The sequence below is a fragment of the Poecilia formosa genome, unplaced genomic scaffold (genome assembly GCF_000485575.1).
Source record: "Poecilia formosa unplaced genomic scaffold, Poecilia_formosa-5.1.2 Scaffold66, whole genome shotgun sequence".
Classification (NCBI taxonomy): Eukaryota; Metazoa; Chordata; class Actinopteri; order Cyprinodontiformes; family Poeciliidae; genus Poecilia; species Poecilia formosa.
The window spans coordinates 756,780-819,262 of NW_006800005.1; the positions used below are offsets into that span (position 1 = coordinate 756,780).

The following is a 62,483-nucleotide window of genomic DNA, read 5'->3' on the forward strand; positions in this document are numbered from 1 at the left end:
GTGTTGCAACAGCCATATTTATGGCTGAAGTTGGACGTTTTGAGCTCACAATGAATCCTACTGGAAACACAGTGTCCCTGTGTACTTGTGTCTGATAAAGCAGCGTTTTTTTGGCAGGCTATGTTGTGGTGAATCAGCTGCAGCTTAGCAAAGAGCAGCGCCTTCATCAGAATGATTGATGATGCGAAGACTCTCCTCTTGGCTCTGATTGGTTGTTTTTGACAAAGCTGTGTATTTCTGCAGATGTCAGTAGGGTCACAGGGAGATTGCAGAGCAGCTTGTTTTTTCCACAGATTATCTGTCTCATATTATAATGTCAGGACATCGTGATAATTTTAACAAAAACATATTTTTCTAACTGTGACAATAGCTTTGAACAGGACGACATTTGATAAAAACTTAAATTCTTGCTTAAAAAAAGTAATTTAACAGCTTTTAACTTTTACTAAGTTGATATATTCTTTTATATTTCAATCCATATGAATATATCCACCGTAATGTTTTTACTGGAAACTGCAACGCGGGGAACCAACATCGTCAGGTCAGTTCTCATCAAAACGTTTAGGAATGATTCGTTGCAAACATTTGTTTTCAATGCTGTTGGAATTTAAGGATACAAAGTTCAAACTTTTTCGACGTGAAGTACTTTATACCAAACAAACCCTTTTGTTTACAGTGCAGTAGAGATAGTAGAGGAGGACGTTCGCAGCTTTGCAGGGAAAGAAATGAGTCGAACTGACTTCACATTTTACCTCCCCTTCCTTCTCCTCGTGTCAAAGGTCACCACGGCGTATGAGGAAGCAGAGGCATCGATGTGCCAGTGATGAAAGTGCCAGTGTTTGTGTGCGCCTGGCTGGGCCTGATTGTCTGGAAGAACTTTCCAGCATCTCAGGAGTCCATAAGCCCCGGTCAGGATGTAGTTATGCAGCGCTAATTTGAGAGCTGTCTGATTACGAGCTTTCTGTGAACCCCCACCATCCCTTACCAAACACACACACATGCACACACACAAACACAAATGTTTGTGTGATTATCTTTGTGGGGTCTTTCCATTGACTTCCATTCATTTCTACAGCCTAAATAAACCTTACCCTAACCCTAACCAAAACTCAATTCACACCTTAGTCCTAAATCTGACCCCTGACCCAAAAACAGTGTTTCCGCTTGTGGAGTCCAGGCTTCGGTCCCACAAGGAGCAGTGGGTCCCCACAACATAGTGTCAGGAAAACGGTCCCCACAAGGTATTACAAACAGACGTACACATACACACACACACACACACACACACACACACACACAGACACACACACACACACACACACGCATGCACGCGCACACACTTTCTATCAGTCATTAATCCATCAGGTGTCATTATCTGGGAAGGATGGGCCTGATTGGAACCAGAAGGAGACAGGAATGATGTCACGCGAGACACATTTCACCGCCAGGGCTCTCCTCTGTGTGTCTCCACGTCTCTCCGTTTCATCCACATCATCGCCACACACACTCTCAGGCTCTTTTTGACATTTCGACAGATAAAAGACGAGGAGTCGGGCCTCTCATTACTGCTCCTCCTTCTATAAAATCAGCCCGAACAGGAGGAGGCGGGAAAGGCTCTCCCCGTAGCTGCAACAATAATGGGAAAGTCAGCTCGAGATAAATGTGTGTCTGTAATGAATGAGGCCGCGCTTAGAATCACAGACGGATTGTTTCTCCCCGCACAATGCGACAACAAAGCGCTCACATTTTTAAAACACAAAGTCAGGCGAAGCTGCATGGCTCTCCGCAGAGGATGAGCTATTGTTTAACCGTGACAGTAATCCCTTAAAGAGGTGCTGCGTTTCCAGGCTGAGAATGGATCTCTTTATTAACACTGACGCAGGAGCGTTTTCTATAAATACAGGCGGGAGCCACTAATAAATCATTTCTCATGGCCCTGATAGAGCTCTAACCACTAGGCATTAAGGCTTCGTGAAAGCTGACCGCACATTGGCAGGCCTGCTCACTCTCTCTCTCTCTTTCTCTCTGTGTGTGTATGTGTGTGTGTGTTACACCATGCTTTGGCAGACAGAGTGATGGGTCAGGAATCGGGTTTTTTGATTGAAATAGCATGCTGAGTTCCCGTTTCGGCAGCCTTTAAATTACAGAGTCTCACAGATGCAGAAAACTCTCCGGGGATGAAATCAGAAAAGGAAAAAAAATAAAATAAATAAATAAATATATGAGGATATTCAGAGTTTGACTGAAAGGATGTTGAGCCAGAACCAGTTTGTTTTGCTCTTACATCATAACCTCAGATGTGAACGTTCATGTCTGCAGAAGTCGTGGATCGGTGATGATGGCATCCATTAAACTGTACTGAACCTGTGCTTCATCGCTTAAGTCTCCAAAGTAGCACAACAAGCTGGAGAGGCTTTTTCCTTTACGTTTTTACGCACTGGAGCTTTACTACATTTCCGGTTACATGAATGTATTTGTTTAGGCCCAAAATTTGATATTTCTACCACCATTTTTTTCAATTCTTATTCAACCCAATTTTATATCACCTATCATCTTTTGCACTTACAAAAGAGAATAACTGATCCAACTTAAAAAAAAACTGTTTTAGAAAGTTAATCCAAAGTTAATCCAAGTAAATTTTATTCAGGACAAATTTAAGCACTGATTTGTCTGTAATAGAGCTAATCAACAACAACAACAAAATCAACAGAAAGATTGGTCAAACTCACTTTTCTTCTAACAACTACTACCAGAAGTGGAACTGTGGAGGAAATTATTTTGATATCTGTTAAATTAAATGGAAAATTGCTCATGTTTCTTGATGCTGCACTTATTTTTACTGCTGAAGCCATAGCTTGGGTTTAGAAATAATAATAAAACCAGTTTGAACATGCAAGTACAAAAACAAGAAGTTGTTGCACTCAGTGATTAGCATTAGCAACATAAGCTAATAAAAATGCATTTCTCTATGCTTTATGCATCCAAACTGTAATTGAACATATTCAAAAAATAGAGGTCATGTGTAACATGAGAAATGACAGCAAATAGTTTATTGATTATACTACTGCAAAAGTTTAAATGTACAGCAGCCATATTGGATTTTGAGATTGAGGATGGTGAGAAACGTTGAAAATAGGACATTTTTGTTTCAAAGATTTATCACAGATCAATTTGGAAGATTTTCCCTCTAACTTGGGACTAACTAAGTCCAACTTCTTGTTGCACTGACATGTAAACATCTTATAAAAGTACAGAGATAACTGGAAGCTGGAAGCCTTACTTTATCTGAAAAGTAATCGATCTGAACCGCTGGACACATATTGACGTGTTAGAATGAAAAATTATGTTGTTTGCATGGGAATCTGCCAGCAAATATGATTTCTTTTGGTCTTTGTATCTGCATTTTCCAGATAATATTCATTGGAGCTGAACTTTCCAAATGTGACATCAGTGTGTTATCCATCTCTGTTTCCAGAACATTTCAAGAATATTAACCCCACTGGCTGATTTTATTATTTTACTGCATTTAAATCACTCTTTGTATAGTGGTGATATAAAAAAAAAATCAGAGACAATCAGAGTTTTTTTTATTTTAGATTTTGCTTTTGGGAGCGCATGCACCATCCTCCCCGAGCCAAAGTCAGTAAATACGTTGTCAAGTTCCTTTAACAACAACTACAGCTGCAAGTCTCTCTGGGTAAGTCTTTAAAGGTTTGGCACGTCACGTCACTGAGATTTCCATCCCTTCCTCAAGACAAAACAACTCCACCTCCTTGAAATTGGACGGGTCCTCCTGGACGGCAGTCTTCAAGTCAGACCACAAACTCTCATTTGGATTGTGGCTGAACGTCATTCCAAGAAATGCAAACGTGTCTCTTTAAAGCTACTCTAGCATCGGTTCAGCTGTGTGCTCTGGGGCCGCGGCCGTTCTCGTTACCCATGTCAGTCCTCTGGGGCAGCGAAACGCAGTCTGAGTTTAACATCAGCAAAGTACGAGCGATCAGCGGAGAGAGGACAGTGTCGAAACATGGCGGCAAATCATCCAGAGAATTTCCTGAGCGAGGAATAGAAAAACCGAGATTTCTGTTTTCTGGGAAAAAGTCTTCAGGATAAATTTGAAATTGAATTCATGAAAATAAATTTGCTTAACGGAAACATGCCAATTTAGAAAAAATAAATAAATAATAATAATAAAAAGATTGGTGGGTTTTTGGGCTGTGCCAAAATAGATGCATTTCACAAAACTGTTTTCAGAACACAGGAGTCACATGATCAACAGCCAGACGTTACTGCTGAAGGAAACGACGAAGAAGATGACAGGAAGTGGGAGGATGATGATGGTTTGTTTTATTTTTCTGGACAATGTGCTGCTGGCTACACCAGAGCTCTCACAGCACCACACAGTTCATGAAAAGATGTGCGTCATTCGTATACATAACATCCTTAGCTCTTTTCTAAAATGGCCGACTCTCCAAAACGCCGCATACGTAACTGTTCCAAGTACAATGGGCTTGTCACTCCAACGCGTGAATAAGACGCCAATGTTTCCTGATACATCCGTTGCCGCCATGTTTTTTAATAACTTATGTGAACAAGCTTGTTCACAGGTGATTTCTATGTTATTTCTTATTAACAAAAACGCTGCAATGCGAAATTTTGTTTTTTTCGACATCAGCAGAATATTGACAGAGATTTGCAATGGAGACGCAGCTTATGTTAGCATTGGTATTTGTGCACAAAACGTAGAGCAGTACTTTTACACAGCAGATTTGATTGTTTTTCACCTTGAAAATTTCTAAATTGAGGGCAAAGTCACGGTTAGCTTACTGCTTCAACACTGCCCCACACAAGGTCGGAGAGTTTCTCTGGACCAAAACAAAACAAAACGAAGCCGCAGCTTCCACGGGGAAACACAGTCTCGGTCTTTCTGAACTATTCATGCTCCATATTGTCCTATAGTTAAGACTCGCTTTTTTCATCTCTGTGACTTTTGGCTTCAAAACACAGAATTCCTGCTGCATTAACACGACTTCCTCTCTGCTCCTGTCCTGTCCTGTCCATCCCAGCTAACTCAAGCCAGGCCACACCAGCCAAGCTGACGGTTTGACCTTCCTCAGAGGTCACGCCTATTGTTGCAGCCGCCCCGTCCACCGCAGAACTCCTGCTTGCACTTCGAGCCGGCTCTGTGGAGCCAATCATCCCTCCACCCCCGCTCAATAACCGGGCTTGTTCTGAGAAGACGTGGGAGTGAAAGGTCCGATTAGGGCCTGCTGGAAGCGTTCAGCGTGTATGCTCCCCACCCCGCCCACCACATCGTCCCAGCAGGCGGCCCCTTCCCCCCCTCAGCCCCCACTCGGCCCCGCGCCGCTCCGAGCCGTGATTGGCATGTGAATTGCAGTGTGTGGTGATGATAATAAGAGCACTAACCGGGGCCAGGCCTGCGCCTTCCAGCCAGCAGCCAATCTGAGCTGGCACAGCCTGAAAGGCGACCGCTGCCACCGTCTGAAGAGGCAAATAAAAATGACAAGCTAACTGTTAAGAACTGCTGATTTTTCACATGTTGTTTTAAAAGCTTTTGTGGCTCTGCCAGAAACATTTTTCACCAACTGCCCCAACCATTTTTTCCCCCCTCTTCTTCCATATTTTCATTCTTCTTGGCTTCAACCACATTCAGATACTTGAAACCCCTCATTTATCAAAAAAAATCTAAAAATAATCACCCTCCGCTGTAGTCCAGCTCTGACATTTTTGTTTTTTTTTCTTCTGAAAAATCTGCTCACTGTGATTACTTCCAGTGTGACAAAAACCGATCCAGACAAGTCTGACTCAAAGTTTTCATGCAAAACAATCAATTTCCTACGAACAATTATCATTTCCTCCAACCGTACGTGTTAGCAGCTCTGAACGGAGCAAACAGCACATTTCAAGTCTCAGCGAGACGCACGTTTACACGGATGGCTAAGAGTTTCTGAAGTGAGGTTTAAATGTAAGCGGACAACATCATAATTTATACTAAACTCTGTTTAGTATGAATCCAAATTTTTCCAGGAAGCTGAAGCTAATGACTAAGAAAAATAAAAAGACTTCAACCACCTTAAAACAACTGCTACTGCAAAAACATGACGGAGCTTTATGCAAACAATATTTAATAAACCTTTAAACTACAGCGCGATCATGTTTCCATGGCGAAACACACATAAAGCAAAGATTATTTACACAGGAAGTTGAGGTTGGAGGCTGTGCGCCACCGAAATTCTTCCACTGTACAAAAGTCCTGAGAATATAACATGTAAACACAAACTGATAAAATAGTGTTAAACATTTTAGCTTTCTTTTAGCTTTTATATATTACTATTATTGTTATTTAGTTGAGATGGCTGTACAAGTTAAATGAAGGGACATTTTCCTGTTGTTATTTTAGACCTTTTGAGACTCTGATGTCATCCTAACTTTTCAGCAAGTTAGGAACTTTGTTAAATAATTCCTCAATATTGATGAAAAAGTTCTAGTTCGACTGGTAGATTATTTTACTAATAACAACCCATTTTCCCCGTGTTATAGGTGAAATTATCTATAAGTGGAACTAGGACTTTTTCATCAATATTGAGGAATTATTGACTTAAAACAAGTGCTAAAAAATTACTTGTAAGTTAGTTATTTCAAATGTATCAAGATATTTTAACTAGAAACCAAATGTGTTTTTGCAGTGTACTAAATGAAGAAGCAGAGAAAGTTATCTACTGCAGGTACTTAGATCCTTTTAGCTAGCTAAACCTAGCTAAACCTCACTTTAAAAGTTTGAACTGTCCCTTTAAATTGGATTATTTCGCGCCTTTTTAAAATCCAAATATATATACTCATTACAGTATTGGTAAAGTACACCAAACACTCCTCGGATTAGTTTTGAAAACCTGTCCATCCTTTCTGGGTGAAAACAGTTCCCACCTCCCGGTGGATCCCCCGGTGCCTCCGGTCAATCACCGTCCCCGGCTTGGCTCGAGCTTCCCGGAGGAAAAGAGAGAGAGAGAGAGACAGAGAGAGAGAGAGAGAGAGAGAGAGAGAGAGAGAGAGATCCCCACATGCCGAGGCTGACTCCCATTATCAATTACGGCTGTTTTTGTTTCCTTTTACCGCAACATTAACCACACAGTTACTGGCAACCAGAGAAGGAAGGAGGGAGACCGAAAAAAAAAAGAAAAAAAAAAGCCATTTTCATCGAAAAGAATTAGCTATCTAAACAAGTGAGATGGGTGTGGTGTCGAGCCCTGGATTTACAGCTGGCCTCGCGGAAGCTTTGTGGACAGATGAAGATCTATATGTGTTTAATGGGAAGAGGGTGAGTAGCAAAGGGATAACTGGAGGCTTAGGGAAGGAAAGGGAAGAGGAGGGAGGAGATAATTCACAACACACTTGTGGTGAGAGCGGGAGGCAGCGACTTGGCAGAGATCTTCCTCTCTTCTCCTGGTTTCTCTGCCCTCCCGTCCTCTTCCCTCGTTACCGCCGATCAGGCTGAGGCAGCGGGAGCCGGTGAAGGCTGGATGCCGTGGCACATGAGCCATTAAATCTTCCAACACTGTGGGCAGCGGGGAGACGAAGGGGGGGAGCGGCGGTACCAGGCGTCATGCCCGGGATCCCAAATGTAGCCAGTGAGGAGAGCAGAGGAGCTGCAAAGCATCGAGGAAGCAAAGAGGAACTCCGGCCGTCTTACCCAAACCACTGGAGGAACTTTGATTTATTATTATTTTTAATATGTTTATTCTGCGCAGTTCAACCTCTGCATTTCTCTAAAATTACACGAAACTTGAGGCCTTTAATTTCAATTTCTCAGGAGCTAAAAGCTATGCTAATGTGGTTATAGCAGAGTGCGTCTTGTGTGCAATTTCCACGCGATTTCATTAAAGAATAAAGCACATAAGGTTGTAATAGTTAACTAACACTAATACAAATAAAAACTGAAATTGAGAAAAAGTTTTTATTTACTGAAATAAAAAAAGTTTTTGAGCTTTGCATCATGTTATAAAGTTATTCCCTCATTAAAAACACACCTGGAGTGTTGCTTTGATTCTTTCATGAATGTCTGAGAAATCCTTTTATCTCCATGGCAACCATTCAGCTGTAAATACCTGGGTGGACCAAGAGCTGCTTTTGAGGATGAAGCTCCCCCTCAGAGCTTCAGTGTTCGAGCTTCCGCCTTACAGAGCAGCCCTCCCTCAATCAGGTCCTCCAGACTAGCCAGCAGCAATTAGCAAACATCTGGTGGAACTGCACATCTGCTGAGGTCATTATAGGAGCTACTTCTCAGAGCAACGCTGATAAAAACGTTGTTAAAGGGTTAATAGAGGAGCCATGTTGTGATGACTTCCTGAAGGTGGAGCTTCAGAACGAGCAGGAGCTTCTTAAAGAGACAGAGGCCCAATTTCAAGGTGTTAAATTACAAACTCAATTTTCTTTTAAGTCATATTTGATGTATACAGTATTTTTATAACAACTGAATGTAACATAGTTACTTTTATTGTGCTGTAGAATGGCACTTTGTGCCTGGAAAACACGTAATACTTCTCCTTTAATTTACTTATGAAGACCAAAACACACCGTCTTAATTAAATAACTCAGGACTCTGGTTTCGCCCACATCACTGATTGATAAAGAAGAACTGAACTTCTTTATGGCAACTTATTGAGACGAAAAGGAAAAATGAATTCAAGAACAGTTTGAACTGCAAAATGACCCATTAAATATGTGTCAGGAATTATAAGTTTAGAGAAATTGCTGTAAGAATTGTGGAGCTGTTGATTTTAGTTGAGACATTTATGATACACGTTCATATACTATTTTATTCATTTGTTTTTTTTTAACTGTATCCCTAAAATATCCTCCGATACGTCCCTGGAGGAGAACATTTGGACTCCTTCTAGCATCAAAATTAGACAGCTGACTGACGTTTAGAAACATCTTTCTGATTTTTCTTCACGTTCTCTGAAGAGAGACATTTTTCCTACTGAACTAAAATTTCTACCTCTAATCAGCCAGCAGAGGGGACGCTGTGGACCTTCACCACGAAGAAGGGCCAAATTTAAAACAGAGGTTAAGCAGACGCGATGCTTCACACACACACATGCACGCGCGCGCGCGCGCACACACACACACACACACACACACACACACACACACACACACACACACACACACACACACACACACACACACACACACCATCCCGCCAATGACATCTGAGGGTCAAATGAATTTGTCACAAGGTTAGGAAATACTCACCTCTTGGCTTTGTTCTTCTACAGCAAACCTTAGTCAGGATTTTTTTATCTCAAGTAATGTGAGCACAGATACACATTGTTTTGAAATGTATGGAACTAGATTTGGTACGCTGCAAAAACACAAAATATTACCAAGTAATTTTGGTCTAGTTTATTGTTCAAATATCTTAGTTCATTTGAAATAAGACAAAACTAACTTATAAGCAGCTTCTCAGCAAGAAATAGGAGCTTGTTTTGAGTCAATAATTCCTTAATATTGATGAAAAATTATAAGCTTCATTGGCAGATTATTTCATTTATAATATGGGAAAAATGTCTTGTTATAAGTGAAATAATTTGCCAATGAAACTTGCAATTTTTCATCATTATTAAGGAATTGTTGACTCAAAACAGGCTCCTATTTCTTGCTGAAAAGCTACTTATGAGTTAGTTTTGGCTTATTTCAAGAAACTAGACCAACATTGCTTGGTAATATTTTGTGCTTTTTTTGCAGTGTACATGTTTAAAGTGAGCCTTCACTTTTCCCCGCAGCGAGCTCCCGTCCCATTAGAGCCGCCGTACAATAAGTGCATACAGCGTTCTGCGTTCAAACCCTTCACACGCGTCACACTCTGCAGGTTGGAGGGAGTTTGACGTTTGGCAGCGAGCGGGCATCCGCTCCAGCACTCCGTGCCTAGAATAACCCTTTAACACACACACACACACGCACACACACAGAGAACACACACTGCTCAGCATCATGGTCCCGACTTAAAACAAACCATCAGGGGGCCCCGTCACTTCCATTCAGCGCTGAGATACAGGCGGACAGGCCTGTTTATAAACACGCAAACACTGCCAGCTGGGAGAGTGTGTGCTCTCATACTGCATACGCAGAGATGCATGGCCGTGCAACTGCTCGTGATTACTCTCTGGGCTCTGCTCTGCAGCTGCAAACACACACACACGCACACGGATGCACACGCGCACACTCTTCAGCTTCAACTGTAACCAAAAATATTTTTTTAAAAATGACTCTTTATGTAAGGGTTAAAAAAGAAAAAAAGATGGATATTACACTAATAAAACAAGATGGTAGAATTTAATTGATAAAATTGGTGTGATGGTTTGCTACATTTTGTTTAGGTCGACTAACGTCAACAGAGCCAGAACCAAAAATTCAGCATTCAGCTTCTACGCACCACAAGTCTAGAACAACAGTCCAAAAAACTGCAAAACAGCCGAAAGACTGACTTCCTTCAAATCAAGACTAAAAACCCTTAGTCTGTTTAGAGTTGTCTTTGAACCATAATAAATGAAACGTTGACTCATATTTTGACGTTTAATGACAGTTGGAAAAATGTAGCTTTTCAGATGTGTTTCTGTGATTTTTCATTTTTGCATTTCTATGATGTAAAGCACTTTGAAATGCCTCGTTGCTGAAATGTCCTGCACAAATAAACTTCATGTACTGATGGAAATAAAGATGTTTAGACACACTTCTAGTGTTTTCCTCAACTGGAACCCCTGAATAAAATAAATTCAATCATATCAACTTTCAACCCGAGTTCACCTAAATGAATTTAAAGAAATCTGTCAAGTTTGGTACTGACTTAAACATTAGACAGAAAAAGCAGCTTTTGTATTTTAATTTGTATTTAGTTCATCAAATGGATGTATGAAGAATCTGTCTGACCAATGATTTTAAAATGTATCTATAAGAATCATTTCCATGACACAATGAACAAATTCTCTTACAAAACAGATTTTTAATCTCAATTGGATTTTCCTGGTCAAATAAAGGTTAATAATAATAATAATAATAATAATAATAATAATCAAATCTGTTTAATCTAGTTTACTTACAGTCGTGCCAACGTCTTTAAATAAAAAAGCGATTTGAAAACTCACCACCTGGTGGTGTTTTCTATTGATGCGAACATTGCAGCTGCCCACCCAGGGAAGCATTCTGTCAAGGGGGGGCACAAAATCGAACATTGCTTCTGTCTGACATCTCTGCATTGTGCTCAATGTTGGGAATATTAAAAAATAAAAAAAAGTGCTGCAAGGTGAGGATGTTGAACGCATTTTATCTACACTGGCAAAATTAATGGCATACATTTGATTTTTAGTTCAAAATATAAAGTATTTACTCCAACTGACCCAAAAAGAAAGCTTTTTCTGTGATTTTTTTTCTAGCATCATGACGACCTTGAAAGGCTAAAACATGCAAGTCATCCTGAACTGAATTTTTTTACATAATTAGTATGATATTAACAGATTCCCAGGCATTTCAAATAGTTCTTCCATTTAAACTATATAACAGTAACTGATAGGGATATAAAAAATTGCATGGTTGTGTCATGTTGTCAATGTTTTAATGTTCTTCATGGACGGTACGTTTCATTTAAGGCCACCTTCAAGGCTTTAACAGTGAACAAATAATGAGCTAATTATTAATCAGCAACATGTCGACAGGCTTGGAGGCGTGAAATGATGGAGGAGCTCCTAATTTCAGCCGCCCATCAGACTTCCGCCTCAATGGAAACCCGAGGATCTCACCAAATTGGGTTTGAGTGTCGCGTTTCCGCCGTGGGCTCGTGTTGGGCCTAATAAGAGGAAACATGTGTGCCAAATATCCCCGAACAGGACAAACTCAGATTTGCGCTGGATTAGGGAGCAGAAAAGCAACGAGGGGAAGGCGTTTCCTGTTGGGCCACCAGGACAGCCATCATCACGCTGCCGACATCCACTGATCGAGAGAGGAAGATCTATGAGCTGACTGCTGAAGACGGAACGGAAAATATTTGTATATATTTGAGATACCTGTGAGGAGGGAAAGAATCTGGAGGTTTTACCTCAGAATAAGGACCTGGAGCCAGGGCCGGCACAGAGTTACATGAGGCCCCAAACTGAGGGGCCCACTTTCAGTGAACTTCACCACGGTCAGACAGATTAGAGAGTTGGGGAGGCGGGAGAGAAAGGAATGTTTGGATCACAAGTTAACTCATGAAAAGAAATGATCTACCAAAAGAAAGCAAATTCAATACCATTAAAATGTGACTGCTAACTTTAAAGTTGCAAAGGTTTTTCTTACAAATTGAGAAAATACATTTAAAAAATTATATATGAAATTCAGAAACTTTTTTGTACTTTTTTAGATTTTCAAATGTATTATATATATATATATATATATATATATATATATATAAATTTTAAATTTAAACATACATTTTTTTTTTTTTTTTTTACAAATTCTTCAAATGTAAAATCAAATAAACTGGGGTTCTTACATATGACTGCATGAACTTACTGCTTGTACATTGATGCACTTTTTGGTCATTAATAACTCTCACATAGACACCTCTGTTGTGTTGCTTAAATTAGTATACAATCCAGTCAAACCACCAGATTTTTCCAAAAATATTTAAGGATTTTTGTCTTTGAATTCAAAGTTTGCCTCCCCAGCAACATATCAAAATAAAAACTCCTATAAATCTGTTTTGACATTTGAGTACAATGAGACACCCCAAAGATGTACCTTTCTGGTAAAATAGCTCTTTAACCCAACACTACAAATTAGTTATCGGTATTAGCAAGGCTACATTAGCTTACACCAGGCACAATGCATTGTGCTAGCCCATTTAAGGGGGAGAATTGTAAGAGAAGAAAAAATGATCACGAGATGAAGTCACTGCTCTTTCACTTGTGTAGAGTGTAGAGAAGAGCTCACTAGTCCCCCTAGTGGACTCTTTCGGTTATGGCGCTAACTCACCCCTCTTCCAGACAAAGGATTTAATTAAATCTTTTCCACATTTTAAATCAAAGTAATGCAGATGATCAGAATAATTGGATCTAATATCAGTATTATACCCTGCAACAATCGCAGCTAAGCAATAGAAAACATTTTATTTTTGAGTCCTTATATTCCCTCCTCCCTCCCTGTTTCCCCCCTGGGTGGTGAACCATATCATGTCCAGCGCTATCTCTGGTTCCAGGACTAAAGTGGCAAAGTTCGCTTGTACTTAAGTCCGGCTCTGCAGCCGTGCAGGTTTCGGAGGCTTTGATCCCGTTGTGCGCTTCAGCTCCCCAACTCTGAAGGGGAGACGGAGACGTTTTGGGGAAGGACTGAAAAGCCGACTCCCGTCCAGGTTCCGACGACAGAGCAACATGTGATTCGGGTTGGTCATAGCTCTCCATTTCCCGGCTGTTGTCGGGAGATTTCCATCAGCGACCAAACCGAGCGTGCCGTAAACACAGCCCTCATTTGTTTTCTCCTCAGAGCAATTATAGCATGTGATTAAAACCATTTTAAACAGAGCCCTCGCTCAATTTTATTTGTGTAAAGCGGATCTATTTCATGTCGAGCTGTAATGTAATAATCCCGAGCTGTCATTATGGCCCGAGATCTCCATCCGATCTGCGCGTTTATGAGAAGCAGACAGACTCACGGCCTGACCGAGGAGAGAAAGAGAGAGAGAGAGAGAGAGAGGAAACTAGAAGATCCCACCTACATAAAGGGCCTCAACTAAACCCTTCAAATTAATATGGGAAATGTTAAGTTCAACAGAGAAGCAGCGAGTTTCACGGAGATATTTCCCCCCTTTCCCCCCAGATGTCCTGAATTTGCAGACTTAAATATTTGGCCCTTTGTTTCCCTTCCAATACTCTTAAAACCCATTTTATTTAGATATCGGCTGTCTGAATATGGAGAGGCGATCCCGGGGAATACTGAAAGGCTTGTTTAAAGAAAACAGTGCCTTTCAGGAGAAAACGAAAGAAAAAAAAAACTTCTCAAACTCTAGAGACCATCAAATCGAATCGCCTTTATTCGAGACTAAATTTACAGATTTATTCAAAAGTGACATTATTTGACAAACTTTTTATGACACGAAGCTCAAATCAAATAAAAGCATTTCCTGTAATGTGCAACTAAATCAGCTACAACTTCCGTCCTCAGCTAACAATAATAATCATTTTTGTTATGTCAGTGAGACGTAAATAACCCATTTGTCATAAAACGAACCAAAGAAAGAAAGAAAGAAAGAAAGAAAGAAAGAAAGAATGAATGAATGAATGAATGAATGAATGAATGAATGAATGAATGAATGAATGAATGAATGGGTCGGAGCAGTGAGTCGTTCACTGATGTTACAAACAAAATGAAGATTGCTAAAGTGGAAGACAAACATAGAAATTGACTTTCCATGTACTAACACTAATCTCCCAACTCATTAAGTACAATTCTGTAAGTATCAGAAAAATGATTAGAAATAGGAACGTGTTCATAAGATTCAACATCTGTGAAAATCACAACTCTTTAGTTCAGGAGCTTCCGAATTATTCCTATATCTAAAGAAGAAAGAAAGAAAGAAAGAAAGAAAGAAAGAAAGAAAGAAAGACAGAAAGAAAGAATGAAAGAAAGAAAGAAAGAAAAAGGAAAGAAAGAAAGAAAATAATTCAAATGTGTTGAACTGAGTTGTCTCTCTGTTGTCTTTAGGGTCATTGTCCTGCTGGAAGGTGAACTTTGACCCCAGTCTCAAGTCCTTTGCAGTCTCTAAGAGGATTATTTTAATTCATATTAATTATCCCATCAACTATGATGAAGCTCTCTACTGTAGAAAAGCTTTCCCACAGCATGATCCTGCCACCACCATGTTTCAGGGTAAGGACGTGATGTAAGCTGACCGACAGACAAAAGGTTCATTTTGGTCTCATGTGGCCAAAACTTTGAATGTTTTTGTTCCTCCTTGTTTTGTTCATCACTGACTTTCTTCTTTCTTTCACTGATGTCACATTTGTGAAGCGCATGACTGATATTTTTCCTGTCAACCGATCTTCCTACCTGAGCTCACTGCAGCTCCTCTAGAGACACCATGAAACTCTGGGCCCCTTTATCCGATCAACGTTGTCTTCGCCATGTCGGTCGAGGTTTCAAGTTGCGCCGCACTCAGTCTGAATCTGAAACGAACCACTGAGGTGCAAACATAAAGCTGTACGTTACAAAACGATGGATCATATTCCAAATTGGGACTTTTCTGAAGGAAGTCGGTTAAAGTGGGGGCTATCAGAGGGAGTGGGGCCGAATCCAAATGCATGCCACACTTTTCAGATCTTTGTTTGTAAAAGACTCATGTATCCTTTTGCTTCCATATCTCAACTTTGCAGGCGCTTTGAATCAATCTGTTCCCATAAAATTCTTAAAGTTTGTGAAAATGTGGGAAAAAGTGAAAAAAGAAATCAGAGAGTGTGATTTTTGCTACCTACTGCAGATGTATTTGTGTACATGCATGAAAAATATTTATTAATATCCTCCATGTCGCTGGTTTTGGAGATTGATTTTAAAGCAACAACTTGATTTGGGAAGATTTCTTTTTCCCATTTCCATTTTGAACATTTATTATTATTACTGCTACTACTATTACTACTGTAGCGGTAGTAGTGCTGATATGTGCTGCTTGGCTTGCTTTATCTTGTTTAATTTCATATTTCTAGTAAGAGTGGGCATTTGTTATATAATTTATCATGATAAATTTCTTATGATAATAATTCAGATTTATCCTGGTCACAATAACAATAAATAATAAAAACAACGGACCGTTTTGTTTTTTACAATTAAAAAAACTGGGATTGTTAGTTTTACTGATTTTTTTCTCTCAATATTTGTTTAATGGGCATATAAATAATTATCAATAAATTTGAAACATATAACTAAATATTTTTTTTATAATTTTAGTAATTAAAAAAGATTTAGTCATCGGAAAGTGCGATTTATTTTACAAATGGTAAAGAATCTTTAGGAGTTTCTTAAAGAACCGTATCGTACGTGTGCAGGTTTTTCAGCAGCAGTATTTATGTTAGCTGATGTCAGTCATAGCTGAACAGAAGTAATAAATAGTTCTTATTCTCATTTTTATCGTTATCACAAAACATTACGATAAAACTTTAAATCCATATCGACCACCACTGATTTCAACATGTTTAAAATAAACCGTCTAAGCCCTCAACAACCATTTAACGTACTTTAACAATAGTTTTTACTATAAGATCGAGTGTATGTTTGTGTGGAGCGATGCGCGCTGCGCTCTTCCCTCCCTCTGCGTGACGCGCAGAGGGACCAGAGGAACAAGCAGAGAGGCAAAGAAAAAAGAAAAAAAAAGGGGGGAGACCGTGGCATGGGTGAAGGAGGTGGGGAGAGTTTTGTGTCGAGGTGGAGAGGCGTGCCAACAATCAGCGATTTTGGACGAAGAGCAGCGCGCGTCTCAGAGAACACATGGCAGCGCACCGGATCCGTTACGCAGCGTCCAGGCGTCGCTGCGAGACAGAAGGGACTCCCTGAGGCGCCGCTGCCGCTTCTGGTGCCCCATCCTGCCTCCTTTTCTAGCGGGACCCGGAAGGATAAATCTTTGGAGTTCGGCCGGTTACACACAGCTTTTTTTTTTTTTTTTTCCTCCTTGGTGCCCGGGATGCAGGGCCTGAGCTCCCGGGCTCACGCGTTCTCCGTGGAGGCGCTGGTGGGGAAACCCTCCAAGAGGATGAAAGTGTCCGAAAGGCACGAGTCAAGCGCGGCTGCAGACGCTGCCGGCGGCAGGAGCATCAGCAGCGGTGAGAACCCGCAAAAAGCTGGGGATGCAGCAAGTTTTACGCAAAGTGGAGGAAAGAAGTTTGAAAAACATTTTTTTAAATAATATATTTTGTTTTCTAACCTACTTGGCTAGTGAAACATATAATTCAAAAGCAAATATGTCCATCATGTTAAATAGAGCTTTAGTTCTGGAGTTATCCTAAGAAAGCATCCCGATATTTCTATAACAACCTTTAAAAACACCCAAAATAACTCAAACATGGTTTTCTTTTTTTTATATATATATATTTTTTTTCCTTGTTATTTTTCCAGGCCTGTCCGAACACACCGCCAGCCAGATGACTGTAGCAGGTTCATGGAGGCCTGGAGACGCGCCGGGACAGAGCGGGCCAGAGGAGTCTGACCCGGGGCCCGAGGAGAGCGACTCCCGGCCGGACAGAGAGGTCCGGGCGGAGCTGCAGGGCTCCGAGCTGTGGAAGAGGTTCTATGAAATCGGAACCGAGATGATCATCACCAAAGCTGGCAGGTAAAAAAAAAAGAAAAAAAAAAGAAAAGGAAAGAAAAAAACTTACAGACCTGATGTGACAGTTCAACACAACTGGCTGCTTCAATATACAGAATTAATAAAGCCGATAAAAACGTTTAATCTGGTAGACAAGCGAAACGTTTTCATCAGATTATGATCAGATGAATTAAAATAAACCGTCCCCGGACTTTTCTGTTTAAATCAGACAACGCTTTGTCTAAAAAATAAAAAACAGCCCCATATAAACATCTATGAACAGTCCACGTTATCGCCGTCAGTTACGCATGAACTAAAAAGTGGACATTATCAGCAACACGTATCGCTCCGGCATTTACATTAACTGCTCTGCGGTCACAGGTGCGCGTTTATCAGGCGGAAATATAGACCTTTCAACTCGCTGCGGCCGTTCAGGGATGAGTAAAGAAAACTGCTGGTTTTCCAAACAAATGAGCGGCTTATCAGTTTGTGGCGGGAGCAGAAACTAATTAGAATATTGGGAGACATTTCCGTCTCTCCTCCATGTTTTATTGTGACTGGGAGACGGAGAAAAGTGCAGAAAGTGGGTCAAAGTTTGTTTGTGTGTGTGTGTATATATATATATATATATATATAAAGACCACTTAAAGTGATCAGTTTCTCCGTTTTTACGTTTTATAGGTAAATGTTTGAGTAAAATGAAGATTGTTCTTTTATTCTATGAACTACTGACATGTCTCCGAAATTCCAAGCAAAAATTTAGTATTAATTTGCAGAAAATGAGAAATGATTAAAATAAGGGAAAAGATGCAGCGCTTTCAGTCCTCAGATCATGCAAAGAAAACAAGTTAATGTTCATTTAGAAACAACAATACAGATGTTTTAACTCGGGAAGAGTTCAGAAATCAATATTTAGTTGCAGGTTTTCTATGGGGTTAATTTTCTCCAGAGGTGTATATTCCAAAAAAATATTCGGAAAAATAATAATAAAAAGTAACACTATATTGAATTTTAATATTTTCCAAAATGTTTTGTAAAATTGTCAATATTATCGCGATATTTGATTTGATACTTTTTTTCTCCTTTTTTTTGCGCTTGTCTTTAGAAGAATGTTTCCTTCTGTGCGCGTCAAAGTGCGCAACCTGGACCCCTGCCAGCAGTATTACGTGGCAATGGACGTCATGCCCGTGGACTCCAAGCGCTACAGGTTTGTGGACTCACGAAACAAGCCGTGGTTTAACTCATGCTTTGTTTCTTTTTGCTCTAATATGAGGCTGCATCTTAGTTAGCAACCGTTTATAGCTTCACAGCTAAAAGGCTCCAATAAACGTGATAAATGTACTTAATAAAATTAGTGTAAGTCTATTAAAAAAAAAAAAAAGATTCTTTTTTTCAACCAAATAAAATCTATTTTATTGGCTGAAATAAATGTCGTTCTAACTGTTCTGTTTTACGCTGGCTTAAACTTTGGACACAGCAGAAAATATGAAAAATATATTCATTCATGAAGCTTATATAAAAATACACCTGATTAGTAAGAGGGGAAAACACTCACAATTGGAAATATTAATGTACAAAAACCAGTTTAATAAGTGCAAAGAAACAGTTTCACTGTTTCTCTTATGAGGTTTGACCTCCATGCAAAAAAGAAAAACTAAACAGCTGGCTTGTGATTAAAACAAAAACAATAATAAATCTGATCATAAATGTAGCAGACTGGTTATATTTCACCTGGTCTTAGATAGTGAGTTTACGTTTTGCTCTAAAAATCCCCTTTCATAAATTCATCTCTCTTTTTTTCTTTTTTTTTTTCTTTTTTTTAACACATCTTGTTGTGGTAGCCAGCATGTTTGGCCTCACTTTTAAGTGCTGTTGCTGATATCTGAAGCTGGATAAAAAGTGAAATTCTTCAAACCACACCTCTTCTGACAGAAGAGCGTTTAGTAAGTTGAAACATTCACTCCTAATAAAACCCAGAGAAACGTGTCGGCTTTTCCTGCTGGAAGCAGATGTGAGGTCAGTGGCTTCTCCTTTGCTCTCGTGCGATTTGTCACCTAAATAAAGCAGCTAACGTTACAAATCAGCTGTCGTTAAAATTAAAGTAAAATAGAAAATGAAACTTTCCCAAATTCCTTTTTTACAGTGTAGCTTTTCTTTTAGGCCTTAACTTGCTGACGTTTTTGTTTTTTTGTTTTTTTTTTCTGTGCAGGTACGTGTACCACAGCTCGCAATGGATGGTGGCTGGGAACACGGACCACTCGTGCATCTCTCCGCGCCTCTACGTTCACCCGGACTCGCCGTGTACGGGGGAGACGTGGATGCGACAGGTGATCAGCTTCGACCGGGTCAAGCTCACCAACAACGAGATGGACGACAAGGGACATGTAGGTTGACCCCGGGGTCGCTTTCCTCTTCCTCGTCCACAGCTGTCCTGTCGATCTGGGACGAAAACAAAACAAACAAAACAAACAAAAAAAAAACGAGTTGAATTTAACCACTAAAACTCATGTTTTATAAGGGTATATATATTTTTTTGCTTTTGAGTAACTTTGTTTCAGTTTTACAGCTAAAAGAGAATCACAAATTGGTTAAATTGGTGGCTCAGGGTTCAACTTTCTGCCTGGCAAGTTGGACTTTAGCAATTCCCACAAATCCTGTGACATTTTATTGAGTGTCTGTGGTTTTTCAAAATACAACACAAGTGAAGACGATTAGATCCTAAAGTCTAGGTAGGATCAGATACCAAAACAGCAGCGACAACAAAATCAACCAGTATTTTTCATTCAAATTTAAGCATCTCCTAGATTAGTTTTTGCAGTGTATGGAAGGCAGATTTCTTCTTTTTGCGTTTTTGTTTTGGTAACATGTTGAGGCGTAGCATGTCCTCATATTTGTCAGTCATGCTGGACATCAGAGTCAGTTCTTAGAGGCGCTGACAGCTCCAGCTCTCCTTAAATCACCGTCGCCTTTCCCGGCTCCGATACTGATGAGGAGACGAGGAAGTGGAAATCCTTCTGGGCTCCAAACGTGGAAACGGCACAGATGTGGAGACCGGGAGGGTTTGGACACAAACAAGAGGCAGTGATTCGATATTTACGCTAGAAAATGTAAAACCACTTCATAAGGAAATCTAATTCTATTTTCTTAAAGTCTTTTTTATTACACTAACTGCTGGACCATTGGTTTTGTTCCCTGTTTTTAATCTCTTAAAAACTTAAATGAACAGGAATAAAATGGATGATGTTCCCAACAGAAAGACTTGTGTTGAGTTCAAATGTGGTTAAAAAGTGGTTTTTATATTAAATCAAAACAATTAGTACATTTTTAACACATTATGGGTTAAAGAAAGTATTAAAGAACCAACTGACTGTTCATTTTATAAATATTTAATTTAGTTTCATCAGCTGACATGAAAATAATAATTTTTTTTCTGGATGTTGAACTAACTTTTATGTTTGCAGTTTTGTTTAACTTAAATTCAAACAGGAGATTTAACAAATAAAACAGATTTAATTTGTCTATTCCAAACAAATTCACAAATTACTAAACTACAGTTACAACACACCTGAGCGCTAAAAACAAATTTTGAACATTTTCTTTTGTTTTGGATCCGAATTGTTTAGTTGAATCCCTTATGTATTTTATATTTAGATTTACTTATTCTAATCCAAGTGTTTTAATATTTTTATTTTTATTGGTTCTGTAGAATAACTAAGTTTTCATATTGTGCTTTCTTTTTTATCAGTGTAATCAGACAAACTACACTGTTTTCCTTTATTTTACAATTGTTTAGATTTTTATAATGTTTAATTTCAAATTAAACGCCCGCTCTCATACAAAATAAAAGTTGCGATAAAGCTTTTTGGGATTTTTCCATAACTTTCAGGTGTTCTCCTGTTAAATCTATAAATGTCAGCGTGAATAACCAGTGACAAAAACACCTTGTCATATTAACTTAACAAATCTGGACACGTCTTCCTCTGTCGGCCAGCAGATCATTCTTCAGTCGATGCATAAATACAAGCCCCGCGTCCACATCATCCAGCACGACCCTCGGATGGACCTGTCCCAGATCCAGTCCCTGCCAGCCGAAGGGGTGAACACCTTCTCCTTCCCAGAGACGGAGTTCACCACCGTCACAGCCTACCAGAACCAACAGGTGACGCTTCACTGACACCAACGTCAAACAGAGCAACGACGACTCTGTAGCAGTCTGGAGAATACCAGCTGCTGCTTTGAAACGTTTTGTTCTGAACATATTAAAAGCGAGCTTCAGTTTGACTGCATGTTCAGAAGAAGAAGAAGAAAACTAAACTAAATAAAACAGAGCATCAGTAATGCACAGCTTTTCTGATTTTCTGGGGCTCAGAAATGATTAGTCCCAAGAGCTTTGTGGTTGATTTAATAACTGCAGTTTTAACAAAGCATCCTAAAGCTGATTCTGATTTTTCTTTAAGAGCTGCAATTTAAAACAATACAGGAACAACATGAAAATAAGTTCAAGTTTTCCAGTTGCATGTGGTCATTAGCTGTATCGCTACACTGTGCAAGAGAGAAAACACTGCAAAACAGGAATTAGTCATTTAAAACTATCAGCTAAAACCTAAAACTTTTGCATCTTCAATTAGCCACATAGGTAATAAAACTATATGAATTAACATGACTATTTACTTGAAGATCATTTCCTTAATTCTAAATGTTTTAAAAACTGCTAACATTTCAGACTCTATCAATGCTCCATAATAGAGCTTCCCAAACCTTAGAAGCATCAAGCAGAGTAGCAATAAGATAATGTTTAGCCTTCCTGCTGGCTGCTAAAGGTTATTCACTCCATATTTACAAATGTTACCTTGGTGAGAATTGACTGCCTGAGGTAGATGTGTTTCTTATATACCTGGGAAATCATCAAGTTGGCACTAAAACAGGAAGAGGACGAAAAAGTCTAAGAGTGAAACGACAAGCACCTGCTAATCGCTAGCTCGTTGTGTTAGCAGCCTGTATGAACAGCTAACCTATCTCCGACTGCGTATAGTATTTACTTTAACTTCTTCCCGTAAATTTATTTTAAACACCTGACAGAAACCAAACGTAACTGAGTTTCAGTCTAATTCTCTCAGTACCTCTTTCCACACCAAAAGTTGTTGTTTTTCACACATCCTAGTGGTAGTTAGCTTACATATGCTATGCTAGCTGGTCGGGGCACTCAGGTCAAACTGAGGGCATGCGTTGTCTTCTCCAGAAATAACCAGAAAGCAGAGGTTTACTCTTTGTTGTGAACATGTTAGTAGCTGTGATCCTGTTTGACGTTACATATGAATGAATGAACCTCCAGTTTGTGAAGTTTAAGTACGGCATGTGGCCTCGGTGAAACCATAAATCCAGTGTTGTTTTCATGCTCCTCAGAGAGAGGGTGTGTGTATTTCACACAGCCTACCTGACCCTGCCGCTCGCTGCCATTCCTTCGGTAACAGAGCCGCCTGTGGGGGCTCCCACCTCTTTTCATCAGGGCTCATTTTACTATCAGGGAACATATTATTACAAAAGCTCAGTAACAAGATGTGACTGCTACAGCTGCCGGGGCCCACGGCCCGTTAAAGCAGGGCATAAAACGGTACAAACTCCTGTCTGAACAGTGTTTGACAGGGCTGATAAAATCCAAACAGAAAGGAGGGGAGTTCTGCCACTTTTCCCCTCTCGCGTGAAGCCGAGCTCATTGTTAGCTTAACAGATGTCCAGCTGACGCTCTAAATTTGTTCCTCTTTTGGGCAAGATCACCAAGTTGAAGATCGACAGGAACCCGTTCGCCAAAGGCTTCAGAGATCCAGGGCGGAACAGGTACGGCACACCTCGCCACACACAGAACATCAACGCTTTTACTCTGCAGATCGGTTAGCGTCATGCATTTGGCTAAACGAGTCAGGAGGGAATTTCAGTTTTAACTACTGAAATGTGAACCCATGTAAAACCTTCAAATAAATCTGAACAGCGTAGTGCAGAATTTCACACCTTTCAGAATCAACATTTGAATTCCTACATAAGGATTTTTACTGTTTACACAGTAAATCAGGAGTTGTGTGTATATGTGTGTGTGTGTGTGTGTGTGTGCGTGGGTGTGTGTAGGGGGGTTTTGGACGGCCTGTTGGAGTCATACCCCTGGAGAGCCCCTCTGAGCTTGGACTTTAAGCCTTTCTCCATCCAGCTCCAAGGTACTAATCTGAAAATCTGTTTAGTTTTCTTGTCTGAAGTTTCCCACGCTTTCTCACATAACGGAGTGACTCCAGTTCGTGACATCTGTTGACAGGAAGCTCCCTGTCGCCGAGCGGCACTGCGAAGAACTTCCTCCCTCTCTCGTCGTCTTCACCTCTTCTTCCGTTCTCCTGCCCGGACGCCGCTCTCCACGCTCTCACCCTGCCCCTCTTTGGGAAGGCGTCCACCGCAACGCCCTCCATTTCTCCGCTGCCCGGCAGAGTCTTCTCCTCCCTGGGAGCGGACGGACTGAAAGGCCTTCCTTCTCTTCCGCCGCTAGCGGACCTGCCACTTCTGTCGGCGCTGCAGGGGAAGAAACCCCTTCACTGCAGGGATCCATGTCTGCACCGGTCCCCCGGGAGCTCCCCGTGTCTCGTCCCCCTCCACAGCCCTCTGAGCCCACCGGGATCATCCCTCCTGCCTCATCTCTCTGACACTACGACCCCCTACTGTCTTTACAGCTACAGCTTCCCCCTGAGTCCCCAACTCACGGCTATTTCTAGACACGGCAAACTGAGCGAAGACACGACAGACTGCCTGCTGCGGCACCCCGCCTGGCAGCAGACCTCCAACCACTGCCTCTGACAGCTGGACTCTTAGGACCAAGCAGAACCAAATGGGGAAAAAGCGACTGACTGCGAGGTGGACCTTTGTATTTAAGAACGATTCAAAACGATGTGTTGGAAGGTCAAGCACAAAAACCGATCCTGAAGCTGGTCGATCCTGAGCCAAAACCTCCAAAGTTGGAATAAATGTACAAACTTTTCTCTTCAGGGTGGAAGTAGATTGTTTTTTTTTTCCACAGTCTTTCTGTGAGGTTATAGTTATTTAAGCCAACTTCTTCACACAATGTTACCAAAGAGCATCGACAAAAGGAGCCTGGGTTATGTCAGGTAACCCAGGCATTTACTGTCACAGTCGCCATTAACATAACCATGGTGAAGTACCTATTAAAGTTTACTTTGTACTTTGGTCAAAAAGGTTCAAAAGGTTTTTTAACATACCAACACAGAAACATACAAGGAAATTATAGGTATCTCTGCAAATATGTAAATATTGTCCACCACAACTCCTAAAATATTCACTCGTATCATTTTTTTGACAAAAGAATCACTTTTGGCAAAACAATGACGTAGGCCATTGCTCTACGAAGGCGACGGTATGCATTTATGTACGTACCGTACACAGACACATGCCAACAGACACAAAAACGTACATATGAGAAAAGTGTTTTCCAGTTGTGCATGACAAATGGCCCTGCATTCATCACGTGGAGTTCTCCGACAGCGGACAAAAGTGTGTTTTGTGTTTACTCTGAGGACTCGGTGTCAGGCTCAGCCACCCCTGACCGATACCATGAGCTCATCAGGTCTCTCTGTGGTTTTCGGCTCGGTGCAACAGCTGCCAGAGTTCAGGCAGCCAGCTTCCCTTTCTGCACCGTACAACCAATATGACTAATCAGAGACTCCTGGAGGTGAAGTGATTGTGCTTCAGAGCTCTTTATTGGGCCCAGATGCAGCAGAAAACAGACCTTTGTTCACTGACACAGTCCAAAGAGTCATTGTTAGAGAGGTGGAGACTTTTCCTTGTGGCTTTTCAGCTAAGAAAGTTCATGAAAATCAAATGAAATAGACCCAGTATGGGACTGCGTGTACCAAATGGGACACGCCTGTTTAGCCGCTGATGTGATAATTCCTGCCTTCAGCTCCGACTCGAGGCCCGGTACCCAACCCTCCCGCTCTTCTTCTGGTGGTTTAGGCAAAGCGGGGGGATGGTGGGTGGAAATGGACTGTTTCCCGACAAACGGTCATAACCAAACAGCAATTTACTTGTCATAGCCGAGCACGTCAGCGAGCTAACGTGGGCTGGACGGGGCGGAGAGGGGAAAATAGCAGGAAGGAGTCAATTGAGGAACTCGGGCTAAAGGGAGATGGCCCCTCGGTCTCAGCTAGCGGTCAGGTGCAGCAGCCCTATCAGACAGCTCGCCCTTTGTGCACAGGCAGACACAATCAGCGCCGGGTCACTCGATACTGTCATTTCCATGTTTGCCTACCTTGTGGGACAATCATTCTAAATTCCCAACTAATTCCTGATCTTTCAATTAAACTAATTGCTTTCATCCGAGGAGACCTGAACTCTGCACCTGCCTCTGTCCAGCGTGGTTTAAGCTGATTCCCAAACTCGCTGAAAACGAAAAAGACGTAACCGACTGCAGAGAGAAAGGCGTGTTAGTTTGAGCTGCAAGGAGTTATGGGCGGTACAATCTTTTTTGCAAGAATCCCACGGCCTCTGAGATACATTTACCGTCCTACGCAACGCAACATGACATTCTGTCTGGCTGCAATGCCTCTGATTTCATTTTTGACATGCGAAGCACAACAAAAGTCTGCCTAGAAGTGGAAGCGGAGTGAAGCTTTTATCAGCCTGCTGATCCTGAATGTCCTCCTCTGTTCCTCCAGCGCCGTAAAGCGTGTCAACATGATCCTCTTGTAGGTGGCGGCTGAAATAACACGGAACCCGTTCCGATTCCAGCTTGGAATAACACGAGGAGGGGACGGACGTCTGTGATTGACGGGCAGTAAAAGAAAAAAAAAGAGAAAAAGGGAGGGAAATTTGACCCCAGGAGTCATTTGCTTCCAATCATGTGAAATGGCATCCCGAAACAGGAGAGAGGCTCTGCGTCGAGCGTAGACATGTAAATATACTGCCCATTCATTAGATTAGCATGCATGACACACACAGAGGCGCAGCACAAACACGCCGCGTGTCGGTTGTCGTCTGCAGGACTCCACCGTGCTGCACCCGCCGCGCTCGGCGCCCTGCAGCTCGTCCCTCCGCACAGTCTGGACGCTGTTTTCTCTGCAAACTCAATAAAATCCGGTTGTTTATCAGGCCAGATTATGAGACGTGACTGAGTGCAGCTGTCAAACAAAAAACAACAAAAAAAAAATTGGAAGTGAAACCAGCTGTGTCTGAAATTGAATTTCACTCAGAGTCCAATGTGAAAAGCAAGAGCAGTTTAACAGTTATTAAGCGTTCTCCGCTAGTCGGTCAAAAATTCAGAGAGCTGATTTCACACTTGATTATAAGTTCTTTTAAAAAGGATATGAAGCTGTAAAATTGAAGATATTTGGGTTTTACTGTCTGAATTGTCAAAGAACTTTGTAAAAAGCCTCGCAAAAGTATAATAATCTGCGAATTTTATCACCTTTTGTGAGAACCACAAACTTCCATGTGCTTTATTAGGATTCTTTTGCAATAGACAATTGTTATTTTTGCAAGGTAAGCTTCAGTCTCAAGTGTGACTTATTTTCCCAAAATAAACTCTAATTAGTTTCCATGTCTTTGCTGACAAAAATCATCCACAGCATGATGAAGCCACCACCGTGTTTTACAGTGTTAAAACTTCAGGGGTAGTTTTCCTCCAGAACATTATCTGTGTTGGTCATCAGTTTTAGTCTAATGTTCAAGAGCAAGTGGCTCTTTAGACTTTCAATGACTCTTAATAATTGGACTAAAACAGTGCAGAAACAACAATTTCTTTTAAAATATAAGCATATAATGCAGATGTTAGTTGTTTTTTTTTGTATGGGATAAAATCTATGTTCTATTTCCACCACAGAATGACTCAAGTATCAGTAATAAATATTTGCTTTTTTGTTTGTTAGAATGAGTTTCCTAAAACATCAACATCCCATCGAAGAAAATGTATCAGTCCTCTTTTTGTAAATATTTTCCTTTGTTTTAAAACCTTTTTTTAAAAAGCAGAAATAAAGTGGTGTTTTATAACAAAAAAATGACCACAAATTTTCTATTGTATATATTTATTAAAAGTCTTTAAGCAAAAACGGCTCTGTGGTTGTAAGGTCTCAGACTCTTGGTGAAATCTAAGGGGAAACTTTCTTTCAGCTCTAAGAAACGTTAAATTGGGCGTTCAAAGACTTTGTGACCGACACTCTTCCGATATGTGCAGCGGTCACTGCAACTCCTCCATCCACTCATTGGCTGCTTCTCTTGTGATTAATGAAAGCTTTTTCTTGACGGAGCCTTTTGAAATATGAAACAGATTTGCTTTGAGCAGTACTCTGTGAGATGACAACAGCTTAGAGCATTGTTTTATGACCTATTTTAATAACGACCAGTCTGGCTTGTTTAGGGCGCTGACGCAAAGGGAGCTGAATACAAATGCAGGCCACACTTTTCAGATTTATAAAAACCGTTTACACTCTTGCATTATTTATCCTCCACTTCATAGCTTAAATTTCAACTTTAATTGAGGAACGGTTCGTTAATACTTTGGCGAGGCGCTCAGTGTATTTACAAACGTCCTGGTCTCCTGGAAAGAGAGGAGAGATGAGTGTGTTTCCGTGTGTTTGTACACATGAAAACGTGTGTGTTGTCGGGTTTCCTGTAAGTGAGCGATCCATCCGGCCCTCAAACCAACGCCATTCATCAGACGACGTGCTAATCGCCCCAGCAGCTCTGTGACTCCCAGTTCTGACGTCAACACACGCAGTTTCCATGTCTTTTCCTTCGCTTCCCAGACAGTCAACAACAGCCTCACCCTGCCCGCGTACACACGTATGTCTTCTCCACACGTTCCTTTTTCTCCCTCCATACTCCTCTGCATATTTGTTTATTTTTAAAATATGTACAAAAAAAAAATACAACATGAACCATAATGTCAAAACTGTTTTTATATAGTCAAGAGAGTGGATGAAAGCATAAACTTATCAATATGCCCATTTTAATCTATATATCAAACCCATGTTTCATAGTTAGCATATGAAATCAGCGTAGCATCTACTTAATCTTAATTATAGTGGATGAGCAATCATTAAACAACAAAACCAGCACCAACAACAATTGAATAATAATCTCATATTTTACATCCAGCAATACTCATCTGTTTGTTTGTGTGTGTTGTGAACAGTTTTGGACATTGTCTAAGTTCAATATTCAATTCATTCCACAGTTTGACTCCATTTTTCTCTAGAAGTCCTAAATATTTAATCAGTGACTTCGTCCTGAACTTACACATTTACTTCTTAGTCTTAAAACTGTTATTTTTTTTTTCATGTTTTCAGGTAACTGTTCATTCTTAGCTTTGTAAAATATTAGAGCTGTCTATAATCTCACGTCAATGAATTTTAATCATTTAGATTATATAATGTGTTTGTACTTTCTAAGTTATCGATTAATTGTATTGTTCTTTGTAGTGTTGTAAATGCCTCAAGAGGAGTTGCCCCAGATATTTCCACAACTTAAATAAAACCATTTAGACTGCAGTCTGCACTGTAAAACAACAACAAACCGTCTCTAATTTCCGATAAAATACCGGCTGCTGCGGTGTCCAGAATTTCACCGTATAAAAACGGTAAACATCTGCCGGTATTTTACCGTAAATTAGAGATTTTGTTTGTTTTACCGTGTGGTTTAGACAACGCAATCCAGCGTTTCTTGTTGAGCTGAGATTACACTGATCAATGGAGCTGTGCGTTTCAGCGGCTGGTTGAAGGCTGTCAGCACCCACCTCATGACCAACAAACACAACGCACACTCTGACCCGGGGCTGTCCATCACCTGCAGCAGCCCGTCCGAACCGAACTCGACTTTTCATGCAGGTGTGCGTTTCAATCCGCGCATGAGGGCGACCGACACCAAAAAGACGCTGGCACTGGTTTTGTTTAGGACGAACCTATAAATCAGCGCTTTCTGGAACAAGAGATGCGAGATATTCTTTTCCTCTTTGCCCCTATCTCTTGTCAGGGCGGATGGATCGCCCTCCCCTGTTTTCGCTTCCTGTGTATGACAGGTTATCACTCCTCCGAGGAGAGCGGAGGATAAGAAAGGAGAGTTGGGAGGGGGGATGATTGAGTGATGCGCCGTGGCCGATGTATCGGATGGCAGACGGAGGGATGGAGTGATGGAGGAGCAGGAGGAGGGAGGAGGGAGGAAAGAGTGATTTAGCGCAGACCTGCACTCTGCGCTCTTCTTATCCCTGCCTCGGTGCTTTCATGTCTCAACCCCGGGTCAGATCCGCCCGCTGCCCCAGATGGTGCTGTCTGTCTGCGCTGCCCTCTACAGGATGTACCCCTCTCACCCCCACGGCTGCACATCTATACTCGTTTAATTGATTTCAGGGGAGAGAGAGAGAGAGAGAGAGAGAGAGAGAGAGAGAGAGAGAGAGAGAGAGAGAGAGCCCTCTTCCCCCACCCAGTGTTTCGACACACACACACGCAGACAGCTTGCCAACAGCCAGTGCCCCCGGTGCGCACACACGTACACGCGGCTGACGCTGTGCGCTGTCAACGCTAATTCAATTTGAGACGCGGGAGTGTGACTAAACTGCAGACCCGCAGAGCGTTTTGCCATATGCACCCCACACACGCTCACAACACGTCACTGTTCACCCTGACACGCACTGCTGCTGCCAAGAGCATTCACTCGACGTCCGCCTTCGCGGAGCAGATTAACTTGATTGACATCACATTCTTGATCCACTGACTTGACGTTTGATATTTTTAACAGAGGTGCATTTCTGAGGTCGGACGCTGATGTTGGACAAGAACTGCTAATCCATCTCAAAGATGTTCTATCTGGTAGAGGTCATGACGCAGGGCGCCAAGCTGAGGAACTTGCTTTGTGCATTGGTGTGCGCCAACCAACGCCACAGTGTTACCATAAAGTTTGGAGCAACAAATGTTCCTAGCTGTAGCTATGCCCAACTCCTAAAAACAGTCCAACACGACAACCTGCACATGAAAGTGTCTGGGAATCTCTACCCTGGCCAAGGCCTTCCAATGCAGTTTCTTTGTATTTTTGTGTTTTTATAACGTAGAGCACTTTGAAATGCCTGAATCATGAAATGTGCAATGCAAATGCAATCTGACTGATTGATTGATTGATTGATTGATTGTTTTAGAATTGTAGGTTTAGAAATGGTAGCAGAGGAAGTGAACTTTTCAATCTGTCTTTGCTACACTTCTAAATATTGGTCGTTTGGATCGGCATTTCTTTGTTTACAGAGCAGGCGATATCTGGTAAGCTTCATAGCGTCAAACTGGCACATTAGCGATTGGTTAAAATTTAGAACCTCAAAAGAATCCACGCCTCTAAAAAGCACGTTTTTCTCAGTAGCCAAGACCCCATGTAGGAAGCAATGCGTAGAACAAGGGACTGGTTTCTACCAGGCGAGGCAAACCCAGACTCGTCTCTTGGGCTTCCAGGTAGATTCTACTTTCAAATCATCTTTTCATTTTGTGATTTACAGGTGTTTTTGTTCCTAATGCCAGGGGATCAACCGAAAGGTCCCAACAATCATCCCACCGATAATACACCCCTGATCTTTACTGTTTATTTGTGTTTCTAGGTTCACTCTGCACACCGTGTGACGGTACGAAAACATTTTGAAAGCCGAGAGTCCAAAACACGCAACTAATTCCACAGAAAGCCACAGAAAGCCAGGGTGAAACTAATTCACCGATTTGTGACCGAAGCAAGATGTGTTAAGGAAGCAACAAGTAACAAAAAACACTTCAGAAAATAAACAAGTAAGCAGTTATGACTGGAAATCTGACAAAAAATGTCAACATGAGCAAGAATAAAGAAAACGAAACACTCAGACTGAGGTTGGAGCAAGAGATTAAACTAGAGTGATTAACTACGACAGCTTTTGAAAAGATTATAACGCAGTCCGTCCTGATGGATTTTAGATATCTTAGAAAAGTTATAAAATGTGCCTCTTGAAAGACATAACCGTTAAGCAGGAGTAAAATTGTCATGAGTAACACACACAAAAACGTGAAAACATCAGCAGGCATGGAAATAATCGACACATTTCAACATATTGTGCTTCACTTGCAGAGTTACTGAACAGATCAACTTCATTGTTAAATTATTTCATATGACGGCTATCTGGACGGTTGAAGTGAAGCTCCTCCAGAGCGGTTTTCTGCTCCGATCTGAACGTTGTCGTCTGTTTGAACATATTTCCCCGCTGTGAACTGATGCAGCCACAGGTTAGATGAAAATGTGAGATTTGTGTCGAGACAAAGACTCAAGCAGTAAGAGAGATGAGCGAGTGAGGGAGGGGTCAGGCTGGACGAGGTTAACAGGGCGAGATCAGGTGTGTGTGTGAATGTGTGTGTGTGAGCAGCAGATTGGTTAAATCTTAATGAAGCGTGCTGTGGAGGGTAAGGATGGACAGGGCCAGCTGTATTCAGGTGTGTGTGTGCATGCGTGTGTGTGTGTGTGTGTGTGTGTGTGCGTGTGTGTGTGTGTGTGTGTGTGTGGGTGTGTGTGTGTGTGTGTGACAGTAAAACTGATTAAAAGCAGCGTTAACACGTCTGACCGGGTACAATGGTCAAGAGGTGAGAGTGTAAACTACAGGGAAGCCTCGGTCTGGAACAATTAGACACACACACACACACACACACACATACACACACACACACCTACACGTACACACAGCAGCATATGGTGACTGAGGGCTGCAGTGATTGGTCACACATGCCCATAGACATGCGAGCAGAACCAATCAGCTGGGCTTCCTGTGTTTGACCTGACCCTTCCTGGCTGGTAATTGAATATTTTTTTTCAGCTGGGAGGCTGAGAGGTGGGAAAGGAGGCAAGCAGCAGCAGGAGGAGAAGAAAATACAACCTCCTAACCTTATCTTATGAAACATTTCCTGCTTTTACGACAAAAATGAGCTCTTTCACCTGAAGATGTCAAAAACTATACAACAATTTAGGAATCTAGTGAAGCGATTAAAATAAATCTGAAATAAATACAATATCATGTGTGAAAACAATGCTATTATTAATTTAAAAAGACAATGTCTCTGATATGTGGCGTCTGAATTTGACTGGATTGTTTTATTGTGAGTTAAACTCTGAATCTAGTTGGTTCTGATCTGGCTGGTTGTGTTGCTCCGACCCGAGACGGCGCCCTCACTGTGACCCCGATCAGGAACGGGCCAGTACCAAGGAATTTGAACCAAAAATTACATCAAACCTTGGGATGAAATCCTTTGTGAACTGACTAAATAAATTAATAAATAGAGTCAAAATAAATTCCAGAAGGTGGAGATGTTGCACATATATTCAATTTAGTTCACACTCAAAAAAAAAAATCCCTAAATACGTTAGAAGCTGCAGGTGTGAGGCACAAAGCTCCACTTTTCAGACATTTCTTAAACTTTTTCCTTCACAGATTAATATGTTTGATTATGGAAATGATCCAAGTTTAATTAAACTAAATTAAATCACAACAAAGTGAAAACTGGTAAGTCAGGTTGTGGCATTTTCTAACACAAGCAAGCTGCAACATTTTATGGCATGTTATTAAAATAGTAATTATTATTATGATTATGACAAAAACACAACAGTGCAATGCTCCACTGTTTAATAGAGGTGGGCCGATTTTATCAATATTATCAGTCAAATCGGTATCAGCACCAGATCGATACTTTAATTTCAGATTCTGTGTTGAAATTTTATTTAATTTCTGTATCGTAGTTTCTCAACTCTAACTTAAAAAAAAAAGATTTTGCTTTTACTTGGTCTCAAATTACATATTTTTACACTTGTGGGAAAAAATGCACATATTTTGTTCTGTTTTTATGTTGTTTCTGCTTATTATTTTAACACGCTATTGATATATTTTATATGTATAAATTCGATCTAAAGTTCTGTAACAAGAAGGACTACAAAACCATCAAAAGGTCAGAAGTTTGGTGATACAGAAAATTTAAATAACAAAAAGTATCAGTATCGTTATTAGTATTGTTATTGGCAATACAGCCCATGTATTTACGTTTTATTGGATCGTTACCAAAATATGAAGCATTGGAACTTTAATTGGACCTTTAAAGACCATGACTAAATAAAAATGTGTCTTCTTGGAGTCTAGCTGTGCACAGCACGATCCAAATACGAAGCAAAAATGATTACAGCTTACAGAGAAAAGAATCTCTCTTCATTTAAAAAAAAGCATTTTCTTTTAAAACTTCCAGTAAACAAAACTTCAATTTTCACAAAATTAAAAAAGTTTTAAACTCCTCTGAAATACCAGCACATCGATGGAAACATCTCAGAATAATTTGTCGATTGCATTTCTAATCGTTTTTGCCAAATTTACAATTTGTTACAACTGGTATTTGATATCATAATAACAAAAAAACAGCAACTTTTAGGTATTTAGAATATTAGGTTTGCATTTTCTTCCAACTGCTAAACTGCAGACACGTGAAATATCACAAACTATCACGATTTAGCTGTAAGTTTTTTTATGAATCAGTTATTATTCTGTGTGATGGAACAACTTTTTTCCTCCAGATTAGAGCGAGCACAGCGCCGGAACCAGCGGCCCGACGGATCACTCCTGTCATCGAGAACCGCTCCTTCAGGAGGCGTTAAAAGGAGCTACAGCGAGAGCCTCCTGGCATCTACACCTGGATGACACACACATACACAAAAAAACAGTGTTTGTTTTTTTTTTTTACTCATCCAGAAGCAGCCTCTGTGCACATCTGGCGAAAACATCCCCGGCACATGAGCTGGGGATGAACGGAGCAGACGGAGAAATGGACTCTGACAGACTCCCCTCGCTTTAATCACGCTGAAACCCGAGAAGAAAGCCACAAAGGGTTAAAACAGACTCAAAACAACGAGCATCAAATACATTCTGTGGCTCTTACAGCAAAAAAAAAAAAAAAAAAAGAAAAGAAAAAGAAAAAGGAGGGACGGGGAATTTTAATTTCATGTGATTTCAACTAAAGGCAGAAATGACTGACAGCTGTCGGATCACCGAAGGTCAGCTGCAGACAGGAACGGCTGAGGACTTACACCGAGGACGTAAACTCATCAAAGTTTCGAGTAATGAGCCAATTGGAGGCCCGTGTCAGCCTGATGATGATTGTGGATGCAGTTAAGTGTGCGCTGATGATGATTGGGTGGGACACAAACAGGGTCAGAGGTGAACGGGCGTCACTCAGGAGAAACTCGGCTGCTGCCGGAGTCCAAGTGCACAGATAGCCGTGCGCTTGGACGGCACCTGTAATCGCTCGCAGCTGAGACACGCTGCAGTGTGTGTGTGTGTGTGTGTGTTTGTGTGTGTGTAATGGGGCGCTGGCATGCGAGCAGCAGAAGGCCACTTCCTCTTCAGGTGACACCTTTGACCTCTCATCTGTTCCTTGTTGGAGGAGGCAAAGAGGAGGAGGGAAAAGGATGGAAAAAGAGGATGGAGAGCAGCTTTAAATGTATTTAAATTAATAAATAAGTGACATAACCAGACCCTCATACTTCCACCATCAAATCTGACTCTAACTAAGATGGCCTCCTGAAATCCTGACTCAGGATTTTGTTTGAACAAACAAAATGTTTGTTTGTTCGTTCAGATGGAACAGAACAAACAAAAGGTTTCGCCAAACGTTTCCCAGGTGGTGACCGTCGGCTTCGGTTACGGCCTTGGAAGTCTCCAGTGGCGGCCATCTTTGCTCAGTCTCTTTCTTCCAGTGGAGAAATGAACACTGACCTGGCGGCTGCAGTTGTTCTGTTTTCTTTTGTTATGATGTCCTGACTCAGCCGTCGATGCTCTCCGAGGCTCATGTTTGTCATGTCTCCTTTCCGTAGAAGCTTCACCGTATTTTTTTTGTTCCATATTTTCCAGAATAAAATTGAGACAGCGGAGATCCAAAGCCTTAGAGATGACTCTGTAGCCGTCTTCAGGCAGACAGATATCAATATTCTCATCTGTTATTTCATTTCCTTGCACTCGGTCATGATACGATGCTTTTTCATACCTCTTATCCCACTTCATGCTATCAGACGGGTTCTAATTCTACCCGGGTCCGGCTAGCAAAACCAGACTCCTCCGTCAAACAGAATGTGGCTAATCACACTCAACGGACTATTTCTCAGTGGAGGTGGGTTACTGTTTACATTTGTTGTTACATTTGGAGCTTTGGGAATAAACTAAAGTGGCAACTTAACTTGGTTTATAAGTGAAATCTTTATAGGACAACTAATGAAAAAAAAAAACCCTGACACACTGGTTATAGTAGTAGAGTCACAGTAAGAAGCATAGAGGATCATCAGAAGTCTTCATATCCTAAAGGAAACATGGTGCAGGAAATGAATAAATAAAATTTAAAAACCTAAAAATATAAATGCATTTCAAAAAGGTCACTTGCATTTTGTACATACCTGATAATCCACTAAGAATGAGGCATCAGCTGTTCACAGTGCAGCTAATTTTCCCCCACACTCATCCATGTATCGCTTGGAACAACAAAAGTCTTTTGTGACAAAATTAAAAGTATTATGTATTATTATTATTGTAATAATGTAAAGTGTTATTATGAAGCTGTGCAGTAAGAAGCAGGACTGTAATCATCCTCTTACCGTGCTCACCGTTGTTTCCTCACAGGAGGACAAAGAACAGAGTGTGTAGGCACATTGCTCTGTTTGCTATTTCGATTCTTTTCTTGTTTTTTTTTTTTTGTTTTGTTTTTTTTTGCTTGTATTTCCGCTGGAGTTCTTCTTTCACTTGCGTTTCCTTTCATTTATTCATCCGCCTCCTTTTCCACTGCGTCTCTACGACGCTTGGTCTCTCACCTTAGACAGTCTCTTGGAAAGCTCCTCCTGGTTAACAGAATTAAAACAAAGCACTTTAAAAAAAAATATCCTGGTTCATAAATTTAAAGCGAGGATGATTACACACTCCTCTCACCCTCCAGCAAAGATTATTGAGTGTTAGCTGCAGAAAAACCACTGAAAGTCCCCACAGGATTACTAATGACTGGAGCTTAAGAAAAGCTGGAGCTCGAAAGCCTCTGCGCTGCGTTCACGCTCCTGTTGCCACCGAATGTGGAGCGGAGCTAAATGTGATCAAAAAACCCCAGAATGAGATGCTTGTTCCTTTTTCAAGGAATTAAACCAAACTGAACGCTGTGAAAACATTCAGCCTTTTCTCTTACTGCAAAAAGTGTAAAATATGCTTTTGTAACATATTTACCACCAGAGTAAACATGTTATTCCAAGGGCAAACTAAGGCATTGCTTAGGTCCGCCAGGCCAGCAGGGGCGCTCTTTAAATTCTTCTACGGCATTCATCTGTTCTTGTTTTCAAAAGCTGAGCTGCTGCCATCATTTCTACTGATTTATTAGTTGTGTTTTAATCATTAATCATATTTATTCTAACTTGTTAACGCCATGCAAGAGTATTCACGCCATTTGAACTTAAAAAGTGAAAAAGTGCAATTTGTTGCTTTAAAACCACAAACATCAAAGCTTTTTATGTGATAGATCAACATGAAGTGGCACATTATAAACTTCTAGTTTATAATCTGGTTATAAACTATCTAGTTCATATACTTTGGATCAACATTATTAGATACTTTTTCTTCTTTTGCTCTTTCTTTTGGTTTGTTATTTTGTTTGTATTTCCTTTTAATTAATATAAAGCATTCTGAATTGCCTTGTTGCTGAAAATGTCTTTGCCTTCCACCGGTAAAGAAAAGAGCTTTTCATGTTATATTTTTTAACAAGTAAGAATAAATATGGAACATATCTGTATTCACCCCGCCGGGTCAATAATTTACAGCCAGTGGAACCAGAACTTTTTCATCAATTTTAATGAATTAGTGACTTAAAAAAGCTCCCATATCTTCCTCAAAGCTACTTATAAGTTAGGTTTGTGTTATTTTGACACCACTAGAAAGTAGACTGAAATAACTTGGTAAGATTTTGTGTTTTTGCAGTAATTAACAGCCTTCAGGAGGCAAAGCAGTCAATCTGAATCTGCTGTACCAATGAGCTGATGGGAAACTGCGAACAGGTCTCCTTCAGGACCTTTTCTTCTTCTTGCCAGTCTATCAGAAAAGCCAGACTGTGAAATGTATGAGTAACAGTGGTCCTGTCAGCAGATTCAGCATAAAATCTGCAGCGTTCCTGGCATCACCATGAGTTTCTTCCTGGCTGATTAAAAAGCTGCAGAGATCCAACAAATCCGTTATTATTCAACGTAAAATGAATGGCATTTTATTCAGCAAGTTATGTTTTAACACTACTCCTTTTCATTCAAAACCTGTCTTTATTTTAACATGATATGTTCATCTTAAACTGTAAATGAATTAAGTAAACAAGTAATTTGATAAATATTTAAATTAATGCTCTCAAACTTTGTAGATTTTCATTTGGAAAGTAGAGTAAAACATTATAAAACAGTCGGTTTACTTGTATTTCACAATCACGCTACAGAAACTTTTTTTGGTGTCAATTTCAAACAAAACTTCGGACGGCTACAGAAACTCTGTGCAGCGTGAAAACCCCCGATAAAAAGTTGAAGAAGAAGAAATAATTAGATGTGTTCCCCTTCATGTGGAAGGTCAGCCACAACAGGTCAAGCTGATTATCCATGGAACTGTAACCAAGCGTATTCGTCAAAAGTTGAGTGGAAAGAAGAACTGTGGTGGGAAAAGTTGAGTTACCTGCTCGGCTGAAGCCACAGTGGAAGTCACGGGGGACGTCTGTCCAGGAGGAAGCGCCAAGCTGAGATCCAACCTTAACAGAGACAAACGTGGTTTCACAGGAGGACAAATGTGATAAAATAAACTCCACCTTCACTACAGACGTCTCTAACGTCTCTGTCTTTGTTTAAAATCAGCTACGGACCAACCAAGGACCTTACCCCGCTTCGTCAGCCATCTCTCGCAGAAGCATGTCCACTTCGTTCTGCAGACAAAGAGATCGAATCATGACCCGTCAGCAGTCTGGGAACTAACGGAGGTCGTTACCTGCGGCGTGGTGAGCGTGGACGTGCTGCCCATGGTGTCTTCCATCAGCACCGCCTGCACGTCCATCGTCTCAAAGTTCCTCTCAAACTGGTTCATCAGGGCCGAGATCTGAGCAGAAGGACCAAAGAAACTCAAACTCACGTAGAAGCATGACAAACAGACAGGCTTCAGCTTTTTTCCGATACTGTTGGTAATTATGGCTTACAGTTTATAAAAATCCAAATTATTTGACCGTGTTGTAGCCCAGACAACGTGGAGGCAGAAGGCTGACTCGACAGTTTTCCAGCAGTCACTGACATGCTCCAGAAGCAGGGAAAGCCACTACAGGTCACAGAGGGCTGCGTCCAAGTATATTCATAGAAAAGTTAAGTGGAAGGAAGAAGTGTGGTTGCAAAAACAGGGATAACTGTAGCCTGAAGAGGATTGTCAAGCAAAGTATATTCAAAAATTTGAGGGCAGCTTCATGGACAGAGCCTGGAGCAACAAGTCCTCTTTTCAGATGAAAGTAAACTTTACGTTTCATTTAGAAAAGATGTGGAGAGGCGAAGAATAAACGCCGCTTGAAGGGGGAAGTTCCCACAGTCGGTGATTAGTCAGGGTGCCATGTATGTCATCTGCTTCTTGTCGGTTCTCTGGGTTTTCTAACACTGCCATTTACTAGGACATTTTAGAGCTCTTCATGTTTCCTTTGGCTTAAAATCTTAATGAAGATGCTGGTTTTTATTTCCGGTGGGTCTTGGTACCCGGCCGACGCTGCCACAGATACTAACAGCTGCTTCAGTGATCAAGGTAGCTCTGGACTTGACAGGCCAGCAAAATGGCGGTGATCACCACCATGCCGCACAGACGCAGTATTGAAGGCTATTACGGACAATATTTCTTTTTTTTTTTTTATTGGTCGTGTGTAATGTAATGTTTTATTCTTCTGAGAAACGTTTTATTATCTGTAAGCCATAATAATAAAAAAATTAACAGAAAGAAACACTTCAAATACTGCGTATCTCCGTTTGTGAAAAAGTTATTTAAATTCATTTCACTTTTTAAGCTTTTTTATTTGGATCTCTGCTTACCTTTTCCAAGTTCATGCTTTTCAGAGTCGCATCCATCGATTTAAAAACTGCTGACATGGATTTAGTGACCTGGGTGGGAAATGCACAACACACAATGCTGGTTGTTGAAGACAAAAAAGAAAAAAATCAACACAAATAAGTGCAAATAATAATAATAATAAAAAGGAAAACATGAAAACGATTACTCCTGACGTAACAAACCTAGAAGTGCTGTATCTCTATCTGTCCACTAGGTGTCGCTTTAACTCTTCTACCCAGGCGCCTGATCGCGCTTAGCGCCTCTTATTTTGAAAGCCTCCTTAAAAGCTCCAGGATTACGGATTAATATGATGAAAATGAGCCCAGACTCGGCTGAATGAGGCGCTCTGAATGGTTTTATGACTGATGCTTTCGTGTGCCTGCTTAAGGAGAGGCGGCGATGAGCAGAGCCTCTCGGAGGAGGTGGGCTTCAGCTATACAAGCTCACACCCTCCGACTGTCTCTGCAGACATTATTAAATAGGATCATTTCTATAAAATGGCGCCTCCACCATAGAAAACTTAAATTAAAGCAATTTTGAAAGAGGGCACCTCTCCTAAAGAGCGACGAGCTAATTGCATATGGCCTGAAGCACATCTAATGACATTATGTAATTGCTGTCTTTTTGTATGCCTGTCTGCTAGTCTTTTTTTTATGCTTACTCGGGAAATGGCTTCTTTTTCTGTAAAAAAAAAAAAAAAAAAAAAAGGGCTTCAGAGTAAACACTGAAATCTATACGCTCAGTAAATTGTGAGGTATAAAGAACTCACATCTTAAGATAAGGGCTTTTTGTTATTGCAGGAGGTTTAATTGGTGGTTTATAATTGGGCCTGCATGACTGCTTGTCTCGTGGTTCTATGATGAAGTGGAAACCTGTCTGAAGTTTGTTTCTCACCCAGTTATCCCCGCTTTGTGATAAATAACCGGATTTTTCAGGTATAAATAACGAATGGATGGATGTATTTCTACGAGCGTCTGATTCTTTCGTACGTGGCTGAAGGAGAACTATGAAATATTTTTAAGCAACAACTCTGTTTTCCAGAGAGAGTGTGAGTCACTCTGAAGATACACGGCCTTGGGAAAGTATTCATGTCTATTAAAATTCTTCCGATTTTGTCATCACACAACCACAAACGTCAACGTACGAGATGCAGCAGATACACTTCAGTATTTCACAACATCAAACTAATTTAAATATTAGTCAAAAACAAGGCAAGTAAACACAAAATGCAGTTTTTAAATTAAGATGTCTATTATTAAGATAGGAAAAGATCCAAGCCTACATCACCCTGTGTGAAAAAGTGATTACTAAACTGTTAAAACATAACTTAAAGGGGTAGAATGATGTGTTTTCCAGGCACATGGTGACATTTCATAGGATAATCAAGTAACTATGTTATTTTCAGTTGTCATAAAAACGCAATATACATCAGATACGACTTAAAAGAAATTTTACTTCCTGATTTAGCATCTTGAAATTGGACCTCTCTCTTTAAAAGCTCCTGCTCTTTCTGAAATTCTGCCTTCAGGAAGTCATCACAACATGGCTCCTCTATTCACCCTTTAGCAACGTTTTTACCAGCGTTTTTCTGAGAAGTAGCTCCTATAGTGAGCTCAGCTGATGCTCAATTCCGCCAGCTGTTTGCTAATTGCTGCTGGCTAGTCTGAAGGAGCTGAGTGGGAGAGGGCTGCTCTGGGAGGTGGAAGCCCAAAAACTGCAGCTCTGAAGAGGAGCTCCATCTTCAAGGCAGAGCTAGGTCCAACCAGGCGATTTGCACAGCTGAATGGTTGCCATGGAGACTAAAGGATTTCTCAAAGGAAATGCTCCAGGTGTGTTTATGATGAGGGACTAAAATTATAGCAAGAAGTTCAGCTCATAAAAGTAAATTTTGCATAATACTACCCCTTTAAAAATGTGTATTCATGCAAAACACTATGTCTGACAGGAAACTACATCCTGGACAGATGTTCCCTACTGAGAAAGATGGGGGTGGAAGCACCTCACATACCCATAAATGAATCATCATGGTTGTCAGAGCCAAATTTACAAGGATGTGGACCCCTGAGCTGGAGCCAGTTTTGGTGCCCTTTCTACTAAATTATTTCACATTCCCCCTCCAATACATCAGATGCTCCACAAAAAATGTACTCTATCTTCATAATTTCCAAATAGTTGAGTATTGTTTATATTCATATGCACCTCATATGAACCTCTACGTTTTGCAAAACACGGCCTTCATTTAAAAAAAAAGAAACTAAAAATCTGTGTTGGTCGTGGGATACTGCCCCTGGCCCAGATGGTTGTACTGTGACAAAATCTGAAAACGTTCATGGGTAATGATGAATACTTCAGAAAGACACTACAGGAGTCCCACTACTCTCAAAAAAGATAACATCTGTTTTTGTGTAAAAGAAAAAAAAAAAACCTTATGTAAAACCAGCGCTCATTTGCAAAGAAAACAGAGAAAACCTGGTTCATAGTGACAGCAGTCTGGACCCTAGAGGCCACAGCGTCCACACGGGCACTCATCCTCAGTAAGTTAATGGACTGGTGCTTCTGACGGATGGCGTTCTCTGCATGGATCCTAGCTACCTCCATGTTTCCCCTCTGGATAGCCTAAGAAACAACCAGGCACATTTACTTCCAACAAAGGCTACAGCTGTACTGTAGCCTGTCATCTGTTAGACACAAAACCAACCTTCTTTGCTTTCGCCTTTTCTGCCTTCTCCTCTTTGTCACATTTCTTAGAGTTGTGCTGCAGCTCCTTGGCAGCAATCTTGAGGTTAAACAAGTGTTCTTGTAAAAGCTAGTCAAGGGACAATTTACGACAATATTCCAGTTATAGTGGAAATGATGTTTTTACTGACGCAACAGTGGAACATTTGGTAAATTAAAGCCAGGTCATTGCAGGGGACAGAAGGATGTGTTTCCCCCCCCCCCTTTTCTTTTTGAGAAACTAGTCAAAAATTAACCAGTCATTAAACATCTCGGCAACAACACAGCGAGCGGGCAGCTGTCACTGTTTTCCTTCATCGTTCAATGACGGAGGAGGGGAGAAGTGGGGGAGAAGTTACAAGGAGCGTGTACGGCAGGGCTAGCTAGGGACCAAACACAGTTTATGGTTAGCAACGGTTGCTACAGTGTAAATGTGTGTGTGTTCCGCGGTGGGCGACAAAGTACACAGAAAGGATACTCTCCATGTTCGACATGGTGTGGGTGGCTTTCTGGGACGAGTTAGGTGCTGTTCAAAAAGACAAAGAGTCATTCAGTCAAGCGCTGGCTTGTTTAGATTTTTTTTTTTTTTTTTTTGCAAGTGTAACGGGAGGGTGCACTTGTTCTCACTTCCGCTTTTGTTTATGTTCAACGAAGCGGCAGTTTAATGATAAACAGTAAACCTAAGACTTATGTTTTTTTTGTTTTTTCTTTATAGCTAGCATTAAAAAGAAAAGCAATTATGATGATTTATCGCAAGCTTAAAGTCGTCTTCAGTTAATTTAATCCGTAATATTATTTTGACGTGTAGTTCGGTTTCACATTGATTTGTAAATATTGTTTAATTATGCTAAAGTTTTATTATAGAATAGAATAGAATAAAATAGGACATGCTATATTGATCCCAAAAGGGAAATTGCTTAATTATAATGATTTATAATTTTTTTATTTCATGTATCTGAATTAAATATTTCTCTAATATTTAGTTATTTTGTTTTAGTTTCAGAGATTCCTCCTTTATTGACGTCTCCTCTGTTGTGTATTTTTGTTTTTGTTTTCTTTTTATGCTCTTTATTACATTTTCGCACAGTAAATAGAGCTTTGTCTTACGGACTATATTTTCTAGATTTTATTTCATTTTATTTTTACTTTCCTGATGCCGGGATGCGCTAGAACCGACTAGATCCCAGTACGACGGCTGGAGAACGTTGGGTGAACTATCTTCATTCGCCATTATCTTTGGATGAAATTGCTGCCGCGTCTGCCAACATTTCACCGTCGTCACACATGATCACGATCTGCACGACGTGCTCGCGCCCTCTACGTCACGACTGTTCGAGAAGTGGACAGGCGCGCGTGTCCAAAGTTCTATGGTGTCTAAAAATAGTTTATAACCGGTATCGGTAGGTTGTGGGACATGTCTAGTGACGTCATTAGTGCTTTTTTGTGAGGGAGTAAATTGACCTTTTCTACAAGGCTGCTTTGATGTTTCCGTGCGTGCGTGCGTGCGTGCGTGCGTGTCGACGCGCTCAGTCGTGTTTATTTTACTTTTTCATCCATTATTTTTAATTACGCCTGTGGAGAGAAAGGCTGGCCAAACAGGATTACAAAAGATGTTTGTGTTTGTATGCGTGTGTTTGTGTGCGTGTGTTTGTGTGTGTACTAAAGACATGGGACATAAAATGTGAGTATTAGGAGGCGAAATAAGGATCACTGCCCAGATAGAAAAAGGTTCCAGTGAATGGACGGCGCACTGGCCATCCGAAAAGGGCTGGGGACGGGGCGGTGGGGGATTAGCGCTTTGGTCTGGGGGAGGGAGCAGAATGGATGACTCATACTGTAGACAATCTCCTGGACATTTTGTGTAGACACAGCTTCAGATAGAGGCCCAAAGATGTTCCTCCGAGAGAGAGAGAGAGAGAGAGAGAGAGAAAAGGGGAAGCACATGAGAACTGTTTAAAAATTCAACTCTCTAAAATAAACAGCCAACAGGATTCTGGTGGCAGGATTTTCTTTATTATATGGCTCACCACCCAGGGCGCCAATACTGAAGTGGTCTGCTGCTGAAGATTATAGTTTTATGTTATTCACTGATTTCTATTCTATACTAAATTTATTCACACTTTCAATGTTTTTAAGGAATTTCAATTGCATTTGACTCACTTTAGATGCAAGTTTGAAATATTTAGTTTGGTCCACCTTGAACTGGATTATGCCACACTGAACAGAGATTACTTGATCTATCATATTATGTTCCACACTGTTTACAGATTCCTTAAAAAAACTGTTTTGATTTGTGAATCCTTAACTTCATTTCTGAAATCTAAAATGGCACTTATTCATGAAACAGCCATGTTGTGGTCATATATAATAATGTGGAGGGCATAGATTTGGAGGCAGATTTTAAATATTGGAGCATTACAATAATGTTTAGGTTACATTTTTTTTAAATGGCCACCATCTTAAAATAAAAAAATGGAGGTACATCATAACAAAAGTATTTTACCCAAAACAGAATTTTATAATTTTTTTCTTTTACTTTTTGTATGCAGGCACTTGAAAACATTAACTATCATATTATACATCATCGGTCGAATTGAAAACATTGCCCTCACCTTCAGGTATCCTGAAGTTCCCCAAAGCCCCAGCTCTGAGCAATGGAGTCTCTCACAGCTTAAATGAGAAGATGTTTTAAAAATTTACAGCTCAACCAAGAGTGCGATCGTAAATCCAGCAACTGGAAGAAAAATGAGAAAAGAAGAGCCACTCACTGGTAATTAACGTCGCTCTGTGTGAATTCACACGTTTTTCAATTCAAGCCCCTATTTTGTCCCAACACAATGCAACACATTTCTTTCTGTACTACTTTGTAAATGTAAACAAACAATTTCAAAACCACATACCCATACTAGGATGTATGAGATTACTTTCTATTGCAAACTATTGTTAAGAATTATTATGATAAATGGTCAGAAAATGTCTCAGTTCTGATGCATTTATTTACATATAAATCTCTGAAGACTTTGTGATACACCCTGTTTCCGTTTATTGTATCTCTGATCCATGTTTGGCTAGTTGACTCTTATCAAATCTAGACCCCAAATCAAACCAAAACGCCTCTAAGTGCTGGAATATATTTATTGGAATCAAATTATCAGATTTTCTCACAATAACTTATATTAAAAAAGAATATAAGTTATATATAAGAATATTTAAAAAAAAAACAATTAAAATCTTAAGTTGTCAAAAGGAGTATGAATCATCCACCTGAACTGACTCATGGCTAATAGGATCTCAGTAAATTGCACTAAAAAAGCAAAAAATGAACGTATTCCTTCATTTCAGCCAATCACGCACGTTCCTGTGTTCCAGATGTGACGTGAGAGGTGTTAGCCAAACAGGAAAGGCAGAAGAGTGATGGCCGAAAGCAGGTTCGTTTTTTGTTTTGTTTTGTTTTTTTTAACAAAAAACGGGCAGTTGAATATAAATGCAAAATATGTATTAAGAATCATACACTTATAATAATGCCTAAACAGGTTTATAAAGTTAAACTGTGAAATTATGTTTTAAAAGCACTTAGTGGATTCTTCTTCTTAAATCACTACAGGAACATGTTCACATACAGATATGCGTCATGCTTAATTGTTACAGATATGATNCATCTTAAGATAAGGGCTTTTTGTTATTGCAGGAGGTTTAATTGGTGGTTTATAATTGGGCCTGCATGGCTGCTTGTCTCGTGGTTCTATGATGAAGTGGAAACCTGTCTAAAGTTTGTTTCTCACTCAGTTATCCCCTCTTTGTGATAAATAACCGGATTTTTCAGGTATAAATAACGAATGGATGGATGTATTTCTACGAGCGTCTGATTCTTTCGTACGTGGCTGAAGGAGAACTATGAAATATTTTTAAGCAACAACTCTGTTTTCCAGAGAGAGTGTGAGTCACTCTGAAGATACACGGCCTTGGGAAAGTATTCATGTCTATTAAAATTCTTCCGATTTTGTCATCACACAACCACAAACGTCAACGTACGAGATGCAGCAGATACACTTCAGTATTTCACAACATCAAACTAATTTAAATATTAGTCAAAAACAAGGCAAGTAAACACAAAATGCAGTTTTTAAATTAAGATGTCTATTATTAAGATAGGAAAAGATCCAAGCCTACATCACCCTGTGTGAAAAAGTGATTACTAAACTGTTAAAACATAACTTAAAGGGATAGAATGATGTGTTTTCCAGGCACATGGTGACATTTCATAGGATAATCAAGTAACTATGTTATTTTCAGTTGTCATAAAAACGCAATATACATCAGATACGACTTAAAAGAAATTTTACTTCCTGATTTAGCATCTTGAAATTGGACCTCTCTCTTTAAAAGCTCCTGCTCTTTCTGAAATTCTGCCTTCAGGAAGTCATCACAACATGGCTCCTCTATTCACCCTTTAGCAACGTTTTTACCAGCGTTTTTCTGAGAAGTAGCTCCTATAGTGAGCTCAGCTGATGCTCAATTCCGCCAGCTGTTTGCTAATTGCTGCTGGCTAGTCTGAAGGAGCTGAGTGGGAGAGGGCTGCTCTGGGAGGTGGAAGCCCAAAAACTGCAGCTCTGAAGAGGAGCTCCATCTTCAAGGCAGAGCTAGGTCCAACCAGGCGATTTGCACAGCTGAATGGTTGCCATGGAGACTAAAGGATTTCTCAAAGGAAATGCTCCAGGTGTGTTTATGATGAGGGACTAAAATTATAGCAAGAAGTTCAGCTCATAAAAGTAAATTTTGCATAATACTACCCCTTTAAAAATGTGTATTCATGCAAAACACTATGTCTGACAGGAAACTACATCCTGGACAGATGTTCCCTACTGAGAAAGATGGGGGTGGAAGCACCTCACATACCCATAAATGAATCATCATGGTTGTCAGAGCCAAATTTACAAGGATGTGGACCCCTGAGCTGGAGCCTGTTTTGGTGCCCTTTCTACTAAATTATTTCACATTCCCCCTCCAATACATCAGATGCTCCACAAAAAATGTACTATATCTTCATAATTTCCAAATAGTTGAGTATTGTTTATATTCATATGCACCTCATATGAACCTCTACGTTTTGCAAAACACGGCCTTCATTTAAAAAAAAAGAAACTAAAAATCTGTGTTGGTCGTGGGATACTGCCCCTGGCCCAGATGGTTGTACTGTGACAAAATCTGAAAACGTTCATGGGTAATGATGAATACTTCAGAAAGACACTACAGGAGTCCCACTACTCTCAAAAAAGATAACATCTGTTTTTGTGTAAAAGAAAAAAAAAAAACCTTATGTAAAACCAGCGCTCATTTGCAAAGAAAACAGAGAAAACCTGGTTCATAGTGACAGCAGTCTGGACCCTAGAGGCCACAGCGTCCACACGGGCACTCATCCTCAGTAAGTTAATGGACTGGTGCTTCTGACGGATGGCGTTCTCTGCATGGATCCTAGCTACCTCCATGTTTCCCCTCTGGATAGCCTAAGAAACAACCAGGCACATTTACTTCCAACAAAGGCTACAGCTGTACTGTAGCCTGTCATCTGTTAGACACAAAACCAACCTTCTTTGCTTTCGCCTTTTCTGCTTTCTCCTCTTTGTCACATTTCTTAGAGTTGTGCTGCAGCTCCTTGGCAGCAATCTTGAGGTTAAACAAGTGTTCTTGTAAAAGCTAGTCAAGGGACAGTTTACGACAATATTCCAGTTATAGTGGAAATTATGTTTTTACTGACGCAACAGTGGAACATTTGGTAAATTAAAGCCAGGTCATTGCAGGGGACAGAAGGATGTGTTTCCCCCCCCCCCTTTTCTTTTTGAGAAACTAGTCAAAAATTAACCAAAGTCATTAAACATCTCGGCAACAACACAGCGAGCGGGCAGCTGTCACTGTTTTCCTTCATCGTTCAATGACGGAGGAGGGGAGAAGTGGGGGAGAAGTTACAAGGAGCGTGTACGGCAGGGCTAGCTAGGGACCAAACACAGTTTATGGTTAGCAACGGTTGCTACAGTGTAAATGTGTGTGTGTTCCGCGGTGGGCGACAAAGTACACAGAAAGGATACTCTCCATGTTCGACATGGTGTGGGTGGCTTTCTGGGACGAGTTAGGTGCTGTTCAAAAAGACAAAGAGTCATTCAGTCAAGCGCTGGCTTGTTTAGATTTTTTTTTTTTTTTTTTTGCAAGTGTAACGGGAGGGTGCACTTGTTCTCACTTCCGCTTTTGTTTATGTTCAACGAAGCGGCAGTTTAATGATAAACAGTAAACCTAAGACTTATGTTTTTTTTGTTTTTTCTTTATAGCTAGCATTAAAAAGAAAAGCAATTATGATGATTTATCGCAAGCTTAAAGTCGTCTTCAGTTAATTTAATCCGTAATATTATTTTGACGTGTAGTTCGGTTTCACATTGATTTGTAAATATTGTTTAATTATGCTAAAGTTTTATTATAGAATAGAATAGAATAAAATAGGACATGCTATATTGATCCCAAAATGGAAATTGCTTAATTATAATGATTTATAATTTTTTATTTCATGTATCTGAATTAAATATTTCTCTAATATTTAGCTATTTTGTTTTAGTTTCAGAGATTCCTCCTTTATTGACGTCTCCTCTGTTGTGTATTTTTGGTTTTGTTTTCTTTTTATGCTCTTTATTACATTTTCGCACAGTAAATAGAGCTTTGTCTTACGGACTATATTTTCTAGATTTTATTTCATTTTATTTTTACTTTCCTGATGCCGGGATGCGCTAGAACCGACTAGATCCCAGTACGACGGCTGGAGAACGTTGGGTGAACTATCTTCATTCGCCATTATCTTTGGATGAAATTGCTGCCGCGTCTGCCAACATTTCACCGTCGTCACACATGATCACGATCTGCACGACGTGCTCGCGCCCTCTACGTCACGACTGTTCGAGAAGTGGACAGGCGCGCGTGTCCAAAGTTCTATGGTGTCTAAAAATAGTTTATAACCGGTATCGGTAGGTTGTGGGACATGTCTAGTGACGTCATTAGTGCTTTTTTGTGAGGGAGTAAATTGACCTTTTCTACAAGGCTGCTTTGATGTTTCCGTGCGTGCGTGCGTGCGTGCGTGCGTGTCGACGCGCTCAGTCGTGTTTATTTTACTTTTTCATCCATTATTTTTAATTACGCCTGTGGAGAGAAAGGCTGGCCAAACAGGATTACAAAAGATGTTTGTGTTTGTATGCGTGTGTTTGTGTGCGTGTGTTTGTGTGTGTACTAAAGACATGGGACATAAAATGTGAGTATTAGGAGGCGAAATAAGGATCACTGCCCAGATAGAAAAAGGTTCCAGTGAATGGACGGCGCACTGGCCATCCGAAAAGGGCTGGGGACGGGGCGGTGGGGGATTAGCGCTTTGGTCTGGGGGAGGGAGCAGAATGGATGACTCATACTGTAGACAATCTCCTGGACATTTTGTGTAGACACAGCTTCAGATAGAGGCCCAAAGATGTTCCTCCGAGAGAGAGAGAGAGAGAGAGAGAGAGAAAAGGGGAAGCACATGAGAACTGTTTAAAAATTCAACTCTCTAAAATAAACAGCCAACAGGATTCTGGTGGCAGGATTTTCTTTATTATATGGCTCACCACCCAGGGCGCCAATACTGAAGTGGTCTGCTGCTGAAGATTATAGTTTTATGTTATTCACTGATTTCTATTCTATACTAAATTTATTCACACTTTCAATGTTTTTAAGGAATTTCAATTGCATTTGACTCACTTTAGATGCAAGTTTGAAATATTTAGTTTGGTCCACCTTGAACTGGATTATGCCACACTGAACAGAGATTACTTGATCTATCATATTATGTTCCACACTGTTTACAGATTCCTTAAAAAAACTGTTTTGATTTGTGAATCCTTAACTTCATTTCTGAAATCTAAAATGGCACTTATTCATGAAACAGCCATGTTGTGGTCATATATAATAATGTGGAGGGCATAGATTTGGAGGCAGATTTTAAATATTGGAGCATTACAATAATGTTTAGGTTACATTTTTTTTAAATGGCCACCATCTTAAAATAAAAAAATGGAGGTACGTCATAACAAAAGTATTTTACCCAAAACAGAATTTTATAATTTTTTTCTTTTACTTTTTGTATGCAGGCACTTGAAAACATTAACTATCATATTATACATCATCGGTCGAATTGAAAACATTGCCTTCACCTTCAGGTATCCTGAAGTTCCCCAAAGCCCCAGCTCTGAGCAATGGGGTCTCTCACAGCTTAAATGAGAAGATGTTTTAAAAATTTACAGCTCAACCAAGAGTACAATTGTAAATCCAGCAACTGGAAGAAAAATGAGAAAAGAAGAGCCACTCACTGGTAATTAACGTCGCTCTGTGTGAATTCACACGTTTTTCAATTCAAGCCCCTATTTTGTCCCAACACAATGCAACACATTTCTTTCTGTACTACTTTGTAAATGTAAACAAACAATTTCAAAACCACATACCCATACTAGTATGTATGAGATTACTTTCTATTGCAAACTATTGTTAAGAATTATTATGATAAATGGTCAGAAAATGTCTCAGTTCTGATGCATTTATTTACATATAAATCTCTGAAGACTTTGTGATACACCCTGTTTCCGTTTATTGTATCTCTGATCCATGTTTGGCTAGTTGACTCTTATCAAATCTAGACCCCAAATCAAACCAAAACGCCTCTAAGTGCTGGAATATATTTATTGGAATCAAATTATCAGATTTTCTCACAATAACTTATATTAAAAAAGAATATAAGTTATATATAAGAATATTTAAAAAAAAAACAATTAAAATCTTAAGTTGTCAAAAGGAGAATCATCCACCTGAACTGACTCATGGCTAATAGGATCTCAGTAAATTGCACTAAAAAAGCAAAAAATGAACGTATTCCTTCATTTCAGCCAATCACGCACGTTCCTGTGTTCCGGATGTGACGTGAGAGGTGTTAGCCAAACAGGAAAGGCAGAAGAATGATGGCCGAAAGCAGGTTCGTTTTTTGTTTTGTTTTGTTTTTTTTAACAAAAAACGGGCAGTTGAATATAAATGCAAAATATGTATTAAGAATCATACACTTATAATAATGTCTAAGCACGTTTATAAAGTTAAACTGTGAAATTATGTTTTAAAAGCACTTAGTGGATTCTTCTTCTTAAATCACTACAGGAACATGTTCACATACAGATATGCGTCATGCTTAATTGTTACAGATATGATGGGCCGTGAGCGGCGGCCATATTGGAAAATAAGTAAGGTCTGCTCTAACTGAAGAGTAAAACTCTTGAATTTTTTTTTCTGTTTTTCAGACTGAGAACTCAGAAAACTAAACTTTCGAGAGTAAGGAAAACACACCATAATGACTGTCTTATTTGTGGCTGTCATGGGGATTTAAAGGGGTGGCCATTATGTCCCGCGGCTCTTCCATGGCGGCGCCTCTGATAGCCTATTGACTCCTAAACTCAATTTAAGCAGCACACCTGCTCATATTAGAGTATATTCTCCTCTTAACTAACTGGTTATTATTTAATAAACGCGGGGTTCACACACAAATTAGTCATACACATTCATACTTACACACGCAAAGTAGCTCTTATACGGTAACGCCCTCTTTTCCCATCGTTATCGTTGCGAGCACGCACCTCCACCACACATACACGCTTCCCCCCACCCCCAGTCATAACTGAGTGACGGCAGGTCGCCATGGAAACTGCGTTACGCTCCAGGCGGCCGAGGGAGAGAAAACAAGAGCGCGAGGAGTCGTTTCACTCCTCATTTCAGCACCACGCGCCTCCGGGACAGCGCCCGAATGAACTCGCGCGTAGATTCGAGCGTCGCGTGCCTTATAAGGGACAGAGCCGAGTCAGCACCAAGTCCGACCGAAGTGGAGTGAGACGTTAGAAAACAAACACACACACACACACACACACACACGAACTTCTCCGAACCTGTAGCTCGGTGGACGGTGAAGGTCTTACTCCACCCGCGAGCCAGGAGCTAGTCGCTCCCTCCAACAACACAGCAACAGGTAAGAACCCCCCTTTCCTCCACAAGGCTATAGGTGAAGTTTTTAATCTGCTAACCCTGACCCTGCGCCGTTTGCGCTTAATTGCCTCCCCGGCGCATCTCAGGTGTAAATAAGTGGATGATGAAATGATTAGCGGGAGGGCAAAGCAAAACCCAACATGACTCTTCTCAAAACGCTCCGTTTCATCTTGTTAAACTCTCTAAATGCAAAACAGCCCAAACTTTAATACCCAGCAGCTGGGTAGGTAATCAGAATCTACAAGCTCTGTTTATTCTTGGACATTGATAGTCTACTCACGTGTTTTTTGCTCAAATCTCAAAACTTTATGCTGTCAAAACCAGAAAGTTGTTTTTTGTTTTTTAAGGCTTATGCTTACCAAGAACAACAAGAGGAACAACATAGCTGTATCTAGATTTGTTGACCTGTGGGCTTCTTTAGGTGGGGTGCTCAAAAAGCAAGCGGAATACGTCTTTTGTAGATGATGTGTTTACATCTGTTTCGCATGCAGCTCAGTGCAGGGAGCCTGAGCTTTTTGTTGTGTTTCCAGTGGCCATAGATTATGTGCATGCTGAGCCGATACGCCTGGATGAGTCACTCAGCCTGCAAGTTTGCTGAAGAGTGCGAATATGGGAGGATTGGGGAGAGAGGATGGAGGGGGGTAGAGACACAGGGATACAGGGGCCAGCAGGAATATAGTCCTGCACTGTCTTGTCTTCTCAAGACATTGCTTTGTTGTGCATGTGGTCAGAGGCAGCACATGGGAGCCCTGTTTATTGATTCAGGATGTGTGACTGTTTCGCCAATTGATCTTGCTGAAGTTGGATGCAATTGTCTCATCAGATCAGATAACTTCTTTAATGTTGTTATTGTTTTTTTTTTTGTAGGGCTGCCGTTTGCTGCTTTAGTGTCCGAACTGCAGTGTCGCTCCAGTGTTTGTTGATGCATGCAGTCTGGATTAAATTATATCCATACACTCCCCATAATAGATTGTTTGCGGTTGTACCAAACTGTAGCCTTCTGGTGTCAGTCAAGCTGATACCAGAAAGCATCCCATTACTGCTCATTAGTATCCTGGTCTTTAGCCCACTGTTATTGACAAATCATAGCAATCAGCAGCACTCAGCTGTAGCCTAGAGTGACAGCTATTGATTAAAGCAAACAAAAGATCATAATGGGCTAGCATGAACCACAGTTGCTCATTCAGACATGAGCGCTCGCTCCGCAGAAACACTTCGACAGGCTCAGGCAATTGCACGCTTAATCATGTTACACTATACCGCCTGGGGAGACTTTGGTTGGATGCAAAGGAAAAGCTGTGTGCAGATTAAATGGGGGATGTAGGAGCTCTGGGACAACTTCATGCAGAAACGAAGCTCATAAAAGGCTAAACTAAAAATGAATAAGCTGCTGTGAAATTGTTCTGGTGAGTTTTGTAACTTTCAGAGAGGTGTTTTAGTAAAGTTTGCCCTTCCTCGTAGGAGCGCTGTGCAAGTAGCGTGTGCACATCATGTGCTGCACACACAAAAACAGATGTGTGTCTTTAATTAGTGACGTTGGCGTGATTAATGCAGTCTGCTGGTGATGACTCATTCCGATTAACCCTTGGTCCCCTGGTGGAAAACAAAACAAAAAAAGATTTAAATTTAGAACACATCCATTAAAACAAACTGTGCCTTTAATTTTCTATGTGATAGATTCTAATCAGGTAACAACAAAAATGAAAAAATAAAAATTACTGATAAAAAAATAAAATGGCATAAGTTGTAGGTGGTAAACACTGTAATGTGTTTCTGGCTTCAAAAACCACCCCTTAATTTGTTGTTGGGCAATGGATGGATATTTATCCAAAGCACATTTCTGTGCTTTGCTCCATGTGTCAGTTTAGCAGCACAGCAGTTACATTAGCATTGTAGGAAAGCTGTCAGCCAAGCTGTGACTTGCAGACAGCAGACTGGCAGGGAGCTTGCATCCGAGCACTACAGAGTGCTAAGTGTGTGCTTGTGTGACAAAATGCGACTGCATGCGAGTTAAACATGTAGCACCTCTTGATGAGGAGTTGTAATAAAGTGTCATTACCACCCTGGCGCTCTTCCCCCGCAGGGCAGGAAGCATGTCTGAGAAGAAACCCAGCCAGCGGTTTCACAGCCTGAACTCAGAGCAGGTGGAGGTGCTGCATCAGGTGCTTTCAGAAGTGGTGCCCATCCACGGCCGCGGGAACTTCCCCACACTGGAGCTGCGACCCCGTGATATTATCATAGCGGTGCGGGCCAGGCTGCAGAAGCAGGGAATCACGGTCAGAGATGTCCGTCTGAACGGCTCCACGGCCAGCCATGTCCTGGTTCGGGACAACGGGACGAGCTACAAAGACCTGGACATCATCTTCGGAGTGGAACTGCCAAGCCAGGAGGAGTTCCAGGTGTGAATTCTTGTGTGTGTGTTTTTTTTTCTTACACAAGTTGAGAAAAAGCAGGCATTAGCATCAGGTCTTCTATTTTTATTCCAGCATTAGATGTCCTATACTGTGACAGTTAATGCTAGCCTCCGATAACAGCTGAGGAACATTTACTCTGATTTTGTAAGGCCTGCCTTGTGCTTGGCTGCACCTCTTTACTCTTAGCAAAGCACTTAAGGTTGACATATGGAGTAAAATTGATGTGCTTTCTTTTAAATTCAGAAACTTTCCATCATTTAGCTGCACTTATATAAGCAAACAAAGAAGTGTCACATTTAGGCCTTAGCTACATTGCTCAAGATGTTTTTGTTCTCCATTGTTAAAAATAAATGATTATAGTCTGTGAGATTTCAATCAAAAACACTATGATACCAGTGCCACAGCAGTAGGGGGCGATAACAATCACCATGAACAAAATCAAAAACAAAATACAAAAAGTATTCAGAGAACAACTGAAGATGCACTAGGCCAAACACTCAAATAATTGTAGCTCCTCTTTTTCTAAACAATATTAATTATATGCTTTTAGTTATTACATTTTTTATGTTACATTGAAATCTAAAGTTAGGGCTCAACAAGTGCAAAAAAGGCTGTAATTTCAGCTTTTGGAAAACAGGGTCCAAACACAGCTGTTTCCATTTTAGAAAATATATCTGGTCGCGCGAACACTGCTTTAGTTAAACAAGGGAAGCAAAACTACACTGGTCACTGTCAGTGGTTGAAACTGTCATGTTGTTGACCTCTTCTTCCCCCAGGTCATCAAAGAGTCCGTGCTGGGCTGCTTGCTGGACTGCCTGCCCATCGGGGTCAACAGGGAGCGGATCAGCAGCGCCACAATGAAGGAGGCCTATGTTCAGAAAATGGTCAAAGTTTTCAACGAACACGACCGCTGGAGTCTTATCTCGCTGTCGAACAACAGTGGCAAAAACCTCGAGCTCAAATTCGTGAGTGCCCTTCGGCGCCAGTTTGAGTTCAGCGTTGACTCCTTCCAGATCATTCTGGACCGACTCCTAGAGTCTTACATGCAGCAGGACGTCATGCACAAGCTAAATGCTGTTAAGCTGAAGGACCAGTCAGCAGAAAGTGAGAGTAACTCCTTTTCACCTGAGCCCAGTCAGACCTTCGCTCCAGATGCAGAGAAGCCCACCGTCCACTCGTCCGATGAGCAAGGGGGCAAGCTAAGTGGGACAGAGCCGAGGGAGGAAGTGCATGAAAAAGAGTCTCAGACCGAATTCTCACAACCAGCTGAGCATTCAGAAGAAACGAAAAGCTCCAAAGGAGACAAAGGGAAAGCATCTGCAGAGATGGACTTGTCTGAGCACAAAGGCAACTTGAATGATGAAGAAAAGGCACCAATGAACGCCGGGTTAGAAAAGAAACAAGCTTCTGATGAATCCGAGCCACCGGCTCAAACAGAAGCTAAATGTAACTCTGAGCTTGTAGATCAGTCTCAGCCGTCAACGACAGCAGACAAGCTGGAGGAAACGAAGTCCTGCGATGGCCAACAACCAACAGGTTCAAATCTCAAGGAAGCCTGTGTCCAGAAAGAACTGGCTGACTACACAAAACCGCTTGATGAAAAGAGAGAAATCGCAGGGCAGATGGGACGTTCTGATACGCCTAATGCTTCTAAAATAACTCCGGCAGAGTGTCTAAACCTTGCAGAGGAGTCCGACAGCACCGAGCAATCTGATAACACAGACTTATCTGAGCATTTCATAGAGGATCAGAGAAGCAATGAGGCAGATAACACTCAACACGTGTCTGCCTCGGACACATGCACATCTTCATGTGCAAAGATAGAGGCGGGGTTAGAAGATGAAGGCAGAGTGGAAACAGAGAACAGGGAGCAGATTGAAGCAGAAAGGGAAAGTGATAGAAAAACGTGTGAAATCACACAGGAGTTTTCAGCATCAGAGGAGAAACATTTAGAAGACACACAGAGTATTGATTGTTCCTGCTCCACCTCTTCCACTCTTCCACTCTGCAGCACACGGCCCACTGACACGGACGATACACTGGAGATTCACAGCGCACAATCCACAGGTAACTCAGAGGAAACAGCTAGCCCTTCTGATCCCATCAGCCCTTCAGATACTCAGGATAATTTACCCACACCACCTGGCCTTGTTTCTGACAAAAAGACCTCCTCCTCTCCTTCTTCTAAGGTCTCTGACAGACTGTCTCACATGGTGGTGCTTAAACATTCATCCCCGAAACCCCCGAGGCGGATGTGCAGAAAGGTCACGCCTAGCGCTCACTCCAGCCGAGTGTCTGAAAGTGAGCTTGTTGTTGCAGCCTACACAGATTTAAACCCTTGCCCTGCAGGTGAATCCAGCAAAGAGTTTGATGTGAAGCCAGTGATTCCCACTTCAGACCCTTCAACTGTCCCAACAAGTATCTCTCTCAAACCAAACTCTGGACCTGAACTTGAGCTTTCAAGTTACTCATCTTCAACAAGTATCTCTCTCAAACCAAACTCTGGACCTGAACTTGAGCTTTCAAGTTACTCGTCTTCAGACCCTGATCTTACCTCAGCTTCTGATCCAGACCCTGAGATACTTTTTCCATCACCTCCAGACCCCACATCTCCGTTACCTCAAGAAGTATCTTCCTCTAAGATGGACACGACTGATTTGTCTGAATCGAGCCTGAAAGAGACGTTAAACACACCCACAGATATGGATGAGCAAATTCAGTCCTGCATGAAACAAGGGGTCTTTGAACCCAAAGAATCAGAGCCTCTTGACTCAGCGGACACACCCAGCACCAACACCCATGACCCTGAGAAAAAAGCTTTAGAGTCTCCAGCTGGGACAGGGGAACAGACCAGAGAAATTAGCTTGAATCAGCCAAATGTCACTTCACAAGAAACTACTCCTAGTTTACCGTCTTCCCATACCATCATCCCCCCAGTACTCAGCCTGTCTCCTCCTCACTACACACCCTCGCCCCCTTGTCCCAGTCCTCCACCATGTTTGACTCCCCCATCTCCAATGTTAAGCACCATGAGCCCAACGAGCTTTAGCTCTCCACCCCAAAGTTTCAGCCCAACCTCTTCTTGCCTCAGCTCACCTCCTTACCTCACTCCTCCGATGCTCAGCCTTAGCCCTCCCCCACTCTGCGCGACGCCGCCGTCCCCCTGCCTCAGCCCTCCACTCCTCTGTTTCACCCCGCCAGCAGAGTCTGGTGACCTTTTACCTCAGGGATCTTCGGATACAGAGTCTTTGATAATAAATGCAGACGAGAATGAGCATGGCGACCTGTCCTCTCCTCAGTCAGGAGTTTCGCCCTTAGAGTTGGAGGAGACAAAGGAAAATGGTTATATCTCCTCTTTGCCTCAGGTTGTCGAGCCTGTCTCTTTTCCAATCACAATTCCAAGTTCCACCTCACCAGTTCTGCCTCACCCTCAGCCTGGGGATTTAGCGGTACCAACCCCTCCAAAAGCCACTGAGGCATCCATCACTGTGCCTGATGATAAAGACGTTCTGAAAGCAGCCCCAGAAATAACTGACCTGTGCAGTCCCTCTCAAGCATCAGATTCAGTGCCTGCAGTTGAGGTCTTGGCAGAGAGCATGTATGGGGACTTTGAGGCGGCAATGGACCACCTGCGCTATCGGCTGATTGCCACCAGAAACCCTGAAGAGATCAGAGGTGGCGGTTTGTTGAAATACAGCAACCTGCTGGTCAGAGACTACCGGCCAGCCAGCGAGACTCAGATAAAGACGCTGGAGCGATACATGTGCTCGCGCTTTTTCATTGACTTCCCTGATGTGCAGGAGCAGCAGAGGAAAATTCTGTCTTACTTGAAGAACCACTTCATCGGCGAGGAAAGGAGTAAGTACCAGTACCTGATGACCCTCCGTCGGGTCATAGACGACAGCACGGTGTGCCTGATGGGACACGAACGGCGTCAGACTCTGAACATGATCACAGTTCTTGCTCTGAAGGTTCTGGGCGAACAGAACATCATACCCAACACAGACCATGTGACGTGCTTCTACCAGCCAGCCCCATACCTTGCCGAGCACACAGCCCCGTATCTGGCAGAGCCTAGCTACTGCAGCTACTTCATACCACAAGGGGGATCGACTCTGCTGTACCAACCTTACCCTTTACACCTCCACCCACAGACTGGACTAGTCTGAGACAATGTGGCATAAAAAAACACACACACAAAAGATTGAGGGGGATTGTGCTCACCACAAGGGAAGAGCTGGAGAATGGAAAACTAATCCAGGGATGAACTGTTTGGTCTATAATAGACCTGTGTGGGTGGAATTGAGTGGGTTTCACAGTAAACTTCTTGAGAACTCTATAAGGTTCTAACATGATTATATGTAATTATATCCGGGCTTTGTGGGAAAATAATAATTCTTCCGATATTGTTCAAATTCCAGAAAATGCCGTATGCACTGCATGAGTCATAGGTCTTTGGTCTCCCTGGGAAACCAACTGTGCTGTTGACATTCACACACATCCAAACACACATGCCGGTGTGTGCGTGCACACTGCCATGTGGACACACACAGACACACAAACACACTTCCAGGTTCTTAAATTGTTGTTCACTCCTTTCATGGTCTTACTGTGTTGTTCTTAATGCGTTTGTTCAGAACGTGGACCTTGCCTGTGGTTGATATTGTGCATGGATACATTAGGACTGTTTTTTCACTGCCAAATACTGTGTGACTACTATGCTTCTCAGACAGTTTTATGTAACTTTGTCAGTCCTTTACAGAAGGGATGTTTTATGAAAAAAACAAACAAACCACAGCGTGACGGGGCTACCAGTGTGCGCAGCGTTTTCATGAGAGGATGAAACACTGTAACGCACTCAACGTTAGACGATGCACGAGTAGCTTAATAGATCACATTTAAAGTCAATTAAAGACGTTTAATTTATTAGAAACTGATCTATTTTTGCAAGACTTTCCGAGACTAAAAGTACTGGTTAGTACCAAAAGAGAAATGCCAACAACAATGCCTTTGATGTAGACTGTACAGCATATCGGTTACAGTATTTCTTGTGCAAATACAACGTATTGTTTTCAGGTAAACTGTGTTACAATGTAGTGCTTGTTTCCTTTTCCCTTGTGGAATCCTTTCTGTAACCATGTGAGTTATTGTACCATCTTGTGTTGATTTAAATATTGTTCAAGTTTACTCAGTGGAGGTTGCCATGTTATAACCATCTTTGGGTCATCATCAAACAATGCAGGTACAGAAGATCTGCCGATGCGAAAGAACTTTTTTGCGTAAACTTGCATGATCGCTGTCTGATTGCACCATAACCAACACCGATTGAGTTCAGACAGCCCATTTGAACCTGCGCAACAGCAACTACGGCCAAAGATGGTTTGGTTTGGAAAACAAGTGCCTAACTGTGAGACATCGTTGGCATGTCTTTATCTTACTGCACTGTGGGTGTTCAAGGGGGTGGGACCAGGGCTGGGATGGGTCTATGTTCAGTTGTTTGACCCCTGTTACTGCTGCCCATTTTGATGTCTTCTTTAATGTAGTCCTTTGTTGTATTTTATTCGTGTACGTTTTGATAAAATAAAGGAAAACAAATCAGCAAACCTCAAGGTGTGAGAGAAGCTAACTTCTTTCTATAAAAAAATCTAATATTCCTGTTTTTGTTTAGGTTATTTTGTCTTTTTCCATGATGTACACTCAATCCCCTCCTACAGCACCATTCCCCGAAATGACACACTGCACAACTTGCGCATCTTCCCCATGATTACGCTCTGCAATGATCCACTTAGGCGTGACCGTCAAATCACTCCGATGCCCGGGAGAGCAGCCCAAAGCTGCGAGATTCTGTGTGTTTGAGGCCTCTTATCGCAAATTACCTGTCCTTCAGATGTGTTGGGAGCCAGATGACGCACAGGCTACGCACCACGGCGGGCTCAACAGTGTGTAAATGTGAGGGGAATGTGGTTTGGGAGGTGTGATGCAGAAGGGAGAGGCATAGAAAGCTTATGTCTCGTTGCTTCAGATGGGGAGGGTCCGCCTCCAGAGGCAGGATCAGGTGGCCTCTGTCTGCTCCCAGTAATTGAGACGACCCTCAGTGTAATGAGGCAATAATGCTACTTCCTGTCTTTCTTGTCGGCTTTCGATTTTCCTCCATTTTGTCACCAATCAGAAACCTTCCACGGGTTAGTGGCCATCTTTTCAGCTCTGTCCAGGGATGTAGAAGCACAATCTCTCACTGCAGAATCCAGCGTTTCATATCAGTACATCTAGAAAAGGAAATAATATTTTTGACAAACTTAGCAGTCGCACGATCTTTGGCACCCTTGCTATCTCATTATACCAGTTGAAAAGCATATTGTCTTCTTCTGTTACATTTCACAAAGTTCAGACGATTATCTTTACACAATCTCTACAACAATACGCCCTTTTCACTCCTGCTCACCTCACAGGTCTTCTACTGGACTGAGGCGACTCTATCCCTAACTGGAACAAGGTTCGGTTTGGGTCTGGTGTGTTGATTTGACCGGATGTTTTGGGTCATTTTCTGCTAAAGGAGTCGTGGCTACCTAGTTTCAGCTCGATAGCACATACAGTCTACAACATTTTCATTCAAAACTCAGTTATATTTTAAAAAAAAAACATGTGATGCCATCCTTTCACACCAGAAAACTTGGAGGAGAATGAAGCCCACAGACCCTCCACCACAACTGGTTGGCAGGTGCTCGTTTTCCAAAACCCACATAGAGAGTTCAATCTTATCGGACCAAAGTTATAAACTTCCCATCTCTGAGTTTGCGCCTGTAAACCAAAAGAGACATTTGTTCCTGCCACACCTTGCTTTTTATTGTGCCTAATCATGGAGACAAGGTGATCATAAAATGCTTCTCGTGGACCTTGCTCCACCATGTTTACCACATTTCCAGTCATTTTAACCTTCTATTTATTGCTCTGATTGTAGAAATTGGCAAGTTTAGGCTGCTTCCATGAAGCCATTTCCTCACTTCTATAAAGAAAACACTTGCCTTATTTGAACAGGTTATTTTATCTCATACTTGGTGTTTTGGAGGTCATGGATTTTTAAGAAGTCTGATTAACTGAAAAACTAACACATGCATTGCAAAATAATTCAGTTACATTTGCTTCAGATGAGGTGAGTGGGTTTGTAAAAGATTGATTTTTTCCCCCTTCTATTGACTAAAATATACTCAAGTTAAGGGTTGAATATTTCAGTATTTTTCAGTGTTAGAAGCTTCACTGTCACTGTTATAAAAACAGATTCATTTCAAGGCTTTAGACGCGCCTCTAGCAGCCACAAATGTCTGTTTTTTTTTGTTGTTTTTTTGCTTGCACCAATGTTCACATGTTTTCCTTTTCTGCAAGAGAGAGAGAGAGAGAGAGCCAGTGATCCAGTGGGGTCTGCATCATTGTCTCACAGACCTCCAAGGCACTCCTGTCCACTAGAGGTTTCCATAGAGACACAGACAGGCAGCACTGTGCTGTGGGCGCAGAGAGCGTGACAGAAGACAGGGAAGACCCACACACTGAATACGGGGGAGTAAGATACAAAAAAAAAAAAAAAGCAGATACTGAGAGGAGATTGGGGGGAGGGGGGAGATATGTAGACAGTGGATATAAAGATGGATGAGACATTTAGAGGCGAGGATGAGATGGGAACAGCGCATCACGGTCAGTGAGGGGCGGGGTGACAGATAAAGCCAGGGGAGAGCGTGGGAGGTTGTCAGGTCTTCAGTCACAGGGGAGTCACTGAGAGGTGGCTGCAGTGACGGCAGCCGTGATGTCAGAG

The 62,483-nt window shown here is 41.2% G+C and overlaps 4 protein-coding genes across 5 annotated transcripts; 2 read left to right on the plus strand and 2 right to left on the minus strand.

Annotated features, from left to right (window-relative positions):
- The first annotated feature begins 17,187 nt into the window (after positions 1-17,187).
- On the plus strand, positions 17,188-24,564 carry tbx22 (T-box transcription factor 22). The gene is made up of 7 exons (XM_016672776.1): positions 17,188-17,362; positions 18,444-18,545; positions 19,548-19,722; positions 21,333-21,497; positions 23,109-23,173; positions 23,459-23,544; positions 23,640-24,564. The coding sequence occupies exons 1-7, from the start codon at positions 17,340-17,342 to the stop codon at positions 24,167-24,169; spliced, it is 1,146 nt and encodes a 381-aa protein (XP_016528262.1). The 5' UTR covers positions 17,188-17,339; the 3' UTR covers positions 24,170-24,564.
- An 11,499-nt stretch (positions 24,565-36,063) lies between these two features.
- On the minus strand, positions 36,064-44,625 carry LOC103139900 (charged multivesicular body protein 1b-like). The gene is made up of 9 exons (XM_007554771.2): positions 44,021-44,625; positions 42,664-42,711; positions 42,169-42,266; positions 41,940-42,086; positions 39,452-39,520; positions 38,382-38,489; positions 38,276-38,319; positions 38,076-38,148; positions 36,064-36,229 (listed from the first exon to the last, which is right to left on the minus strand). Exons 1-9 carry the CDS (start codon positions 44,127-44,129, stop codon positions 36,182-36,184), a joined length of 744 nt encoding a protein of 247 aa, XP_007554833.1. The 5' UTR covers positions 44,130-44,625; the 3' UTR covers positions 36,064-36,181.
- Positions 44,626-47,147: 2,522 nt separating this feature from the next.
- LOC107836548 (charged multivesicular body protein 1b-like) lies at positions 47,148-50,232 on the minus strand. The gene is made up of 4 exons (XM_016672830.1): positions 49,625-50,232; positions 48,269-48,316; positions 47,772-47,869; positions 47,148-47,689 (listed from the first exon to the last, which is right to left on the minus strand). The coding sequence occupies exons 1-4, from the start codon at positions 49,731-49,733 to the stop codon at positions 47,453-47,455; spliced, it is 492 nt and encodes a 163-aa protein (XP_016528316.1). The 5' UTR covers positions 49,734-50,232; the 3' UTR covers positions 47,148-47,452.
- Positions 50,233-51,970: 1,738 nt separating this feature from the next.
- Positions 51,971-60,288, plus strand: LOC103139902 (SH3 domain-containing protein C23A1.17-like). 2 transcript variants are annotated; one of them, XM_016672829.1, is made up of 4 exons: positions 51,971-52,248; positions 54,349-54,664; positions 55,456-57,143; positions 57,207-60,288. In XM_016672829.1, exons 2-4 carry the CDS (start codon positions 54,359-54,361, stop codon positions 58,846-58,848), a joined length of 3,636 nt encoding a protein of 1,211 aa, XP_016528315.1. In that variant the 5' UTR covers positions 51,971-52,248; positions 54,349-54,358; the 3' UTR covers positions 58,849-60,288. The 2 variants fall into 2 exon arrangements, with proteins under 2 accessions (XP_016528315.1, XP_016528314.1); XM_016672828.1 differs by having other exon boundaries at positions 51,974-52,248; positions 55,456-60,288.
- Positions 60,289-62,483: the final 2,195 nt, after the last annotated feature.

What these genes read in the sequence shown, in the direction of transcription:
- tbx22 (XM_016672776.1), top strand. Translation starts at nt 17,340, where the DNA reads ATGATCATCACCAAAGCTGGCAG. An exon ending in GTGGACTCCAAGCGCTACAG is followed by an intron (nt 18,546 to 19,547) that starts GTTTGTGGACTC and finishes TTTTCTGTGCAG; the next exon opens with GTACGTGTACCACAGCTCGC. An exon ending in CAGCCTACCAGAACCAACAG is followed by an intron (nt 21,498 to 23,108) that starts GTGACGCTTCAC and finishes CTTTTGGGCAAG; the next exon opens with ATCACCAAGTTGAAGATCGA.
- LOC103139902 (XM_016672828.1), top strand. Translation starts at nt 54,359, where the DNA reads ATGTCTGAGAAGAAACCCAGCCAGCGGTTTCACAGCCTGAACTCAGAG. An exon ending in CAAGCCAGGAGGAGTTCCAG is followed by an intron (nt 54,665 to 55,455) that starts GTGTGAATTCTT and finishes TTCTTCCCCCAG; the next exon opens with GTCATCAAAGAGTCCGTGCT.
- LOC107836548 (XM_016672830.1), bottom strand. Translation starts at nt 49,733, where the DNA reads ATGTGCTTCCCCTTTTCTCTCTCTCTCTCTCTCTCTCTCTCTCGGAGG. An exon ending in CACCATGTCGAACATGGAGA is followed by an intron (nt 47,870 to 48,268) that starts GTATCCTTTCTG and finishes AGCTTTTACAAG; the next exon opens with AACACTTGTTTAACCTCAAG. An exon ending in AAAAGGCGAAAGCAAAGAAG is followed by an intron (nt 47,690 to 47,771) that starts GTTGGTTTTGTG and finishes GTTGTTTCTTAG; the next exon opens with GCTATCCAGAGGGGAAACAT.
- LOC103139900 (XM_007554771.2), bottom strand. Translation starts at nt 44,129, where the DNA reads ATGTGCTTCCCCTTTTCTCTCTCTCTCTCTCTCTCTCTCTCTCGGAGG. An exon ending in CCACGCTCACCACGCCGCAG is followed by an intron (nt 38,320 to 38,381) that starts GTAACGACCTCC and finishes CTTTGTCTGCAG; the next exon opens with AACGAAGTGGACATGCTTCT. An exon ending in CTGTGGCTTCAGCCGAGCAG is followed by an intron (nt 36,230 to 38,075) that starts GTAACTCAACTT and finishes TCTGTTAACCAG; the next exon opens with GAGGAGCTTTCCAAGAGACT.